Source organism: Lepidochelys kempii, chromosome 1, assembly GCF_965140265.1.
Source record: "Lepidochelys kempii isolate rLepKem1 chromosome 1, rLepKem1.hap2, whole genome shotgun sequence".
Lineage (NCBI taxonomy): Eukaryota > Metazoa > Chordata > Testudines > Cheloniidae > Lepidochelys > Lepidochelys kempii.
In genome coordinates this window covers 108376731-108448819 of record NC_133256.1, presented here as the reverse complement: position 1 = coordinate 108448819, position 72089 = coordinate 108376731, and the positions used below count along the sequence as shown (strand labels likewise).

Below are 72089 nucleotides of genomic sequence, written 5' to 3'. Positions count from 1 at the left end.
GTATTGTAGTGTGTAGGGTCTCTCCCTTCCTCCGTTTTTTCCCCCTATACTTTTTTACCGTCATCTAACCTATCTTCTCTGTTTGCCTGCATTGTCAATGCAGCGCCCTAGGGAGGGAAGGCTCATGCAAAAAAAGGAGTCTTGATTGGTGACATGACATCCTCCATCCAGATCTCCTCTGGCACTCCCCCGCCGACGGGCCTCCTTCACTCAAAGCCCATCACATGCTCCAATGAGCTTCTGTTTGTGTGCCATCACCTGCATCAGACCTGTAGAACAAGTGTCCATTGGGTGGTGGAAGGAGAGCGGTGGCTCTTGAAGTATTCAAATCCTAGCCCTCTAAGGGCTTTGAATATGAGGACTAGGCCTGCTTCTTTTACACACTGCCAATCTGAAAGTTACCGTACTAGTTGAGTTTTCTATAAGATGACAAAAAATGCGTGTGCGCACACTTCCAGCTATGTAGTTAATTGTATTGAGGAATACACAGTGTGTTTCTTGTACAATGTTATAATGATAGCAGCGACCTGAGGAGAATTCATCCCTGTGCAGCTGTGGAGCCTCCCAAGCCTGGCCCCTGGAGTAAGCTACAGCAGCCTAAGGGCTGCCCTAATTTGTATCTCCTGCTGCTATGGCCCCTGTGGTTATTATGGAGCATAGAAGCCTACCCTCAACACATCCCCTTTGCCAGGGGCTTCTAGGGCCTGGTCTACACTACGAGTTTATGTCGGATTTAGCAGCGTTACATCGAATTAACCCTGCACCGGTCCACACAACAAAGCCATTTTTTCCACATAAAGGGCTCTTAAAACCGATTTCTGTACTCCACCCCAATGAGGGGATTAGCACTGAAATTGACATCGCCGTTTCAAATGACGGTTAGTGTGGATGCAATTTGAAGGTATCAGCCTCCGGGAGCTAACCCACAGTGCACCATTGTGACTGCAACGGACAGCACTCTGAACTCGGATGCACTGGCCAGGGGCACAGGAAAAGCCCTAGGAACTTTTGAATCTCATTTCCTGTTTGGCCAGGTGAGCTCTTCAGCACAGATGACTATGCAGTCCCAGAATCGAAAAAGAGCTCCAGCATGGACCGAACGGGAGGTACGGGATCTGATCACTGTATGGGGAGAGGAATCCGTGCTATCAGAACTACGTTCCAAAAGACGAAATGCCAAAACATTTCAAAAAAATCTCCGAGGCCATGAGGGACAGAGGCTACAGCAGGGATGCAACACAGTGCCACGTGAAACTTAAGGAGCTCAGATAAGCGTACCAGAAAACCAAAGACTAAACAGATGCTCCAGGACAGAGCCCCAGACATGCCACTTCTATGCTGAGCTGCATGCAATTCTAGGGGGGGCCACCACCACTACCCCACCCTGTCCGTGGACTCCAATGATGGGGTACTTTCCGCCATGCCTGAGGATTTTGCGGATGGGGAAGATGAGGAGGAGGAGGACGACGAGCTTGAGGAGAGCACACAGCACACCGTTCTCCCCGACAGCCAGGATCTTTTTATCACCCTGACTGAAATACCCTCCCAACCCAACAAAGTCAGAGAAGGGACCTCTGGTGAGTGTACCTTTTTAAATATAATGCACATTATAAAAACAAGCATTTTTTAATGATTAAGTAGCCCTGAGGACTTGGGATGCATTCGTGGCCAGTACAGCTACTGGAAAAGTCTGTTAACATGTCTGGGGATGGAGCAGAAATCCTCCAGGGATATCTCCAAGAAGCTCTCCTGGAGGTACTCTAAAAGCCTTTGCAGAAGGTTTCTGGGGAGAGCAGTCTTATTCCATCCTCCATGGTAGGACACTTTACCACGCTATGCTCGTAGCAAGTAATCTGGTATCATTGCATCACAAAGCCTGGCAGCGTATGATTCCGGTGTTTTCTGGCATTCAAGCAACATCCATTCTTTATCTCTGTTATCCTCAGGAGAGTGATATCATTCATGGTAACCTGGTTGAAATAGGGGAATTTAATTAAAGGGACATTCAGAGGTGGCCATTCCTACTTGGCTGTTTGCCTGTGCCTGAAAAGAAATCCTCCCCACAGTCAGCCACGCGGTTGGGGGCGGGGGCATTGCTGCTGAGCTGTTTGCATTTGGCTAGCAGAGATCTTCCCTGATACCAGCCACATGGTGCGGGGAGGGGTAAAGCGATCATCCCAGAGAATTGGATGGGGGCGGGTTAGTTTGGTTTCTGCTGCTGCACGTTAAGAGGAAAACCGCAGCACTAAATGGCCAACTCAATGTGCTTTGCTTGGTATGGGAGAGGAGGGCGCTGCTGTTATGAAGGTTGCAGAAGCCGAAAGACTATGGCTTACCATGGTTGCCTGCAAGCCGAATTCTGTTACCTGGCACTGCGTGTGTGATCTCTAACACCAAAGCAGCAGGCACTCAGTATAAGTTGCAAAATGCGACCTTGTACCAAAATCACATGTGCTATGTAATGTGAATAGTGTTGTTCACTGTGAAAGAGTATAGCCATTGTTCTGTAAAATGTATCTTTTTAAATACTTCACTCCCTTTTTTTCCTCCAGCAGCTGCAAATGTTTCAAGCCTCCCTCCTCCGTCCCAAAGGCTATCTCAGATAAGGCGGCGGAAAAAACGCACGCGCGATGAAATCTTATCTGAGCTCATGCAGTCATCCGGCACTGACAAAGCTCAGCAGAATGTGTGGAGGGACACAATAGCAGAGTACAGGAAAGTGGCCGATGAACGTGAGGAGAGGTGGCGGTAGGAAGATCAGAGGCGGCATGAGGCAACGCTGGGGCTACTGCGGGATCAAACGGACATGCTCCGGCATCTGGTGGAGGTTCATGAACGGCAGCAGGATCAGAGACTGCCGCTGCAGCTCCTGCTTAACCTCCCTCCCTCCTCCCCTAGTTCCATAGCCTCGTCACCCAGACGCCCAAGAACGCAGCGGGGGAGACTCCGAGCACCCAACCACTCCACCCCAGTGGACAGCCCAAGCAACAGAAGGCTGTCATTCAAGACATGTTAAAGTGGCCTTTTCCTTCCCTCCTACCCTCCTCCCACACCCCACCTGGGCTACCTTGTGAGTTATCTCCCTATTTTTAAAATCAATTAATAAAGAATACATGTTTTTTTAAACCATAGTGACTTTATTTCCTTTGCAAGCAAGCTGTGATCGAAGGGAGGAGGGTGGATGGCTTACAGGGAATTTAGAGGCAACCAAGGGGGCGGGTTTTCATCAAGGAGAAACAAACAGAAGTGTCACACAGTACCCTGGCCAGTCATGAAACTGGTTTTCAAAGCTTCTCTGATGTGCAGCACTTCCTGCTGTGCTCTTCTAACCCCCCCTGGTGTCTGGCTGCGCATATTCAGCGGCCAGGTGATTTGCATCAACCTCCCACCCCGCCATAAACGTCTCCCCCTTACTCTCACAGAGATTGTGGAGCTCACAGCAAGTAGCAATAACAATGGGAATATTGGTTTCGCTGAGGTCTAACCAAGTCAGTAAACTGCGCCAGCGACCTTTTAAAACGTCCAAATGCACATTCTACCACCATTCTGCACTTGCTCAGCCTATAGTTGAACAGCTCCTGACTACTGTCCAGGCTGCCTGTGTACAGCTTCATGAACCAGGGCATTAAGGGGTAGGCTGGGTCCCCAAGGATAACTATAGGCATTTCAACATCCCCAACAGTTATTTTCTGGTCTCGGAAGTAAATCCCTCCCTGCAACCGTTTAAACAGACCAGAGTTCCTGAAGACGTGAGCGTCATGAACCTTTCCCAGCCATCCCACGCTGATGTTGATGAAACGTCCCTTGTGATCCACCAGTGCTTGCAGCACCATTGAAAAGTACCCCTTGCGGTTTATGTACTGGCTGCCCTGGCGGTCCGGTGCCAAGATAGGGATATGGGTTCCGTCTATAGCCCCACCACAGTTAGGGAATCCCATTGCAGCAAAGCCATCCACTATGACCTGCACATTTCCCAGGGTCACTACCTTTGATAGCAGCAGCTCAATGATTGCATTGGCTACTTGCATCATAGCAACCCCCACAGTAGACTTGCTCACTCCAAATTGATTACCGACTGACCGGTAGCTGTCTGGCATTGCAAACTTCCACAGGGCTATTGCCACTCACTTGTGAACTGTGAGGGCTGCTCTCATCTTGGTATTCTTGTACTTCAGAGCAGGGGAAAGCAAGTCAAAAAGTTCCATGAAAGTGCCCTTACGCATGCGAAAGTTTTGGAGCAACTGGGAATCATCCCAAACCTGCAACACTATGCAGTCCCACCACTCTGTGCTTGTTTCCTGGGCCAAGAATCGGCATTCCATGGCATGAGCCTGCCCCAGTAACACCATGATCTCCAAATTGCGGGGGACCATGGTTTTAGAGAAATCTGTGTTCATGTCCTCATCACCGCGCTGCGGTCGCCTCTTCGCCTGGTTTCTCAGGTGCTGGTTCTGCATAAACAGCACGATAATGCACGAGGTGTTTACAATGGTCATAACTGAACAGGCTCCATGCTTACTGTGCTATGGCATCTGCTCAGGCAATCCAGGGGAAAGGGCATGAACCGATCGTCTGCTGTTGCTCTGATGGAGGGAGGGGCGACTCACAACATGGCTTACAGGGTTGGCTTACAGGGAATTAAAATCAACAAAGGGGGTGGCTTTGCATCAAGGAGAAACAGAATGGCCCCCTCAAGGATAGAACTCAAAACCCTGGGTTTAGCAGGCTGTTGATTTCATGGAGGGAGGGAGGGGAAAAAGGAATACAAAATAAATCTGGTCTATTTCTTGTTTTGATCCACTTCATCTATCTTTATACATCTTGCTGGCAGCAGACTGTGCAGTATGACTGCTGGCCATCGTCATCTCCTGGCTGCTCATTAAAAGACAGTGCAGTAGGACTGCCGGCAGGACTGAATCGCCATGAGATGAAACTTAAAAGGGTAATGACCTGGCTGAGTCACTCCCATGTTTGCCCAGGCGCCCCGACCTCACCGAAGTTGGTTAAAAGAGCACCCTGGAGTACGTTGACGATGGCTACGAGTCATACTGCACTGTCTGCTGCCAGAGGCAATGAGCGGCTGCTGTGTAGCAATGCAGTACCATGTCTGCCAACACCCAGGAGACATACAGTGATGGTGAGCTGAGCGGGCTCCATGCTTGCCGTGGTATGGCGTCTGCTTGGGTAACCCAGGAGAAAAGGCGCGAAACGACTGTCTGCCGTTGCTTTCACGGAAGGAGGGAGGGAAGGGGGGCCTGACGATATGTACCCAGAACCACCCGCGACAATGTTTTTGCCTCATCAGGCATTGGGATTTCTACCCAGAATTCAAATGGGCGGCGGAGACTGCAGGAACAGTGGGATAGCTACCCACAGTGCAACACTCCGGAAGTCGACGGTTGCCTCAGTACTGTGGATGCACTCCACTGACTAAATGCACTTAGAGCATTTGTGTGGGGACACACACAATTGACTGTATAAAAATGCTTTCTACAAAGCCGAATTCTAGAAATTCGACCTAATTTCATAGTGTAGACATGGCCTACGAGAGGAATGGGGCAAAGTTTAGCTGGCTCTGCAGCAGTCCTGGACTGGGGGAGTTTTTAAAAGAGAATTCATCTTAAGACATAGACCAAGCACAGAAGTTTCAGCCAGAAGAAGTAAAGCTAGGAAACAGTCAGAGTATCCATATGACTATACAAACTCAGTTACAGCACTCGTTCATTAGCACTTCTTTGCGACATACGGCAGTGTATCTATGGAGTGCTCTCTCAGAGCAATACAGGACTTCTTCATTAGGTAAAATATTTAGTCTACAGCTACCTCTAATTTACTTGGGTTAACTGTTCAGTCTGTTCGCCAACTTGACTCAAATACTAAAAAGTTTCCAATGGTGCAATAGAATTACTCTCACTGCATTATGTGTGGTCTGTCCATCCAAAATTGAGCTCCTAAAAAAGAACTCAATTAGTAATAAGCTTACCTATCACTTATCAGCTGACCATGTAAATAGCCTGCAGAATAGTAAAAAGGCAGGTGGTAATCCAATGGGATAATAGCTCAGGAAAAAATATGCTATTAGCCCTGCTGGGCTTCACATGGCAAACAGTCCTCTCCACTCGTAAAACTATGAATAGATCTGCTGCACAGCAAGAACACAACCATGTTCAGCAGCATGTGTCAAGTAAGGAAGGGAGTGAACCTGCTCTTGTGAGACAAAAGGTCACACTCGGTGTGGTAAACACAAAGGCAGCATTAGAAGAGAACATTTAAAAATAATAATAAAGAAAGGCGGGGGAGGGGGGAAAGAGATGTTAAAACCACATAAGCAGATTTGCATTTAAAACAACAAAAAACTTCCCCATGTAAAAATTTTGATGCTGGTACCTTGGAGGGGGCTGTCTGTGAACTTCATCCTGCCATTCTGGGACCCCAGGGAACCAATTCAGAAGGCTAGAGGTAGAAATTTAATTCTAGCCACTTCATCACATTTTGGTACCTAATCCAAACCTAGCAGGGAACATGGAACCTTTGCTGAGATTACACATGCCCTGCTTTGGAGGAGAATGTATATGTTCTAAAGAAAGGGAGGAATGCTAACAGTGATGGTAGGAGTTATTTTACAAACTTTTCCTCTCGCAAGCACAAAACACTGGGCTAGAGAACTCAGTAAACTAATTGTACTATACTAAACAAACGTAAGATTCCCAGTGTCTAGTCCAAAATTCTCAGTTCATCGTTAGTTTCCATACAGAGTCAGAAGGATGGTCTTGTTGAGAAGACATTGCACTAGGAGTCAAGAGTAGCATTCTATCCCTGTGCTGTGCCACAAACTTCCTCAGTTACCTTCAGCAAGTTATCTAAGGCCTGGTCTACACTGGGGGAGGGATTGATCTAAGTTACGCAACTTCAGCTACGTGAATAACGTAGCTGAAGTCGACGTACTTGGATCGATTTACCGTGGTGTCTCCACCGCAGTGAGTTGACTGCTGCCACTCCCCCGTCGACTCTGCCTGTGCCTCTCGCCGAGCTGGAGTACAGGAGTCGACGGGAGAGCGCTCGGGGGTCGATTTACCGCCTCTAGTCTAGATGCAATATATCAATTCCCGCTGGATCGATCGCTGCCCGCCGATCCAGCGGGGATTGATTTATCGCATCTAGACTAGACGCAATAAATCGACCCCCGAGCGCTCTTCCGTCGACTCCTGTACTCCAGCTTGGCGAGAGGCGCAGGCAAAGTCGACAGGGGAGCGGTGTTGGATCATATTAAAGTAGTTCTGTATTAAAATCACAAATGAGTTTCATTCCCCATAGTTTAAATTCCAGGGTATTACTAATTAAGAGGTCTCTTGGTTTTTGGTGCTGTTTCTCTCCCTCTATGTGTGAAACTTGCAAGCTGCTAATTGTGTTAGTACATTCTAAGACAGAGTCTGTTCTCAAAGCAATTCACACAGAGAGAGACTCAAAGCAATACTCTGTAACAACAGAAACAGCACCCAGAGACTCCCCGCCCTTTTGTTGTATTAACAATTGTGATTAAAATAGAGATAGAGGATGTATGTGGATGGATGCTTGGTGTGGATAATAACTGAATGATCAGGGAGGTGCCAGCCTAAGAATCCAGTGTCCATCTGCTGAAGAAGGCGTCAAGTGGAAATAACCAGAGGACCCTCAGAGGGCAGACTGGAATCCACCCAACAGCCTCAAGAATGGGAGAACCAAAGAACAAGATAACATCTAGCAGCACGGAGCCATCAGGAATGTGCTATCTGCTGATTGATTCAGCAACAGCATGATGAAGCAATTCCCATAGACTGACATAGGAAGAAATTCCTATAAAAATAGACTCTAAAAAGTGAGAACTTTGGGGGTCTGATTCTGCAAACCAACTTCCAGGAGCATCAGATGAGCATCTGACAAGGCCCTGCTCCCTCCTCATGTCCAGGCCACCTGGCCAGTGGCTTGGCTTGAGCTACTCTAAGGCTGGTAACTATGATAACAACCTTGCAGAACCTGTGTGTGTGTGTGTTTGTATGAATGAATGTGAATAAATATGAGATTGAATGGAATGTTATAACTATAACTAACTGCTTACTATGATTCTTTCTGTATTCACAATAAATGTGGTATTTTGCCTTTTCCCCTTTAATAAGATCGTGCTGGTTTTTATTTTATTGGTACAACATTTTGGTGGAGAATTGCGAAAGGGGGAATATTGGTAAAAAACCTCAGTTATTGTAAATATTGGTGTGCACACCGCCAGCTCTATTGAGCTAGGCATTTCTATTAGGTTAACCAGACCTGCTGGCCTCCGAGAAGGTATCAGGGAAAACAGATTAAACCAGACCTGCTGGCCTCCGGGAAGGTAGCAGGGGACCTGCTGGCCTTCGAAAAGGTAGCAGGGAAAACAGATTAAACTAGACCTGCTGGCCTCCGGGAAGGTAGCAGGGGACCTGCTGGCCTCCGAGAAGGTAACAGGGAAGAACAGGTTAATCGGACCTGCTGGCCTCTGAGAAGGTAGCAGGGAGAAATAGGTTAACCAGACCTGCTGGCCTCCGAGAAGGTAGCAGGGGAAAAAAGCATAGATTAAGCTATGATTTCAGAATCTAGGCTGTGTCACTTGCTAAGTAATACCAGGAGTGACAAATATTGAAATATCCATGTTAAGATGTTTAAAAGAAAACAGGGTAAGCCAGTACCAGAGGGAGGAATGGAGTCAGAAGGAACTCCAACCTCACCTTTTGTTAAAGAAATTACACCTTTTAAACAAATCCTGCTAGGCACTGGTAATTAGTGTTGTTTGGCTTTGGGATTTGGCATTTAACCCTTAAAAGGTAACTCAATGCTTTACAAAATTTAAAAATGTTTTTAAGTTGTGGCTGCAGCAGGGCAGTCAAAATCAGGAGAATAGAAAAAAAAATTCTGGATTTTTTTTGTTTGTTTTTTGTTTGTTTTTGTAACAAAATAGCAGATGAGAGTTGTAGTAAAAAAAAAATTAAAAAAAGACAGTGCCCTTCTGAAGCAACAGCAGGGGTGAGGTGCACAAAACAAAAAGAAGCAATGTTAGAAACACTGAGTCTTAAAATGGCTCTGAGTAATCAGACTGTCACTTTGATAAAGGTACATGAAAACTCTGTAAGCAAAAAAAAAGAAATAGTTACACCTTATGTAAAAATGGATCTGGATAATGTTATAGAAGTTAAACTATGGAAGGAATGTGTATTTGCCCCAGAACATGTGCAGAGTATATTGTAGAAGGGGCAAAAGAAATGCAAACATACCATGCTACTTAATTAAAATGCTATTAGGGCTCCAAAGGGAGCCACAATAGGTTGGGTTTTCTTTTTCAGATTGCTGTGTGTTTTGGAAGCAGAAGTTAAAAGTAATCAAAACTCTGGTGAAAGTTGATTGTGTCCATTTTAAGATAGAGTCTCTGAGCTGCTGATGGCTTTAAATCCAAAAGCAGAAAGCTTCTGTGAAAATGCAAATTACCTAAATGATAAAGGAAGGAAAGAACTAGCAGCACAAAGGAGCTGCAGATAAAGGACATACCTGGTCAGCAAACAAATTGTCTAAATAAAAGGTATGGGATAACAAGATAATTTTAATAAATTTAATGATAATAAGTATCCCTGTAACAACGTATAGTGTGTATGATTTTTGGAAAAACCCTTTAAGGTCGTATGGTAATGAAGCTTCTCTGTTATTACCTGTAAATAAAACTTAAAGCTTAACACAGCAGGAAAAACATTATAAACTTGGTCTGCTGTATAAGAAGGAAAACTCAGGGATTTAATGACTAAACAGTGGGATAATTTCCCCATAACCCTTAAAAGATAAAAGCCATTGAAACCTGGCCTGCCTATAGAACAAAAACAGGAAAATGTGGGGGCAATTCCTCTGTTTTGCCTGCAATCAGCAAGGGTATTTGTAAAAGAAATATTGTAAGCAATAATCTGCCACCCCAAAAGGGATAGAAACATGTTCTTTTTGTCTTTCAGAAAAATCAGGAAAAGCTGATGCCGGCTGAAAAGCAACCCAATACCATGAATCTACTGTCACAATAGAAATTGTGTTTTGTGTTCTATGTTTTGTCTTGTGTTTTGTCTTGTTGCTAGCACTGTTGTGTGTTTAAAAAAAAAATACTGAAGACCTGCAGGAACTTAAAAATAAATTAAGCTTTCTGTCCCAGCTACAGGACAGCCTGATACAAAAACAAGTACATGCCAATGTAGACTTGGTCCAAATTGGTCTGGGTAACCTAAAAGGCCGATGGAATCTTTAGTAATGGCTTAATACTACCACATGGCTTATCCATAAGAAAAAAAATATTAGAAATAGGAAACTACACAGCCATAGCTATGGGATGCACTGAAATGCAGATACTTGCACTAGCTACTTTGGAACACAAAATGTTCTGGGTCATATTGGGAAATATTAAGGGTTTGATGCATTTGTTAAAACAAAGAAAGAGATCATTGTTTGACACTTATCAATATGAATGGATGCAATATGTTTCCAGTATTGTAAACCAGACTTGTTAACGGGAGAAATTGTTGTCAAAATTGCACACCACCAGTCCCTGGAGGCAAAGGTATTGAAGGTTAACCCACTCCCCATATTACACATGGGATCCTTCTGGCTACCCGGGACCTTGAGTCAGTGGGCTGGGGAGGGAGGGAAGCTATTGGACACTAGAGGTTGTACCAAATGGACTTCTCAAAAGTGGGTGTGCCTCACCTTGCCTGTTGCCCCAGAACCTTGTAGTAAAGATACATCACTAGGATCATGTATGTGGCATGAATTGGAATCACAAACTCAAATTGCCTCACAGTACTTTCTCTTGAATAGGCTACATAGAAAGTGACACTGACGATTATAAATCTTAGTGTCAAAAGGGGGATTATGTTGGATCATATTAAAGTAGTTCTGTATTAAAATCACAAATGAGTTTCATTCCCCACAGTTTAAATTCCAGGGTATTACTAATTAAGAGGTCTCTTGGTTTTTGGTACTGTTTCTCTCCCTCTATGTGTGAAACTTGCAAGCTGCTAATTGTGTTAGTACATTCTAAGACAGAGTCTGTTCTCAAAGCAATTCACACAGAGAGAGACTCAAAGCAATACTCTGTAACAACAGAAACAGCACCCAGAGACTCCCCACCCTTTTGTTGTATTAACAATTGTGATTAAAATAGAGATAGAGGATGTATGTGGATGGATGCTTGGTGTGGATAATAACTGAATGATCAGGGAGGTGCCAGCCTAAGAATCCAGTGTCCATCTGCTGAAGAAGGCGTCAAGTGGAAATAACCAGAGGACCCCCAGAGGGCAGACTGGAATCCACCCAACAGCCTCAAGAATGGGAGAACCAAAGAACAAGATAACATCTAGCAGCACGGAGCCATCAGGAATGTGCTATCTGCTGATTGATTCAGCAACAGCATGATGAAGCAATTCCCATAGACTGGCATAGGAAGAAATTCCTATAAAAATAGACTCTAAAAAGTGAGAACTTTGGGGGTCTGATTCTGCAAACCAACTTCCAGGAGCATCAGATGAGCATCTGACAAGGCCCTGCTCCCTCCTCATGTCCAGGCCACCTGGCCAGTGGCTTGGCTTGAGCTACTCTAAGGCTGGTAACTATGATAACAACCTTGCAGAACCTGTGTGTGTGTGTGTGTTTGTATGAATGAATGTGAATAAATATGAGATTGAATGGAATGTTATAACTATAACTAACTGCTTACTATGATTCTTTCTGTATTCACAATAAATGTGGTATTTTGCCTTTTCCCCTTTAATAAGATCCTGCTGGTTTTTATTTTATTGGTACAACAGTGGCAGCAGTCAACTCACTGCGGTGGAGACACCACGGTAAATCGATCCAAGTACGTCGACTTCAGCTACGTTATTCACGTAGCTGAAGTTGCGTAACTTGGATCGATCCCCCCGCAGTGTAGACCAGGGCTAACTCTGTGCTTCCTTGCTGTAAACGTGGGTGTAACACTGCCTACCTCACTAGGCTGCTATGTAACTATATTCATAGATGTAAAGCCCTTTGAGATCTTCAAATGGATGGTACTGTGAAATTGGTAAGCATTATTAGAAGGCTATATGCTGCCTTTGATCCTTGGCTACAGTTCCCACAGATATCAAATAGAAGACATATATGCTGATCAAAGGCAGCAGATTACCAGCATACTGACTGATCAACAGTGAATTTCTATGCAGTGTGGTTGTAGCCCTATTGGTCCCAGGAGATTAGAGAGACAAGGTGGGTGAGGTAATATCTTTTATCCTACCAACTTCTGTTAGTGAGAGAGAGGCTTTCAAGCTACACAGAGCTCTTCCTCAGGTTGGGGAAAAGTACTGAATGCCACAGCTAAATACAAGGTAGAACAGATAGTTTAGCATAACTAGTTAGCACATATTCTAAGGGACCATTCAAGGTGAAGTGGTGAATATGTGACTATGTACTAACTACTTACGCTAAACTATCTGTTCCATCTTGTATTTAGCTGTAATACTCTCAGTACCTTTCCCAGACCTGAAAAAGAGCTCTGTGTAGGGTGAGAGAGAAGCTTTCAAGCAATGAAGTTGGTCCAATAAAAGATATTACCTCCCCTACCTGATCTCAGTGAATTTCTAGACATCTACAGCATTCACTTGAGTTAAAGTTCTAATTTTGTGTTTTAGTTTATCTCATTTTAATGTGACAAATTGCTCAATGTGTTTCACTGAATGACACTGAAGTACAGGTAATTTTACCAAAGAGAACATTTTGAGAATCTATATCTTGTTTGCATTGTTTGAAATCTGACTTATTGTGTAATTCCAGGAGCAAAGTCAAATAATTTGACTTTCACTTCCTTGTTTTATGGAGGAATGATATAAATTAAATCTAGTAATCCTTAAAGTTACTGATAAATGTGACACACTTTTACTCTGCAGCAATTCTAGGAGAAAAACCATTAAGCAGCAACGGATTCCTTTAAATACCTTGGCCTGATTTTCAGAGGTACTGAGTACCCTTAAAGTTGAAGTCAGTGGGAGCTGCAAGTACCCAGCACCTCTGAAAAAAAAAGAAAATCAAGCCTTTTTTTTTTTGGCTAGATGTAAAATTGGAGAGAGCGAGCGAGCACGAGAGAGCGCGCGTATACATGCGCAGTTTAATGTCGGTTTCAAAGTTTACACATTAAGGGCAGGTGGTGCTCTCTGGGGTTGGACGAAGGCCAGAAAACAAGAAAACAGTGCTTGGCATGCACAAACAAGCAGAAGCAGACACCACTAGTGAGCCTGAGAGAAAAAGCCAGCTGCATGTTTTCTTTTTCAAGCACAAGTGTATGTGTAGAGAAAAAGAAAGAGAGATAAGCAGCCTTTCAATCAAGTAATTTTCAGGCAGGAGAGGCCCAGGAATGCATGGACTCTCATGCCAATATATTCTCATTTGGGGTGAATTATGCCAATCCAAGATGCAACCTTTTCTGTTTCCCTCTTACACTCCCTTTCCATAAAGCCACTCCAAGCCATGCCCAAAACACAAATCCCCCACAAGATGGGCTGAACGCAATTCCCTCCAGAGTTCAGTTTCTCCTGCCAATCAGGAGGCATGAGGGAGGTGACCAACTGCCAGAGAAAGACGCAAGGAAATTCAGTTTCCACCAGGAGCTAAAACAGCGCTGCCTCTAAAGCTCTCTCAGTCCAGAATTAGAGCTCTTTTAACCATCATTCTCCTTCCTACTAGATGACTGGGCAAGGCCATCCAAGTCTTTTTATAAAATTAAATATTACGTAGGTTCACATCTATTGAAATGCATTATTACATTCATAGGGACATGGATTAGTCACCAGGAAAAAGTCTGGTACACTGAGCATACTGTTTGTCGTGGAAGTATTTGAGAAGTCAAATGAAAATAAATAATAAACAAACAGGGGATAGGGGAGGGCACAGAAATCCCTGTTGTATCATATTTCAAATATATTCTGTAGTTTAGATTCTTTTTACACAGCTATAGTTAAAAGTGTCAAAAGTAAATAGGCAATATAATAATATGTATAATATGGTATTTATATAAATAGAGTTGAAAAGCATCTCTTCTAAGAGGCTACTCATCGATACAAATCTTTAAAATACACATACCAATGGATAAAAATCCAACGTGTAAGGACTAGTCTATCCAAACCAACCCCCCCCAAAATAAAAATGCAGCCCACAAAATAGTACAACTTCCCCCCACCATCACCTCCCCCCAATATTCCTCAAACCGCTTCCTCATTAAAAGCTCAGGAACACAGATCAACTTTTCAGCTTGCCCTGAGAGTCACCTAATCCAGCCTCTGTGGAAACAAGGGGAAGGAGGTGCAGTGCTATGTTTTCTTGCAATATATTATTCAGTGACTAAAGAACCAATTTTTCAAAGGTACTCAGCACCCATCTTCTGTGAGGACATTTCTGGCCAATGCGAAACATCTCAACACCTAACTTTTAGGGGCCTGGGGAAATCACAGGAACAACACTGATCTACAAAGCCAAGTTAGATGCCTAGGATCATTATATCATGAATGGGGAGAGATAGGTGCCTTAGAATACAATCTACAAATGCCAGCATGTTAGGTAGCCCCCCCACCTAAGCTAGCCAATAGGAGATGCCAACAACTGGGGTGCATGCTAAGTCTTGCCCCTCTCTTGGAGTTAGGCACCTAAGTCCAGGCTGCAGAGAGGTGCCTGTCTCTGCTTATCAATCCACTAGTGGGAACTCTGCCAGAAGAAAGGCAGCTTAGATGCTTTTTGAGGAAATGAGCTAGGCGCTGGAATCTCCAGGCTTGGGGATCCTGTGGGGTGGGAGGGTCCCAGGGCTTGGGCTGGAGCCTGAGCCCGGAAGTCTACACAGCAATGAAACAACCCACAGCCTGAGCCCCATGAGCCCAAGTCAGCTGGCATGGGCCAGCCACAGGGTTTTCTTTGCTGTGTATACATACCCTGAGAGACAGAGAAAGAGCTCCTGCTCAAGACAGACTACAGTTCTAGACCTTTAGGGGACAGCTCCCAAACCTTCCTGGAGAGCTTCTCCAGATTATTTGTTAAGTAATTTAACAGTCAGACATCACCGGTGTTACACTTCAGACCTTGCAGTTACTCAAGAAAGAAATTGTGACTTAAGACAAGCGTGGCTAACACTGAAAAATAATGACATAAATGTACTCAAAGGGGTCATCTGAGTAGAGCCACCCATGCAGCAGCTATCCTAGGCCTTCGGTTGATTACCCTGGGATGCCATTAAGGCTCCTGGCCCAAGAACAACTCCTTCTGTTATCGAGTATGGTCTCCATATGCTGTCTTTGTGTCAGACACTCTTAGGGTCATGAAGGTCCTTCTACTTTCCGGAACCTCCTGATACCAGCCCTGAACAGGGAGTTTAAGCAAACTTTTAACTTTATTACCTTTTCCCACCTTTTGTTCCTGGGCTGGTCCATATGGGCATGTTTATCATCAGCAAAAATCACAAGGGTTCTACACAACGGCATGGTTTTATCTATTCTATGACAACCTTTAGTTGAGCAGACTCAATCAATTGTGCTTATCCAAATCAGAGTCTGGAACTGTATGATTTTGATGGATACTTTTCTAATCAACCACTTCTCAAATATGAACAGCAGTCCCCTATATTTTGTGCTATACTTTAAAATGTAGTTTCTCACCTTCCAAAGCAGATTGTTTCTAGTATTTCCACAGCAATGACTGGCCATTTGTGTAAGTAACATTCCCAGAAGTACTGGCTTGCGGAGATGTTCTTGAGGAGCTGATGGCACAAAGGGGCTGTTCAGGATCCTCAAGACCCAAATAGCTGGTAGGGACGGTGGCTTGAGATTGTCTCCAGTTGCCTATATCCCACATTCTCATCTGCTGTTTAGTTTTTTTTGTTTTTGTTTTTTTTTAACAGACATGCAAAGTAGAGCCATTAATGGAAGAAACAAACACACAATAAACAGTCATTTCATCCTAGAGGCAAACACTTGTAAAGGTAATGATCCAAAAAGCAAGCTATTTTTGACTTGTGATAGTCAAACAGTGAAGGCATTAAAACAGGCGCAATCATGTGAATATCCATTCAAAAACTGAATGACTGTGTGCACATGTGACACCAACAGACCTTGGTTGCCAGCAGGCAGGATCAAACCTGGGACCTATGGAATGAAACGCATGAGCCTGTACTGCATAGCAAAGGGCCATGTGTTTTTTAGCTCAAGACTGTAGCAAACTCATTAATCTTTAAGTGGTCTCAGTGCCACTTGAGGGGACAGAACACCACACCCAGGAGGTGTGTGGGTTACATGCGCACACTGTGTTTTAAATTCAGTTTGCTGCAGGAGCTTGACTAAACCAGCTGACAATAATAAGATATATCAGCACTTCTCTAGTGTCCCCCTCTGTCCCTAATGAATTTAAGCTCTATTTATTTTTAATTACATTTTCAGCCCTTATGTCACACAGCTTTTGTTTCAAATATGAACGGATGCAGGGCTGAATCAACAGATAGATTGGGGGGGTGGGGGTGGGAAAACACACCACCAAGAGCCTTTCCACTTCAATTGCAGGCTGAAAAACACAGAGCTGAAGTGACCACGTCTCCCATTTTTCAGCAGCCTTAAAATGGGACACCCAAGTTTCTGGTTTTATGCTCAGCAGCTTCCCTCTTTCCTCCTCAGCAGGGACTGGGAAGCCATTGTCTCCAGCCAGAGGCTCCAGGAAAGACGGTTGCATTTCCGGGCAGAGGCCAGCAGCAACATCACCACCGCTGCCAGGACCCCCTAGCACTGCTAAGCCAAGGGGAATGGGTCTCTGCCAGCTGTAGCACCAGCCCAGATGGTGAGATGAAGGGTTAGTGCATGAAGCATTATCCCCACTGGGTGGGGAGCAACTGCTGTCCCATTTTTTAATGTTGATGATCTGGTCACATAAACAGAGCCATCCTGGTTATGTTCACCAGGGGGACAGGCACACTGGGGCATTCGGTGGCATGGTTGGAGCAATGCAGAGAAGTGGCCAGTAGATGGATCCACATACTTAAACCCCTTGTGTAGGGAGCACACAGAAGTCCCAGCTGCATTGGCGGTGGAGTAGCTATGAAACCACTCCATGCAAACTGCTGAGCTGTGAAGAAGGGTTCCTTTTCTTCCAATCGTTCTTAGATGTTCCCACAATCATTCCAACTGGATGTTAATTCTGAAGAATAATGATTATAATGTAAAGTCATTGGGCCTTATTTTCCAGTGCCTTGGATCCTGTGCAGAATCATTTCCACCTGTGCAAAGTGATATAAAATGCTACCATTCTAATTGCATAGTATTTTATACCCATTTTATCTGTAAATGTAAATAACTACACAAAGTGCCACATGCAGCGTGTAGGAATTTAGTAGCTTGCATAGTTTGGAAGCCCTCTAGTGGCTCTCATTCCCCTTTATCTTTTTAGATGTCCCACTGTATACAAGTCGCTAGGCCTTGCATGTTGTGTCAGAGTTCCTGGATAACTCAGACTTGTATTCCCCACCTCCAGGGCACCCATTTAAGGTTTCTGGCTCTCAGCTGTCATGGCCTTAGGTGAGCACTGTCTCTCTCTTCTTCCTGACCAGGAATTTTAAGGCTGCACAGCTTCTTACCTTATACTGTTACACCCCCAGAAAGTCGGTCTGCCTAAAGGCCAGATCCTGTGCTTTTCTTTCTCGGAGGGCTCTGAACAGCATAGTGCCAGAAGTTATGAGTCACCACCCAGCTCTTTCTAAGAAAGCACATTTATTCTTACGGTAGCATTACAGAAAAAAAAAACAATTTAAAAAGTTCCTATATGCACGCTTCAAGCTTACTGGGCACCCATCAGTCTTATGGGGCCCTAGTAGGCCAAAATCTTTCCAACCTTTCTGTAAAGATTGGGACCCTCTTGGGCAGAAGGCCCCATCCATTTGCTGGATCAGAAAGAAGGTCCTGACTCAGTTTAAATGCAGCCTTTTTATGCCACAAGCCTTTGTCTGTTGGTCTCTGGGAAACCTAGTTTGAACTACCATCTGAGAGACTCCACAAACTATTGAGGTGTTTACAACCTGGAGTGATTCACCTTAATCACTCCACACACAGACGTGGGTTTTTGGTTCTTGGAGGAGTCGTGACAGTCCTCCCTGGAGTTGCATACAATCCCTTACCGACAGTGATACCTAAATTTAATACACTATGGTCCAAAGGATATTTCATTTAACAATATCTAGGCCTGAATCTCATGTATCTAGTGTTGCCTTTTGTTCTTCACATAAAAAACATTGGGGGGGGCGGAGGGGGGAACAACACATGGGCACAGTGGGGTCCTAAAACTGTTTTATAACTGTGACAGATACTGCAATACCGTGGACTAAATTTAGATTTTGCATGGGATTAAAAGTAAAATAGGATTCTTAAAGTTCTTAGAATATTAAAATAAAGATGTCATTTGTAACATAGGAACACAAGAACGAACACTGGGGTAGACAACTCAGTATAGCCAGTCTTCCATCAGTGGCCAGTGCCAAATGCTTCAGAGGGAAAGAACAGAACTGGGCAATCATCAAGCAAGCCATCCCAACATCCACTCCCAGCTTCTGGCAATCAGAGGTTTAGGGACACTAGAGTATGCGGTTGCATCACTGACTGTCTTGGCTAGTAGCCTGTAATAGGTTCACCCACCACTCTGGTGCCTCCTCATGGCAGATATAGGAATTAGCTCTGGTAGCACTCTGCCCATCACCTCTTCTACTCTTGAACCCACATCCCTCCAAGGACTGCAGTACCCTCTTCAGTGACACAGCTCTCCAGCCATGCCACACACTGTGCTCCCTCCCCGCTTCCAGGGGACGTCTTTGCAATCCCTGCCAGCCGCTTCTCTGCAGTCACCACTGAGTCTACTGTCTAGCCACTTCCCCAGTGGTGAGCTGGGGGGGGACCCTGTAGAAGGCCACAGCTTGCTGCACCCCCTCCAACTTCTCAGTAGATTTCCCTGGGCTACTTCCCCATGGCTCCAGCAACCTCTTTGCCTTTGCCTCAGGGCCTCAGCATGTAGATCCCTGCAGCCCATCAGGAGCTGCCTTTAGCTCCCCGGGTCTTTGTCTGCAGCACTGCTCTGCCCAGGGTACTAGCTGCCTTCAGCCTCCAAAGCAGTCAGTCCTCCTTCCTCCCTGAGTGCCAGTGAGTAACTGAAGCTGCTCTGCCCTGCAGCTCTTTTTATAGGGGCCTGCTGGGCCCTCATTGGCGGCTTCCCTCAGCCCTTCTTTGACTGGCTGCCTCCTGCACAGCCTCCCTAGGACTCTATTAACCACTTAGAGCCCAGAGTGGGGCAGGCGCCCCATCACATAGGCATTGATGGACCTGTCCTCCATGAACTTATCTATTTCTTAAACAGTTATATTTTGGCCTTCACATCCTCTCCTGGCAATAAGATCCACATGGTGAAAGCCTCGGTGTAGAGCAAAGGGCTATGCAAAAGCAGTGAAAATGATTCTGAAAAAGTTTCTAAGTTTGTGCTGTTTCATTTTGATCAGTTTCGGGCCCCTGCAATGTCAGTACATTTTTTTTTTTCAACAGCGCGAGTCAAAGCACAGATAAGATGTGCATTTGCGATGCTGTACTTGTGAAATTTTGAGCAGAAACGTTTCATGTTCTATCTGATAGAGTTGTGTGTGCACACATGCATAAGTTGTTCCTGCAAAATTAAAGTTGGGAAGTATACGAAGCAAGACATGAGGACAACTGATCCAGTTGTTAGAGACCTTGAAGTGAGAAGAGGGAGAAGCTACCAGTTCATCAATTGCATCAATCAAACTCCATCTCATGCATAATATTTCTGGAAAGTTTATTTTGTGTGATATCCTGCTGAATGTTGCTGCACTATTTACTCCATGCTTCTCACAGATCAAGTGTCGTCTTGCAAATTTGTCCCACTCTTGCATGAGAAGTAGGCCACAGGCCTATTATGGCTTGGTATATTTGCACATGCGGTGTTATGCACACAAGAGTGGCATTTAAGGATATAGAACAAATTGCACACAAATTCCCTTTCTGAACATGCAGTTGTAGTTTTGCACCTGCAAATGGCTGACTGCACATTCAAATGTGGGTGGCATGGTAGCAATGGGAGCTCCGTTGCAAAAATGGGTGAACTTAATTTTGTTTAGATGGCTTTTTTTTTTAAATAAACAAACACACACAATCTACATTTGTCTTTATCTGCTTACCTGTCCAGATGTCAAAGCAATTCTGGTGTTAAATATTGACATCGGGAAGCAACAAGAAAATGAATATTGCTTTTATTAATTTTAAATAGGAAATGCTAGATTCTGTAAATGATACCCCACATGCTGTGCATTATTAGTCTGGGAATGTTTATTTTTAATTAACCACCTTCTCTTATTCACAGGTTAAACCAGACAGATATTACTGGAATTAATTCCACATTTTAGCAGACGGATTATCATATTAACCAGGACAGTGGGGTGGGAGGAGGTATTGTTTCATATTCTCTGTGTATATATAAAGTCTGCTGCAGTTTCCACGGCATGCATCCGATGAAGTGAGCTGTAGCTCACGAAAGCTCATGCTCAAATAAATTGGTTAGTCTCTAAGGTGCCACAAGTACTCCTTTTCTTTTTGCGAATACAGACTAACACGGCTGTTACTCTGAAACCTGTCATATTAACCTGGTTCCTCAAGGCTATTTCTATGTCAACTACATCCCTTGATGGATTTTTACTCAGCTGAGCAGTGCTTTTTGCTTCTGTTTACATTGAGCCTATATTCACATAGGTCCATTTTTATTTACAGATACTTATTCATCTTGCTTTATTCTAATCACTAACATCTACAGCAATCATTACACATTCTGTTTAACCAAAGTAACTGCCACAGAACAAGGGGTGGCCCAATAAGGTCACAAGTAACTTGCCAATTTTCTATAAAGCCCTGTTTTAATATTGCATATAAGGGAAGAGTCTGCATGTTAGTAACCTCATCCCTTTATTCAAATGTTGAAAACATATTTGAGGATGTTGTAATCTTAACTGAGGACTGCATTGGTTGTGGAGATAAGTTTTGGGGTGGTTTTATTTGATTTTCAGGTCAATTAATGTAACCCATAAGGTGGATGACACACAGTGCAGGAGACCTTGATTCAATTTCCTGCTCTGCTCCAGCCTGCCTATATGATTGGGCAAGCCACCGGACTTGTGTGTCTCTCTTTCCTCATCCACATTATAAGGGTGCTGGGAGGTTCAATAAAATGTTTATAAAATGCTTTTCGATTAAGACAGACATTTCAGAGGGACAAGCCATTATTATTTATTTTTAGCTGACATCCATTCACATCCACCTGGACCTCTGCCATATTCGACACTGTTGACTATGAGATTCTGCTGTCTTACTTTTGAGAGGTGGCAAAGGTCCCTGGAGGGATGCACCCAACACATAGTGTTGAGAAACTGCACCTACATCACTATATCTGTCACTCATCTCCTTTGGTTGAAGGTACACGTCTATAATTGGTCAATTTGGTCTGTCATTTGGGAATAGTCTTGGATTCCTCAGTGATGCTAAGCTCTCACATAACAGCATCAATGAGTAACGCTTTCTATCATCCCCAGTTGATATCATCCCCAGGTCCATCCTGGTGAACAAATGACCTTGCCTCACTTATTCACACCTTCATCACTTCTCAGCTGGACTACAACAGCAAATGATATATCTGGGCATAAAGCCTTCAGTACTTAGGAAATTAACTAGTACAGAATGCTGCAGCATGTATCCTCCGCAGCACAGGTTACCTTGAACATATCAGACCTGTCCTCTGCTGTCTGTACTGGCTTCTCATAGAATGTTACATCAAATTCAAGGTCATAGTCCTTATCTTCAAGGCATTCTATCGTCTGGGCCCAGGATATCCTACAGACCACCAGATCCTCTGGAATGAAGATTGGTCAACAACTATGCTCTCCTGGCACCATGGCACACTCTACAATAAACGATAAAGCTTGTCTGTGCAGGAGACTGAACTTCCTTGGGGGCCAGTCCAAGACTGTGGAATAAACTCCCCTAGGAACTAGTACATAACTCACCACCTTCCACTCCAAATGCAAGGAGTATTCATTTCATTTTGCTTTCTCTAACAAAGGATATAGCAGGTTTCAGAGTAACAGCCATGTTAGTCTGTATTCGCAAAAAGAAAAGGAGTACTTGTGGCACCTTAGAGACTAACCAATTTATTTGAAAGCTCATGCTCAAAAAAATTGGTTAGTCTCTAAGGTGCCACAAGTACTCCTTTTCTTTTTAAAGATATAGCAATGTGTATATTTAAAACAACTCCCCCTGCCCAAAAACACAAAAAACACCACCTCCCCCAAAACAAGACTCTCCAATGCACATCTCTCTCCTCCTGGGGAGAGGATGAGAGAACAAAACACCACATGACAGAGGTTAGTCACATTGGTTAACGCACTACTGGAAAGCACTCATACTACAGTGGTAAGCATAGGATAAGAACCTATATAGACTAGATTATTTAGTGAAAACATATCTAGAGTGTACGTATGAATGTGATCCTCCAGTATGAAGTTGGCTGATGATAATGATGTTTAATTTTCCATTGGATATTTTTTTGTCATGATTTGACTCTTGCTGCCTGACAAAGTGGTTTCCATCACTGTTCTGTAGAACTCTCCAGCGGAAGGTGTTCTATGTTTCACGCTTGTAGCAGACCAAATATAACCATCTTTTTGGGGGCTATGGAGGTCTCCCTAACAATAGAACTAGTGCCATTCCACTCTGCAAGTATAAAAGAGTCATACAGGAGATATGCACCCCTTGCACAGCATGAAACCCTGCCCCATGGAGACTTCCGACTGACAGTTCATAAGGGTGAGACAAGTCTAAGACTAGAGACTAGTTGCTCTCCAGATCCTCCCTTTCTCCCTGTCTGTGGGTGGCATTAGAGATGCACAAGGGAGCTCTGAGGAGCAGCTGTAGTGCTATTCAGAGCTGCAGGCTTGCAGATAAAGATTCCTCCAACCCACAAGCTCCTCTACTGAGCCCAGCACTGCTACTAAGGCTGAGTGCTAAGCTGAGGATTTGCTCATTGTAGGAGGCCAGCTGGCCTAATAAGGCTGGGAGTCAGGAGGCCTAGGATCTACCTCCAGCTCTACCACTGATTTGCTGAGTGACTCTAGGCAATTTGCATCATCTTTTGCCTGTCTTGGCTATTTCAGTTCTAAGCTCTTTGGGACAGCGACTGTCTCTCACTATGTGTGTGTACAGTGCCCAAAACAATAGGGCTCCAATCTCAGCTAAGGCCTCTCTGTGCCAGCAGCACCTAAGGTCTAGAACTCCAACTCCAACTCTTCCAGGTCCAGCCTCTTTAGCTTTTAAAATATATTTTAAAGACTAAAAATGAGAATTGCTAATAGTCTGTAGAAACGAGGGTTGTGCTCATGTAGAACACGAACACTCCCATGCAAAAGAGCCCAGGACAAATATACATCTTAAAAAAAAAAAAAAAGTAGAATCAAATTCCCTTCCCAGAAAGTGTAATTGGATACTTACAAGCATAAAAAAACTCACTATGCTATAGATGAAATCTAAATCCAGCTGAAGTGAAACCTCCAGCTGCCTCCGGATTTTTCAGGATTTTTCAGAGTCAGGATTTTTCCTTTCTTTAATTTACCTGTAGTTTTTCTAAAATGCCCTTGACTGTGTTGTCTAAGACTGAACAGGTAAATCTGTAGGTCTGCCTGGCAGTGCCTATAGCAATGTACAGAAGATTCTGCTCCACAACCTTCTGAGGTTTTAGGAAGCCCTTCTTTATTTTAGAATGAAGTCAGTTATGTGGGAAAGCTTTAGTAAATAGGGGGGTCTCGCAGCATGCTCTCAAACTGGATTCCCATAAAAGCAGCAGCCAGTATCATATGACCTTCTAGTTCTTTTGTGGACATCAGCATGTGCTCAATGAGTCACAAACTATTGTTTGAGAATGACTGCCTGACACACAGTGTTCTATCCGCTTTCATTATAATCTTTCTTCAAACAGAGGCAAATATCCACTGTGCTCCAAATGCAGCCTAACCAATGCTTTATGACATGATGGCACAATAATTTTACAGCTATATAATACTCCATTAAAAAAACCCTACATTAACTTTCTCTTAAGTTTGCCTTGTTAAGCATCCAAGAGTCAGGAAATACCCAATTTAAAGATGCTGACGCAACTTTGCCTCTGCCCCTTTGTGTGTCAAATTGTTTCAACAGCATTCATTCAATAAAAGAAATTCCCACCTTTTCAATAAAGTTCTGTTTGGGGGTCCAATGAGAGATTACATAGCTGTACCACAACATGATACAAGCAGGCCATGATCTTTGTGTCCAGAGAAGCATGATGCCATCTCTGTTCCTATATAATTTTTTAAAAACTTGTTTTCTACCTTTAAATTTTGTATCAAACACTACAATTTTTGTACAAGACACTATCAAACATTGCAAAAAACTGCTGAGCCAATCCGAGGGGGAAAAGGCATGAATTCAGATGACAGTCTGATTTTGCATGCTTATTTATATCAGCTGGAGATCTCAACGATTCGATTCACCCATTGCTATTTTATACTTTCGCCACAACCATGTGGGACATTGTTCCTGATGGAATTATATGAACACAAAAGTCATTCTAAAACTTCAAGAACAAGTCATCTAACTAATTATATCTCTCTGTCTCCATTCACAAACCAGCTTGCATATTGAAAAGACACCTAAAAAATGTAATCTAATTTTTCCACATTTAAACTTCTAAATATTAGCCCTTGAGAGGAATGTATAGAATGTACGCAGACGGCATGTTACAATGACTGAAATCCTCGAGCTTAGTACTATGGTTCTCACATATATTTTGAAAAGAATTTGCTGTTTCTAATTTGCATGTTGTAGCTCCTGATTTATTATTTTTTTAAAGAAATATACGTCAAACATACTGAGATAAAAGGAACAGAAGATTAACAAAACCCTACCATAAAAAACAAACAAACGCTCCCTTCCCAGAGGTAAGTGGTCCCATTATAGATCTAGGCATGAAGCTAAGCTCAGGATCAGAACTCTCCCAAAATTCAAAGAATAAAGGCAGATTTCATAGCCAGGGCTTCAAATTGGGCAGTACGGGGTGGGGGGCAAAGAGTTGAGAGTTGGAAAAGGTGGCAAAGGGAATATTAAGAAGGGACTAGGCGGCACGTAGGAAGAAAAGCAGGCTGAGTTGTAAGTATGCATAGAGTTGTATAAAGCCAATAATGTGAGGTGGAGGTTCTTGAACTTGATGCAGAAAGGAAGAATAAGCCATTAAAGAAATTCATGAGTGACATGGTTGGATTTTAGCTGCTTTAATTTCCATGATTTTCTTTCTTCTGAAGGAAGGAGGTGGAAGTGGAGACAACAGTACTTTAATATTTGTTTTTGAATCTCATGCTACCAGCACCCTCGTCCCTCCTAGGTCTGTCTAACACAGTCATTCTGACACCTGGATGGTTGCAAATGGACCACAAGGAAGGGGGTGGGAGGAGGGGAGAAAAATCTCATGACACTGATTTTAGTCAAGACATGCAGTTCTTTCCTTTCAATTTTTGGGTCCCAAATTTGAAGAAATTTCAATTCTGAACATGTCAGTGATGCAATTCAGGGCTTATGCTTAACTGAGGTGATGACCCCCAGGCATGTTCCAGGCTCACAGGGAAAAGTAAAAAACTCACTGGGTATATTAGACTTTGATTCATCAGGGTTTCAATCTACAGATCCTATCTTAACTTGCATTTCCGCCACAGTGCATGGATAAACCAGCGTGTGATACGCAGGTTTAAATCATAAGGTAGAATAGTTCTACAAACTGGTGCCTGGATCCTGCTTGCCTGAGCTCTGTTATGAGACGAGTGGAAGAACTGATCTAGAGTTTACCTTCCACAGACTGAACAATTCCCTTGTAAACTCAGGTACCATCTTTCTATAGATCACTCCCATTCATCATCAGTTACCAGCCTGAACATTTATTTTTAAACAGGGATTTTAGTGACATCTGGTGGCAATAAGAGAAAACTCACCTTTACAAAAAAAAATCCTAACATTAGCAAAACCAAAACAAAGATTGGCCTGTGTAAGTTCTGATAGCTGGTAAACTTCAGTGAAAGAGTAGGGGTTGGGAAAGGAGTGGATTGGCAACATGATGAAGATGACTTTTGGAAAGAGGACATTGAGAAAGCTGTTTATCCTGCATGGTATTAAAAAAAGGTCACTCAGACAAACTGATTATCATGGGAAATTCTGGAGATCAGTATTAAGAATTATCTTTTTACAAAATTTCTAATTAAAGCCCTTAGCAAAACCATATTTAGTAGAGATATGGGCCTGAGACCTAAGGTCTGGATAACTTGCCAAAACTGGGGGGTTACATTTTGGATCTCTCTATTAAGCATTATCTTTGACCAGATTTATGTCTCAGTGCTGGCAGCATGGGGTATGTTTCAACATAAAATAATTCAGTAAAATAAAAGAAATAAAAAGGTAGACTAAAGAAAGCCTCAATTTTATTGAAAGTACAAATAGGATGGGAATTGATGTCTAAGTACATTTCAAACCTGACCAGATTTTGTGGGTTCAGAACATATCAATGAACCTTTTAGCAAGGTTCCAAAGAAATGTAAACAATTTTGTCATTTTGCTTTGCAGAAGATTGTAAAGCATGGCCTTTGGTTTTTATCCACCTGAGTTTGCAGCCCATACGTTTCTGTTTGAATATGACCTTTGCATGATTCCAGTACCACGAAATAAATCTCCGCCAAAAGAGCCATATTACTCCTGCGAATACCAATTGAAACTGTGTATTTCATAGAATTCCTGTGTGAGACTAAGTCAAGTTCATTTCCTCTCCAAATGTGCATGAACACCAACAAACCACTTGACTAATTGGATCTGAGCCTGTAACAAATTCAAAATGAGTTCTGTTATATAGTTCACAAAGTTCTAGTTCTGTATTGTGTGAAAAATTCTGTCAAATTTCCCATGTAGCAGAACGCATAGGCCTTCCCTCTCAGCTTGTGGAGGGTCTTTTTAAATAATAGCAATCCAACTAGCAATTATTGAACTTCAAAATGTTCTTAAGTTTAATCTTTGGCTCTATTCAGACAAGCTGCCAGCAGTCTGGAGGCTTAAACTGAAATTGTTGAGTCTGCAAAACTGGGCTGGAGGTCTCTCGAGATTTTGCAGCAGTTCCTTTCTCCTACAAGTAAGTCAGAATCATGAGACCAACCTTTCCTTGTGTTGTTTTGGTGCTCATGCTTTCAGGTGGAACCAGAAAGTACAGAATCCTGCAAATATGAAAAAATGATTGTACAAAAAAACCCCAAAAAACCCTTACCAACTCATTTTCAAACAACAGAAAATATCTGAGTCCAGTATGAGAGACAGGCAACGGTTTGGGTCAGCTGTTCATTATCTGCAACAAGTTCACCCTTCCTTGCAGTGCCACCGGTCAGCAGTCTTCAAAGAATGATAGACCACAGTGGTAGGAAAAAAGTAGGAAGAGGAAAGGGGAAAAAAAGAAAGGGTCCCTGAAGCATGTAGCGGCATAATAATTTTAAGAAAAGAACTCCCCCACAGGAGGCTTCTTAGTCCCCACCAATCCTAACTGGTCTCACTGGGGACTGACAAGGCTATTTTGGATCATTTGGGGGCACAGGAGCATATTCTGGATCATTTGGAAATGAAGAGACTACTCTGGTGGTGGGGGGGAGGCTGAAGGAATCTAATCAGGAAACCAGACAGTTTGAGGTCCTGAGAAGAAAACTAAGGTTCATATTTGGGGAAGTCCATGAGCTCCCTAAAGAACACAAGACAGGTCTGATGAGCTTCCAAAGGCTTGCAATGGATAGAGTTGCCCCACACACACTTCCCTCCAAGCCCCACAAGGCTCAAAGCGTGTGGAGACTGGAGGCTGTCAGGGAGAAGCACTAGGGTTGTGTAGGTGGAAGAAATCTTATTTATTTGTATATTTATATTACAGTAGCACCTACAAACCTCAACTGAGATTGGAGTGTCATTGTGCAGGGTGCCTGACAAACAAAGTGAGAGATCATCCCTGCCCCAAAGAGCTTGACTCAAACTCCATACACAGGGTCTGACGGGCATTAGGGAAGGGGTTCATGCTGCAATCTCCTTCATGGAGGCAAGGGAGCAGTAAGAGGTGAAGGGAAGTTCTTTCTCCCACCACCCCCACCCCCAAGTCCTGCTTACACCAAAGCCTTCTTCCAGCAACATTCTCTCCAGCAACCTTCTAAGGTCAGCAGGAAGGACAGCCCCATTTCTTCAGGTCTGAGAAGGAGGTCAACAGGGTGGGAGCTGCACTTCTCTGCATCTAACAGTATGTCTACACTGCAATTAAAAACCCGTGGCTGGCCAGTGCCAGCTGGTTTAGTCTTGAAGGGCTTGGGATAAGGGGCTGTCTAACTGTGGTATAGACATTCAGGCTGGGGCTAAAGCCTAGGCTCATAGAACCCGAAGCAATAGGATGGTCCTAGAGCTTACAGGCCGAGCCCCTTAGACTGAGCCCCATGAGTCTGAATCAGTTGGCGGGTGTCTAATTGAAGCATAGACATACCCTAAGAGACCTGATCATGAGGACTTGTAAAGATTTGCAGGAGTGAGAGTCCCTTTTTAAATGCCTGAAGTGGTCTGCTGCATCAGGAGTTCCTTGCACAGGGCCCTGGGTGGGAAACTTTGGCTACCAGGAGACTTGTGGTCAGTAGACAAGGGGAGATGCTTTGCCTGACATCCAGGTCTTATGGTTTGGGCCTCCTCTTTTGTGGATCTCCTAGAGTTTGCAGAAATAGGGTTCCCGTCCAGCAGATTTTAGGATTATTTTTTAAAAACAAGAATATTTACAGACAAAATATATATATCTTTGTTAAGGGGAGTTAAGGTTACAGGTATATAGTGTTTGAGTGTATATTACCTTTCAGGAACATTAGATGTTATTAAAAAATAAAAACCCAGGAAGTGCAAGATTAAGGTTCCTCTAGTGAAAAAGGAATGATTCACTTTCAGCCACAAAACCTTGACTAGATTTGCTGCTATGGATGATTCAGTCACAACAGGAATAGAAAGTACTGCATAATTCTCTCTATCATAGTAGGGGCATAGGGAAGAGTTGGGGCGGGGGGAAGGAGGAGAGGCGACCAAGGTCCCTTCCAAACTAAAACCTCTCCAACGCATCATCAAGGATCTATAACCTATCCTGAAGGACGACCCATCACTCTCACAAATCTTGGAAGACAGGCCAGCCCTTGCTTACAGACAGCCCCCCAACTTGAAGCAAATACTCACCAGCAACCACACACCACACAACAAAACCACTAACCCAGGAACCTATCCTTGCAACAAAGCCCGTTGCCAACTGTGTCCATATATTTATTCAGGGGACACCATCATAGGGCCTAATCACATCAACCACACTATCAGAGGCTTGTTCACCTGCACATCTACCAATGTGATATATGCCATCATATGCCAGCAATGCCCCTCTGCCATGTACATTGGCCAAACTGGACAGTCTCTACGTAAAAGAATAAATGGACACAAATCAGACGTCAAGAATTATAAAATTCAAAAACCAGTCAGAGAACACTTCAATCTCTTTGGTCACTCGATTACAGTCCTAAAAGAGGCAATTCTTCAACAAAAAAAACTTCAAAAACAGACTCCAATGAGAGACTGCTGAATTAGAATTAATTTGCAAACTGGACACCATTAAATTAGGCTTGAATAAAGACTGGAAGTAGATGGGTCATTACACAAAGTAAAACTATTTCCCCATGTTTATTCCCCCACCCACCCACCCCCACTGTCAACTGCTGGAAATGGCCCACCTTGATTATCACTACAAAAGGTTTTTTCCCTCCCCCACTCTCTTGCTGGTAATAGCTCACCTTACCTGATCACTCTCGTTACAGTGTGCATGGTAACACCCATTGTTTCATGTTCTCTGTGTATATAAATCTGTATTTTCCACTGCATGCATCTGATTAAGTGAGCTGTAGCTCACAAAAGCTTATGCTCAAATAAATTTGTTAGTCTCTAAGGTGCCACAAGTACTCCTTTCAAACTAGTGATCCTTGGCTGTTGAAGTGGCCTCTCCTGGTTACTGGCAATTGGTGGAGATCAGTGATTCTCAAACTATGGGGTGCACCTGACAAGGGAGGCGAAGGCATGTGACAAGGGCCCTGCAAGCTACCCTGCCATCTCAAAATACACCCTACCTTTCTAAACCCACAGAGTTTTTTCAGAGGAAGCTCAATGAGATAACAGGACAAAAAAAGTTGAAGTGTACAACACTGTTAACATGAAGGCAACTGAGGCTTCTTACCATGTGGCTTTGCGCATTGCTAAATCTGGTAAGCCACACAACATAGGTGAGAAGCTACTACTTCCAGCTGCAAAGGATATGTGTGCAGTGATTATAGGAGAGAAAGCAGCATCACAGCTAGACATGATGCCACTTTCATGTAATATTCCAGAGATGGCCCCTGATGTAAAAGAGCAGTGCCAAGAAAGTGTTTGTCAAAGCCCATATTATTCAATTCAGATAGATGGGTCTACCAAGAGATCGAATGCTGCACAGCCACTGATGTATATTAGTTTTGCTACAGCAACAGAATTAAAAGAGGAATTTCTGTTTTGCCATCCACTTCCAACATGAGCCACTGGCAAAGAGGTTTTTAAACTATTAAATAATTTTGTCCAAGACACAGGCCTTGATTCAGGATGTTGTTTTGGAATTTTCAGCAATGGAGCATGGTGAATGACAGGACGGCATAGCAGGCTTGTGACACAGATACAAGAAGTGGCCCCCACAGCAACCTGGAACCATTGTGTGATCCACAGACAGGCATTGAGTGCTAAGAAGATGCCAGAGGAGCTCAGCAATGTTCCTGCAGTTGCAGTGAAAATGGTAAACTTTATAAAAGTCGTGTCAAGTTCATTCAAGGGGTTTTGCCATTTTATGCCAAGAGATGGGGGCAAACTTCACACAGTTGCTGTTACATGCAGAAGTTCATTGGCTGTCCAGGAGCAAGGTGCTGACAAGACTATGTGAACTGCGTGAGAATGTCTGTATTCTTCTTGCCGATAATAACTGTCCACTTGTACAGCATTTCAGTGATACTCATTGGATATCCCTGTTGTCATATCTGGCTGATATATTCAAGCGACTGAATTCTCGGAATGTGTCACTTCAGGGATGAGATGCAAATGTTTTCATTGCTAGTGATCGGATAGCAGTTTTCAGTAACAAATTTGAACTGTGGTCTTCACATGTGCCAGAGGGATCTATTTCTGCCACAGTGCGGTGTTCTGTCAGTTGTCACTATCCAGGATGTAATTGTGCAGCACTGAGGGGGTCTGCAGTTTTGTGAATACTTTCCTGAAGTGGGCAAAGACAAATGTAATCAACGGATCAGGAACCCATTCAGCTTAATGAAGAACCCCACAGATATACGATCTTCAAAAGAAGAGGAAAACCTTATTGACCTGTCAACCGACAAGGAACTGCAGCACAAATTTTCACAAATGCCAGTCAAACTTTTGGTTATCAGTGGGATCTGAGTTTCATGAGTTAACACACCAGGCTCTTAAAGCCCTCATTCCTTTTCACCCTACTGCCTATGTGAGCGCAATCAAAACAAAATACTGCTCCTGGCTTTCTGTTGAAGAGGAGTTATGTCTCTTCCTTTCTACACCGCAACCCCAAATTCCACTACTTTGTGCAGCAAGGAAACAAACACACCCCTCCCACTGATAAGAGAGGGCTGATGGATATTATGCTGAATTAATAGGACACCAAACATTGATACGTTTCTTAAAATGTCTGTGAAGCTTTATTTTAGCTGTTTCCTTTTGTACTATTTTTGAACTTAAACACTTCTGAAACTCCTACTAATCTATACTGATCAAATCCCTTCTACTTTTTTCTTCATTTTTTGAAACATAGTATTTTCAAAAAAAGAAAAGGAGTACTTGTGGCACCTTAGAGACTAACCAATTTATTTGAGCACGAAAGCTCATGCTCAAATAAATTGGTTAGTCTCTAAGGTGCCACAAGTACTCCTTTTCTTTTTGCGAATACAGACTAACACGGCTGTTCCTCTGAAACCTGTCATAGTATTTTCAGTTTGTTATATTGTTTTAGTAAACTATGGGGAGGCGCAGTTATTGTTTTCATAGCTCAGGGAGGCTCACGATGATAAAAAGTTTGAGAACTATGGGTGTAGATCAATGAAGCCTTCAAGCTACTCTAGTTTGCAGTAGAGGGACTAGCCCAGGACCTTCCCCCCTCCCCCATCCCAGAGAATCAGAGCCTCAAATTACAACAAAATCATCTATAAGAAAGTGTATTACAGCCTTATGCCTGCTGGAGCATTACAAAACACTTTACTTGCACTTGCTGCTGACTACTTGGTATAGCAGGTTCATGCCTGCCACAGTGAACTTTTCCTTTGTCTCTAATGGGGCCCAGTTAAGGCTGCAGTTGTTATTTGAGTGTGAGCTGTTGCTTTGTTTAAGAAATGCAACTTCAACTCAGGTTTTCCTGAATTTCCTACTATGAAGGCTACGTTTTAATCATGGGTATTTCTAGTAAAAGTCATGGACAAGTCACAGGCAGTAAACAAAAATCCATGGCCCATGATTGGTCCATGACTAGTACTATATAAACCTGACTAAATCTTTGGGGAGGGGGCACCTGGGAGTACTGCAGGTGCTCATGGGGGGCAGTCCGGGACCCCCATGGGTGGTCATTGGGGGATGGGGGGGAGTGGCATGCAGGCTGGGCTGGTGGGGGGGGGCAGGGGAGGGAGGATTGACAGGGCTGGCAGGCTCCCTACCCAGCTCCTCAGAAGTGGTGACATGTCCCTCCCTCAGCTTCTAGCTCCATGCGCTGCCCCTGCCCCAAGCCCTGGCTCCACAGCTCCCATTGGCTGGGAACCACAGCCAGTGGGAACTGCGGGGGCAGTGGCTGTGGGCAGAGGCAGCATGCAGAGCTAGGAGAGGAGGGAGGGACATGTCACCACTTCCAGGGAGCCCCCCCCCAAGGTAAGCACTGCCCAGACCCCTCACCCCATCCCGTGCCCCAACCCCCAGCCCTGAGCCCCCTCCCCAACCAAACTCCTGGTGCTGGTGGGGGGGAGGTGCAATGGCCTGAGACTGCCCAAGCAGTGGCTGGACCAGGGGCTGCCTGAGTGGCTCAGGCAGCCCAGGCCAGCCGCACCAGCCAATGCAGAAGTCACAGAGGTCCCAGAATCCACGACTTCCGTGACCTCTGTGAGAAACTTGCAGCCTTACCTATGATTATTTCTTTACCATTCTTGAAAGGTAATATACCCTCAAAATACTGATAACCACCCCTGCCTGAGGAGGTTAATAACTTGGAAACAAAAAGACTCAGACTTATAGACATGTAGGACTGAAGCCATCAGGTCCAGTCCTTTGAGTTGGAACAGGATCAAGTAAACCTAGACTACCCCCGAAAGTGGTTGTCCAGCCTGTTTTTTTAAAGTCTCCAATGACGGGGATTCCACAACCACTCTTGGGAACCTAGTCCAGAGTTTAAGTACCCTTATAGTTGGGAAGATTCTCCTAATATCTAACCTAAATCTCCCTTGATGCAGACTAAGCCCATTATTTCTTATCCAACCTTCCATGGACATAGAGAACTGATCATCTTCTTTCTAAGAACCCTTAACATATTTGAAGGCTGTTATAAGGTCTCCCCTCAGTCTTCTTTTCTCAAGACCAAATGTGCCCAGGTTTGTTAGGGTTTTTTTTGTTTTTGTTTCTTTTTGGGGGGGGAGAACATTCCTCCTGGGTCAAGTTTTCTAAACCTTTTATCATTTTTTTGCTGTCCTCTGGACGCTTTCCAATTTGTCCACATCCTTCCAAAATTGTGTGCCCAGAATTGGACACAGTACTCCAGCTGAGGCCTGACTAATGACAAGTAGAGCAGGACAATTAATAATACACCCCAGAATGACAGCCTTTTTTTGCAGACATATCATATTGTGGACTCATTCAATTTGTGATCCACTACAACTCCCAGATCCTTTTCAGTAGTACTGCTGTCTAGCAGTTTTTCCCCATTTTGTAGTTGTACATTTGATTTTTCCTTCCTAATTGAAGTACTTTGCTCTTGTCTTTACTGAATTTCATCTTTTTGATATCTGACCAGTTCTCCAATTTGTTACGGTCATTTTTAATTCTAATCCTGTCCTTAAAAGTGCTAGGCAACCCCTCCCAGCTTAGTGTCATCTGCAATTTTTTAAAGCAAACCCCATTATACAAGTCATTGATGAAAATACTGACTAGTACCACACCTAGGACTGTGGGACACCACTAGATAGTTCTCTGAACTGGGAGGGTGTATCAATAACTTCAATCTTTCAACCATTTATGCACACACCCCCTTATGGTAATTTCATCTAGACCACAGTTCCCTCATTTGCTTGCGAGAACATCATTAGGACTGTGCTCAAAACAAGGCAAGAGAGAGAGAGAGAAAGAGAGAGAGAAGGAATCTTGGACGAATTGACAGAGTGAGAGAACACCCATAAGTCTGATTATAATGGGGGTCAGGCCCTGGTAGCCCAAAATGAGGGCTGGTCTACACTACAGAGTTAGGCTGGTTTAACTACATTGCTCAGAACTGAAAAGTTTCATGATCTGTGCGATTTAATTATGATGACCTAATCCCCAGTGTAGACACTGGTAGGTCAAGAGAAAAAATTCTTCCTTTGATGTAGTTGTTGCCTCTCAGGAGGTGGAGTTACTACAGTGACAGAAGAATCCCTTCCAGCACTGTAATAAATGTCTCCACTATAGCCTTTTAGTGTAGACGTACCCTGAGAAACTGGACCGTAGAAACAAAATGAGGAAGACAGGTAATAATCACATCTACTTATCTTACATGGCCCTCATCATTGTGATGTCTGAGCATCCAGCATTGGACACTGAAAACTCTGGGTGCAAGAGTGCTCTGTCAAGCAAGAGTGCTTCTTACAGAGGTACCCTCTGGAAGTGGGTTGGATTGATGAAGAAATATTTGAAGAAGGTTTGGTCTTAAAGACAGGTTGTCTACCACCACATTCTGGCACCCTGCCCCCTTTCTACCACAGCCCCAAGATTTATATTCCCTTTCTGCACTGGCCCTCCTTAGGGAAGTTATCTCTGGAGGGAAGTGCAGTGATGATAGTCAACAGGTGGACAAAAGTTGAAGGGCCCTAGAACTAGATGGTGGGTGGCCAGTCCTTCCACACCACCGCCCACAGTAAAAGGAAAGAAAGATGAAATTTGCCATTGTGCAGTAGTTACAATACTTCATAATCAAAGGAATATATGTAGCACTTTAAACACAGTTACTTGGAATTCAGAGCAGTAATTTGTCATATGCAAGAATAGTTAAAGGTTTTTGGAGAAAATCTGCCATATTAGCCTATTTGCCAGGACATTAAGTGATCAGGGAAACTGCTCTTAATCTGAATACTTTAGATGCTATGAGATACAATTGGAACAATTATATCTGTTACTTAAAGTTATCAATAATAGCTCTTCGTCCTATATTGCATTTTCAAAATGCCATTAGAGACGGTCAAATAATACAAAAAAATTGTTCAGCAGATGTTGAATAGTTTTCTATAAAATATCCAAATATCACAATTAATTACCCAGATTATAAATCAGAACAAATAGTCCAAAAGTTGACTATATAAAAGTATTTAAGAATAGTTTTTCCATTATTTGCCCACCTTTAGAAAACAGCTCTGACATGGACTTCCTCACTGTCCTTAGATAAGTCATTTAACTTTTCTGTGCCTTAGTTTAAAATGGGAGTAACATCTGACAGAGGTGTTGTGAGACTAATTCATAAATGTTTGTGAAGCACTTTGAAATCCTCTAATGCAAGGAATATTATGTTAGGAGAGCTGGTCACAAATGGGAAAATTTTGTGCAAACTGAGTCCCTTTTCATACAAAATTTTAAATTTAGAAAAAAAAATATACAGCTCTAATTATTATTGTGCAAGGCTGAAAGCCAGGTAGAGTAGTGGTACTATACTGGCAGAGAAAAGAGCCAAGATCAGCAGTGAGCATTAGACAGATTCCAGGCATGTCATGAGTCCAGCGTCAATAATATTTTTCCCCAAAGAGAATTATAGTCACTAAAAAACAAAACAAAACAAGAGGGTTTTAATTTTTTTAAAAAGTCCCTTCAAATAAAGAAACTCCATATTAGGACAGCAATTGGACACTCCAGGATGCACATTATCAAAGCTTTAATGCATTTCTAGGGTGATTAAAGTCACTCAGACTTCCACCCTGTGTCTTGCAGCACACCCAGGACATGCGTTAATGGCCCAGTGTCTTATTGCTTAATTACATGATTAAGCACTTTCCATGTGGAATACAATCTGTTAAGCAACAGATTCTGGCATGTCTCACACTGAAAACACATTAGAAGTTCTTGCCATCTGTAAAGGAAAAGGGGTGGGAGGGGAAAAAAGGTACCCTTTGGCAGTACACTGTTTTAAATGGATCCAATCAAATGTGCCAGCACTGAACACTAGCAACAGTATAAAAACATGATCTTTGCTCCCAATGCCTGTCAGAATCAGCACAGGGAGATGAAACAGAAGAAGAGAGGTTGTTAGATATGGACCAGGTGGCCAATGCTCCTTAGATCTCCTGTTGGTAATGCCGAAAATCTTTTCTGAGAACTCAAGCCAGTGGTGGGCTGTAACCCCCTCATGCTGTTGAAAGCATGTTGTTCCCTAATAAAATTATTACCACTACTAGTTAAGCTACATGGACTGGACAAAACACTGGAAAAGGTACTGTCGGTGTAACCTACTCAATGTGATGCTATGTCCCGCTCTAGTGGTCACTGGACCTCACACAGAGGTTGTCAAGCCTGCTGCAGTCCAGGTTAATAGAGGTAGGTGTTTTAGCTCAGGTAACAGAGACTCGTGTTTTAGATCCAGAGATCCCAGATTCAATCCCTGCTGCCAACAATGCACACAGGGGTGCAGCATAACACAGGCACTGCCAAAACCAAGTCTGTGTTCCCTACAGACAGTTCCAAGAGACTATACTCTCCATCACATTTTAGCATCCCTTTGGCCCTACACATCCAGTCTCTGCTCTAGAAGAATGTTTAGACAAGATGTTTGGGCCATAGGCAGAAATGCAAATCAATTATAATAAATTTAGACTAGGTCAAAGGTCAGCAGGCATTGGCTGGCAGGTGGCCATCAGCTTTGGCAGGCAAATAGATTTCAGATGCACAAGCTGCAGCCTTATTTAGATCACTATGACCTAGCAACAGTAGCATATTATCCCTTGTGGTCATGAGGCTTGACAATTGCAATTCTCTCTTAGCAGGGCATCTCCAATTCTTGCTGATTGTTCTGAATGCAGCAGCACATTTGCTCACTGGTGCGAGCAGCCACCACCTTATGTTCACCCTCTGTTCTTTACCTGGGTCTATAAAATGATGGACAGACTTTGAGACAACTGTCTTCAGATCTCTTAACGGAGCAGCTCTACAGTCATTACCCAAGGAGGCCTCCAAATTGGAGCAACGCTCTGGAGGCACCAAAAAAAAAAAAAAAAGCCACATCGCAGAGTTCAATCTGGGGTCTACATCCACAAAATTCTCCTTGATCCCTAATCAGTATCAGTGCTCAGACACCTTTTATCTTTTGAGGATTCCTCACATCTTAGGTCCATAGGCAAATGTGGCATAGGTCCACTGCAGCCATAGAGTATAGAACTCAGTTTGCATTAACATTTCTGAACTCTTCTTCCATATCTGAAAGTTACCTCAACTTTTGTGAAAGATGTTTCTAGTACGATGATTGATGGTCTTATATTTAACAAACTCTTTGCACCACACTCCTTGTTTTCTTCTCTGTTGTGTCTTTTGCTCTTTACACAACAAAAGCAAAATGAAGAACTCACCCAGGCACAACTGGGTCCCAAGTAACTGTGTTTACTAAACATTTACAAACATGCAAGGCCTAACTGCATACATACTATTGCTCTGACTAGCTCTTGGCAGCTTCTGAAGCAGAGTATGCCATTAGAGGGCTCAAACTATTTAAAGGGATACTACCCTATTCCTATACACTTCATATTCTCTTTGTATTAACATTGATTAGTTTTGTTTAAATATGAGGTCCTGATTCACCAAAGCAGTTAAGCACTGTAGTTTCTCACATGCTTAAAGCTAAGCAGGTACTTAAATGTGCTTTGCTGGATCAAGACCCCAAAGAGGTTTAATTATATTTGTTTGCATTATATTGTGAAGTTTCCCCAAGTGTTTCAATAGGGGGCACCTTATAAATATGATTTTTATTATCTGTCCTCTGTTTGTGAGCATCTTCAGGGCTTGCCTTGCAACAGTATTTATATAGTTAGGTTACCACTTTGTGTTATTAACCATCTCTTACTTAAAGATTTAGAATTTGGAATGGAACAAATTATTTTTTTTAAAAACTCATAACTAAAACAAAGTTCCTTTCTGTTTAGGATTGTACGAGTACTAAACCAGAGTATCTAAAAAAAATCTTCATCTTCATGTACAGATACCTTAATCCTTTTTCCAGTCTCTCCCTTTCTCAATTAATTCTTCTCTCAGAAGGCACATAAGAGAAAAGAAGCAATGGTTCTCTTGTCCAGTGTGCAACTAATCTGATAAGCGAGTATAAAAATAAAGGGACCCACTAATATCTAGCAGCATATTGATACAGTTTAGCTCTCGGCAACATCTTCAAGATCTCATCACTAGATGGCGGCGACCTTCACAAATTTCTAATCAATGAGAGTTTTATTCTCAAAATGTGCTAACCTTCTGCATTTCTCCCATTGAATACTGACTAGTGCCACTTTTCTATTCACACTATTCTGTAAAATGCCTGTGTTACAAACAATTAGGAACTTCAGTAGATTTATTTTAAATGTGGGCATTTAGGAAAAGTATTTGTCAGAGTGCACCACCCTTACAGAAAGCTGTCAAATTTAATAGGGAATGATAACCTTGCTATAACTTAAGACCAACCTAGTGAATTCTATAGCAGAGATATAATTCCCTATTCAATTGTAGACTAATGGTTAGAGTACTTACTGTAGAACCCTCTTGGTTTCATCATTATTACATTTTCTAGAACTTTTCCATAAAGGAATACTGAGCTTTTGTACAACCATATATTTCAATTCCAGTCTCCATTAATTTTCCTATGAATTTTCAAAGCAAAACTCACTCCATATGAGAAAAAGGAATCAAGATACACAACGGAGGCAATGGGGAGTTAATCTGCATGAGCAAACTGGTCCTCTTCTGGGACTTTGCAAGATGTGACCAAGGATCACAGGAGCAATTCTGCACCCTCTTCTGAAAATTGGTCCAGCTGATGCAAAGATTTGCTCTATGCAGAAAATGGGGGGGCTATGCACCCTTAAGGATTTCACTCCCTATTTGGGTTTACTTCACACAATGAAATACGAGCAGCATTTGTCACATTTTAAGTTGATTCCGAGTTTATTACCAGAATAAGCAAGCATGTGTTTCCTTATGTTCATTTTGAGGTCTGGAGATGAGGTAAAGTATGCACTCCATACCAGACTGTACCTAAAAGCCATTTACTTTTGAGTCAATACCTCTCCAAACAAATTGGCTAATTTCTCACCCAAACTTATTAAATGCTATATTCACTACTACTCCCCAAAAAGGTAGAACAACTCAAATTTATATTTTTCTGATTAAAGTAATGATATCTCTGAAGGAGACTCTGCAAATGTTACTTCTGCAAGAAACTTGTTTTTAAAGAAGTCCAAAACTTGGTCTGTCTCAAAAAATGTAATGTTTCCATTTCTTCCTTTTGGTCTAAATTAAAAGTGAACTTAAGATCTGAGAATAGTTCCTTTTCCCACAGCCACTGTGGCCAATTACACAAATGCACACTGCACACCTTGGAAGGTGCTGACAAGTATGCTCACAGGAGTATGGAAGTTATTCTTTCTACTGTGATAGCAGCTAGAGGCCCCCATTAGGGTGTTGGTCGCATTGTACAAACACATGGTAAATGATAGTCACTGCCCTCAAAGAGATTACAATTTAAGAATAGAAAAGTGAAGGGAAATTGTGAACCTCATATGTATCAAAAAAATCTGTTGCATTAGTGGATTTTAGAGCGTGCTGAGACTGTTCGAGCATATGACTGTCAACAGTGCACACAATAAGAAAAACAGTCATGCAGATGACTCTTTCACCATGTATTTCACACAATCCTGGAATGTCACATCTGTACCATATTTTTTGTTACATCAATGTTTCCCAAAGTGTGGTACGCGTGCCCCTACTGGTACGTGAAAGGGTTTCAAGGGGTACGGAGCAGAATTTTTTATTTTACTTTATCATAATGGGACCCCCGGCCAGCAGTGGGCTGAGTGGGGCCGGCAGACAGAACCCCAGACCTGCAGCAGGCTGAGCGGCTCAGCCCGCTGCCACTCTGGGGCTCCATCAGCCGGCTCCTGCCAGCCGGGGTCCTGGCCGCTGCCCGTCTGAGCGGCTCAGGCCCGCTGCCCGTCTGAGCGGCTCAGGCCGCCAGCTCCTGCCAGCCGGGGTCCCGGCCACCAGCCCCACTCATCCCGCTGCCGGCCTGGGGTTCCGTTCACACTGGCCGGCACTCAGGGCCAGCTCCAGCTTTTTTGCTGCCCCAAGCAGCGAAGAAAAGAAAAGTGGAAGTCGTACTGCCGAAGAGCGCGCTGAAGAAAGAAGAGGGTCAGAAGCACAGCAGAACCGACGCAAACCATGCGTGTGTGTTACCGCGGCTGGGGCAATACACTTGCCTTTGTGGCATGCACAGAAGTTATACTGACGGATAAAAGTGAATAACTACTCTAAAGATCGTAGCAAGTACATACTTGGTGTATATTAATATACAAAATTGCTCTTTGTTAAACCCATTTACAATGGATCGCTGGCTAAAAACAGGAAGTTTGAAACTTACAAAAGAAAATAATTAAGGAAATGTGAATGTTAGTGATAATTATGCCGAAAAATGCAGTCATATGGCTACATCAGACAATTGTGACAAAATTAGTGAACAGTGTGAATCATAAAGGATAAAGGAGTTTGAGGCACAAGTGGTGTTCTCGTCCATCCTCCCCATGGAAGGAAAAGGCCTGGGTAGAGACCGTCGAATCGTGGAAGTCAACGAATGGCTATGCAGGTGGTGTCGGAGAGAAGGCTTTGGATTCTTTGACCATGGGATGGTGTTCCAAGAAGGAGGAGTGCTAGGCAGAGATGGGCTCCACCTAATGAAGAGAGGGAAGAGCATCTTCGCAAGCAGGCTGGCTAACCTAGTGAGGAGGGCTTTAAACTAGGTTCACCGGCGGAAGGAGACCAAAGCCCTGAGGTAAGTGGGGAAGTGGGATACCGGGAGGAAGCACGAGCAGGAGCGCATGAGAGGGGAGGGCTCCTGTCTCATACTGAGAGAGAGGGGCGATCAGCGGGTTATCTCAAGTGCCTACACACAAATGCACGAAGCCTGGGAAACAAGCAGGGAGAACTGGAAGTCCTGGCAAAGTCAAGGAATTATGATGTGATTGGAATAACAGAGACTTGGTGGGATAACTCACATGACTGGAGTACTGTCATGGATGGATATAAGCTGTTCAGGAAGGACAGGCAGGGCAGAAAAGGTGGGCGAGTTGCACTGTATGTAAGAGAGCAGTATGACTGCTCAGAGCTCAACTATGAAACTGCAGAAAAACCTGAGAGTCTCTGGATTAAGTTTAGAAGTGTGAGCAACAAGGGTGATGTCGTGGTGGGAGTCTACTATAGGCCACCGGACCAGGGGGATGAGGTGGACGAGGCTTTCTTCCGGCAACTCGCAGAATTTACTAGATCGCACGTCCTGGTTCTCATGAGAGACTTCAATCACCCTGATATCTGCTGGGAGAGCAATACAGCGGTGCACAGACAATCCAGGAAGTTTTTGGAAAATGTAGGGGACAATTTCCTGGTGCAAGTGCTGGAGGAACCAACTAGGAGCAGAGCTCTTCTTGACCTGCTGCTCACAAACCGGGAAGAATTAGTAGGGAAAGCAAAAGTGGATGGGAACCTGGGAGGCAGTGACCATGAAATGGTGGAGTTCAGGATCCTAACACAAGGAAGAAAGGAGAGCAGCAGAATACAGACCCTGGACTTCAGAAAAGCAGACTTTGACTCCCTCAGGGAACTGATGGGCAAGATCCCCTGGGAGAATAACATGAGGGGGAAAGGAGTCCAGGAGAGCTGGCTGTATTTTAAAGAATCTTTATTGAGGTTACAGGGACAAACCATCCCGATGTATAGAAAGAATAGTAAATATGGCAGGCGACCAGCTTGGCTTAACAGCGAAATCCTTGCTGCTCTTAAATACAAAAAAGAAGCTTACAAGAAGTGGAAGATTGGACAAATGACCAGGGATGAATATAAAAATATTGCTCGGGCTTGCAGGAGTGAAATCAGGAAGGCCAAATCATACCTGGAGTTGCAGCTAGCAAGAGATGTTAAGAGTAACAAGAAGGGTTTCTTCAGGTATGTTAGCAACAAGAAGAAAGTCAAGGAAAGTGTGGGCCCCTTACTGAATGAGGGAGGCAACCTAGTGACAGAGGATGTGGAAAAAGCTAATGTACTCAATGCTTTTTTTGCCTCTGTCTTCACGAACAAGGTCAGCTCCCAGACTACTGCACTAGGCAGCACAGCATGGGGAGAAGGTGACCAGCCCTCTGTGGAGAAAGAAGTGGTTCGAGACTATTTAGAAAAGCTGGACGAGCACAAGTCCATGGGGCCGGAGGCGTTGCATCCGAGAGTGCTAAAGGAGTTGGCGGCTGTGATTGCAGAGTCATTGGCCATTATCTTTGAAAACTCATGGCGATCGGGGGAGGTCCCAGATGACTGGAAAAAGGCTAATGTAGTGCCCATCTTTAAAAAAGGGAAGAAGGAGGATCCTGGGAACTACAGGCCAGTCAGCCTCACCTCAGTCCCTGGAAAAATCATGGAGCAGGTCCTCAAGGAATCAATTCTGAAGCACTTAGAGGAGAGGAAAGTGATCAGGAACAGTCAGCATGGATTCACCAAGGGCAAGTCATGCCTGACTAATCTAATTGCCTTCTATGACGAGATAACTTCATCTGTGGATGAAGGGAAAGCAGTGGACGTGTTGTTCCTTGACTTTAGCAAAGCTTTTGACATGGTCTCCCACAGTATTCTTGCCAGCAAGTTAAAGAAGTATGGACTGGATGAATGGACTATAAGGTGGATAGAAAGCTGTCTAGATTGTCGGGCTCAACGGGTAGTGATCATGTCTAGTTGGCAGCCGGTATCAAGTGGAGTGCCCCAGGGGTCGGTCCTGGGGCGGTTTTGTTCAATATCTTCATAAATGATCTGGAGGATGGTGTGGATTGCACCCTCAGCAAGTTTGGAGATGACACTAAACTTGGAGGAGTGGTAGATATGCTGGAGGGCAGGGATAGGATACAGAGGGACCTAGACAAATGGGAGGATTGGGCCAAAAGAAATCTGATGAGGTTCAACAAGGACAAGTGCAGAGTCCTGCACTTAGGACGGAAGAATCCAATGCACCGCTACAGACTAGGGACCGAATGGCTAGGCAGCAGTTCTGCAGAAAAGGACCTAGGGGCTACAGTGGACGAGAAGCTGGATATGAGTCAACAGTGTGCCCTTGTTGCCAAGAAGGCCAATGGCATTTTGGGATGTATAAGTAGGGGCATAGCCAGCAGATCGAGGGACGTGATCGTCCCCCTCTATTCGACACTGATGAGGCCTCATCTTGAGTACTGTGTCCAGTTTTGGGCCCCACACTACAAGAAGGATGTGGAAAAATTGGAAAGAGTCCAGCGGAGGGCAACAAAAATTATTAGGGGACTGGAACACATGACTTATGAGGAGAGGCTGAGGGAACTGGGGATGTTTAGTCTACGGAAGAGAAGAATGAGGGGGGATTTGATAGCTGCTTTCAACTACCTGAAAGGGGGTTCCAAAGAGGATGGCTCTAGACTGTTCTCAGTGGTAGCAGATGACAGAACAAGGAGTAATGGTCTCAAGTTGCAGTGGGGGAGATTTAGGTTGGATATTAGGAAAAACTTTTTCACTAGGAGGGTGGTGAAACACTGGAATGCGTTACCTAGGGAGGTAGTGGAATCTCCTTCCTTAGAAGTTTTTAAGGTCAGGCTTGACAAAGCCCTGATTGGGATGATTTAATTGGGGATCAGTCCTGCTTTCAGCAGGGGGTTGGACTAGATGACCTCCTGAGGTCCCTTCCAACCCCGATATTCTATATTTCTATGATCTGTAAGTTTAACGTATCAGCTGCAAAGAAAATGAGAAAAGCCCGCAAATATGTTGAAGAATATCTTAAACTGGGATTTTCATGGACTGGTGATGAGGTGGAGCCTGTTCCACTATGTGCGATGTGTTACAAGACTCTCACAAATGAAAGTATGAAACCATCTAACCTAAAACGCCATTTCGATAGCAAACAAAGAATACGAGGGAAAACCTGTAGAATTCTTCAAAAATAGGTGCAAAGATCTCCCAAAGTCCCAGAAAACAATTCATAACGTGATGGGAGGTGAAAATATGGAAGCTTTGGAAGCTTCATATAGTGTGGCATACTTAATTGCAAAGTCCAGAGCTGCTGAAGTGATTGGCGAGACATTAGTAAAACCTGCAGCCAAAGTAATGGTGCAAGTGGTGATTGGAGACACGGCTAGCGAAGCTATAGATCGTGTCCCCCTCTCAAATACTGTTCATTGTAGAATCACAGATATGGCCAAAAACGCAATTATTGTCAAGAGTAAAAAAGAGTTGCTACTATGCACTGCAAGCAGATGAATCCACTGATATTGTGAATTTAGCTAATCTTTTGTTGTTTGTTAGATACAAGCTGAATAATGAAGTCCATGATGATATTTTGTTCTACCAACCTATACCAACACATACAATTGGAGAAGCTATTTTTAAAGTTATTGATGACTATCAAAAACAATTACTTGGATTGGAGTCGTTGCGTAGGAATAAGCACGGATGGCGCCAGAGCCATGACTGGTTTGAAGAAAGGAGTTGTTGCACGTATTCAAGCTGTTGCACCAGAAGCAAAATTGACTCACTGTTGCATTCACAGGGAAGCACTCGCACCCAGAACATGCAGGCAAATCTAAAGCAAGTACTGGATGAAGCTGTGAAAATAATCAATTTTGTGAAAGGCCGCCCTCTGAACACCCGGCTGTTTTCTCAGCTTTGTGATGAGATGGGCAGTGATTACACATAACTCCTATTTCACACTGAAGCGCGTTGGCTTTTGCGTGGAAAAGTTCTGAATCGCCTGTTTGAGCAGCGAGAAGAACTGCAAGTTTTTTTAGATGAAACCTTTAACCTGCGAGACTGTATACATGACCGGAAATGGCTAATGGATATTGCAGATATCTTTGCTCATTTAAACAACCTCAGTTTATCCTTGCAAGGGAAACTCATATCCATATTCCATGTTCAAGACAAAGTGAGCGCCATGGTCGCAAAATTGAAACTGTGGCATAAACATCTTAGTCGTCGTAAACTGGATTCCTTTCCATCTCTTCATGACTTAGTAATAAACTTGACTAATGAACTTGACAGTGATGTGTTGCAAACCATGAAGCAGCATTTGGAAAGCTTGCAGAAATACCTTTGGAAGTATTTCCCTGAACCAGACAGCATCTTTGAATGGATAAGGAAGTCTTTTATCATCAATGTTCAAACACTGCCAAATAACCTCTCTGCTTCAGAAGAACAGCTCTTGGAGCTGGCTTCAGATAGCTTCCTGAAAACAAAATTTGAGCAAAATACACGAACGTCATTTTGGCTGGGGGTTAGCTCTGAATATCCAGCTCTATCCGACAAAGCTGTCAAGTATCTTCTGCCTTTTCCCACCTCATATTTGTGTGAGATCGGATTCTCTACTCTGGTTGGCATCAAACCAAAAAAATGAAATCATCTTATTGACGTGGAGCCCCATCTTCGTCTTAAGATCACAAACATTGAGCCAGATATCCCCACGATAGTGTCTGGTCAAAAGCAGTTCCATTCCTCGCACTGAATAGTTTGGTTTGTACTGAAAATTTTTCAATACTGAAATAGTAAGTATTAAAACTAGTGCTTTCTTCACTAACCTAACCAAAACAGCTTATTTTAATTTCAGAATTATATGAATTCACTATATATATACACTGTTCTGCCAGACTGTTGATTCACTTCTATTATTTTAATTATTTATAGTACTATTTCTATATGTAACTATTATTTGTATTAAAATTTTTGTTTCAACTGTATGTAATAAAATTTTATATTTATTTCTAATAAAACACTTAATCCAGAATGAAACAAATTAGGAGTGTGTTATAAAAATGTGGCTCCCCCCCACCCAAATTATCTTCACCGGAGAAGGGGTACGCCAGTAAGACAAATGTCTCAAAAGGGGTACGCAACTGTTGTAAGTTTGGGAAACAGTGTGTTACATGATAAGCAAGAAAAATTGAAATTAAAGACACTATCTAGTGTGCATTAAGTCAAGATATAGTCTAATTAAACTGGACTTCATTAATATTAGAGAACTATCATTTGGTTCGGTTTGTGACTAAACTGGTTATCTAGAAGTCCAAAATTCAAAATACTAGAAATAGATGAGAGTCCTTTTCACTCCCCCACGCCCCCCAAAAAAATTTTAAATGAAGTTTTAAAATGTGTGCAAATATCAATATAGAACAACTCACGATCCCAAAGTGCCCCTTCACCATGTAGTGTTGCCGCACTTCTACCTCAGCTACCCCATCATGCTCTTTGGCCTACTCCAGACATAAATGAGACTTGGCCCTGAGGCCAAGCCACTTTAAAGCATTCAACCTCTTCTGCGGTAAACAGAGTCACTTACTCCAAGTCCAAAAACACCCTGGCCCTGCTGGGGTCAACCTTCAGCAACCTTCCTTGCAGGCAGACTTCCAGTAGCAACATCCTATCAACCCAACCATCTGGGTCAGGTATACCTGGGGCCTCTGTCAGGCCTTGTCCCTCAGCCAGTTGCCACATTGGAGCAGCTTAACTGCTAGGATTTCCTTCTCTTACATCCAACCACCAGGGTAAGTGTAGCAGGACAGGGCTAACTGAACAGGGCTGACTGGGCCCAGACCTCCTGGCCCTTAGAAGGGCAGGCTGCCCTGTTACAACCAGTGTAAATTTATAAATGTCAAATATTTGTGTCATCATGACACATGTAAACATACATTTAGGTCTTTACATAAATGGCAACCATATTTAGGAGAAGAAGAAACTTACAAGTGTTTCTGGTATTCCAATTTCTGGAAGATTACATAACTAATGCAGCCTACTGCTAAGAAGAGATAGAAAATATATTGGCTGGTTTTTGCCAGTATATATAACATAATATAGTACATTTATGTAATATCTGTATTTAGAGTACAATAATTACAATACTATATCTTAAACAAACACTATTCAAGAACGGACCAGAGTAATGGGACTCTGCAAGGGGCCACACATGTGGATCTGATTTCAGGATCAGGGTGTAGGATACTACTGAAAATGCACTTTGCACTGAGCTTTTAGGAAGAAGTAGCCGTTCCTAGGACTTACATTTTAAAGATAAATAAAAAATAGTTATCTTTTCATTCTAGAAGCACTAATGACGAAAGAAGGAATGCTATGCTGTATTTTTTTAGTTGGTAACTACTTAGTAAATCAGTTCCTCAGTTTTCTGATAGGATTTTCAGCTTTTAAGTGGCTATTTGGGTACTGATGCAACATTAAAAAAAACCATTATTTAGAACTGTGCAATCTTTCACTGGACATAAGAAATTATTAATTACTGTTTTAGAACACCTTATCTTACAATAAGTTTATTTATGTAAAGGTGACAGCATAAGATATGCTGAGCTTTTAGTTTAGCAACAAGTGGGGTTGGGGCAGGAGGGGGAGAAATCACAGCTATTGAATATTTACTATTTAACACAAGAGACAGGACTAGAAGTTCTGCCTGGAGAAAATAATGATGGAACCTTCAATTGTCAAGATATGCAGAGATTCTGCCCTAAAATGTGTGTATATCTATGATATAGATATATAATGGTTAAGCATTCGAATAAATTGCTTAGGGCAGTGGTTCCCAAACTTGTTCTGCCGCTTGTGCAGGGAAAGCCGCTGGTGGGTTGGGCCGGTTTGTTTACCTGCCACGTCCTTAGTTTCAGCCAATCGCAGCTCCCACTGGCCGCGGTTCGCCGCTCCAGGCCAATGGGGGCTGCGGAAAGCGGTGTAGGCCAAGGGATGTGCTGGCCACCCTTCCTGCAGCCCCCATTGGCCTGGAGCGGCGAACCGCGGCCAGTGGGAGCAGCGATTGGCCAAACCTGCGGATGCAGCACGTAAACAAACCGGCCCGGCCCGCCAGGGGCTTTCGCTGAACAAGCGGCAGCCCTAGTTTGAGAACCACTGTTCTACATAATACTTAGTCCTGCCTTGAGTGCAGGGGATTGGACTAGATGACCTCTCGAGGTCCCTTCCAGTTCTATGATTCTGTGGTTTGAGCCACATTCTCAATTTCCCCCTTACTAATCTGCATGGTGCTACTAGAATATATTAAGGCCGTTCACAATAAAAGGAAATACAGTTAATATATGAACTTATTAAAGAGACCTGTTCTACTTATTAACAGGTGCCAGTTCTTTTAAATACAGAAGCCCATTAAAGGCAGCAACCACGTCCTTTCATTGAAGGAGCAGGAAATCTGTGGACAAGCCAGTTAAATCTGGGAACTAGAAGGAGTACACACACTGCAGAATAGAATCCGGAGTTTCAGGCCTTAATCAAGGTATGCCAGAAAGGCATGGGAATAAGGGCTCATACTACCTTCTTTTTACTCCTATTAAAATAAATGGGAATTATGATCTGTGCAAGAAGTGCAGGATCAAGTCCCAAGATATTAGGGAACACACTTAATTGCAAATTAAAGGACTTTATGACTAACAAATCCATGTGTTCATATGGTCCTTGTCACCAATGCACCTTGAGCACAAACCAAGTATTTAAGAATAGAAATGTCAGTAGCAACCTCTTTCTTCCTTCCCAGCAAGAAGCAGTTTGATTAGTCTGCAGGTTTTTGAGAGTCTGTGCAGATGTGCATGAAGAACTTAATGAGGAAAAGTTAAGTTGAAGAAATGAGTTTTGCATTTTGTTCTGAAAGTGGTGAAGTCAGTGGTCATTCTCCTCTGTGGAAAAACTGAGCTCCCTAGCCTAGGTTCAACGCCGGTTAAAATTTTGCCTTCAGCGCTTATGACCCATCCCCTATTAATGACTAGTTTAATTGTGTCAAGGCAATGGAAATATCATGAGATATAATGGTCAGGGAGGGTGAGGCAATCTTTCCACTAATTAGAGCCAGTCCCATGTAGGGCTTCGAATCTTTTTTCGGAAAGCGTCTACTTTCCTTGAAAATTTTCATTGAAAAAACCAAGATCTCCCAAACTGAAAAATAGTGGGCAGAATGTGTTTGGTCTTCAATGAAGAGATTACTTAGATTATCTCTTTCCTGCTGAAAAGTTAAAGCTAGTCAGAACATATCATTCATGACAGAAACCTTGAACTAGACTTTGTATTTAACGGAGAAGCAATGCAAACAGCAGAGCCCCGCAGTAACTTGTTCGTGGTAACCTGTGTAGCTGAGCAGGAGGGCTGCTCTGTTTTATACAAGTTAGAACTCTTTTCAGATTGGGTGGCTCCATTTCTAGCCACAACATTCAAGTCCTGAGGCTACTAATGCAGGGGTCACTGCAGAGAAGTCTGTATCTCAACCCCAAGCTCCCTCCAGCACCCAAACTCCCTCCTGGACCCTGCACCCCAACCACCTGCACCAGCCCTGAGTCAACTTCTGCACCCCAAACCCCCACCAAGCCCATCCCAACCCCAGAGCCCACACACTCAGTCGCAACCCTCACCCCTCCCACACCCCAACCCCCTGCCCCAGCCCAGTGAAAGTGAGTGAGGGTGGGAGAGAGCAAGCAACGGGGAGGGGGGGGGAGACCTTGGGGAAGGGATGTTCAGTTTTGTGCAATTAGAAGGTTGGCAACCTTAATCTTTAAATTAAAAAAAAAAAAAGACTAGATTCTTCATAAGCCTGGTAGTATGATATTGAGCATTTCCCCCTTCCAATTGCCAATTTTATCCCAGCACAGAAACTACATGAAATGAGTTGGTGGCCTTACTTTGACTTCTATTAGATAGGTGTTTACCACACCACTGTAATTGGGTCTGTCACTCAGCAGAGAAACAAACCCACTATGTTCTCATATACTGGAAATTTCAGGGAGAAATGCCAGCTGGAAATGCAACATTTATCTTCCTCTTGAATTTTCAAACAATGTTAAGGCCTTCTCTAGAAACTGGATTCTGCAACCAGCATATCACTCCAAAGCATATTGTACCTGAGCTATTATGGAATGTGCAACATTCAAAATATAAATTAATTTCAATGAACCTATCCTATGGAGCTGAAATGGGCTTATGAGGACTTTCTGTAGATCACCTCAGAGAGCTCCCTCAAATTATAGTACAGTCAGATATTGCCAAAGATTTAAAAAGCCACTTAGAGGTGATATTGGTTAAAAAGAAAAAAACATTATTCTCCCCTCCCCCACCCAGCCATTCTAGAATATTCTAACCTACAGTCCTTCCTCCCACCCCTCCAAACACCCACCTTGCTCCTGTTTCTCTAGATAGCTCTGGTTTGGGGAAAATAATCTTCCACTTCCATTCCATGGCAAACTCACTCTGTCTTTAATTTAAAAAAAATCAAAATATTTATAAACTGTTTTGTTAATGTTTGATATTTTTGGTTATTAGAGATAAATTTCATAAGCATCCAGCTGTGTGTATCTGTATCTTCCTAGTCACCTCAACAATGGACTCAGGCAGTTTCCAACTAGTCTAGTCCTGCTGTGCAAGAAGTGGATTGTAATGAAATGATTAGCCAATTTTCTGCTAATGCTAATATATTCATACAACTAGTATTTATTATTTATTATTATTATTATTATTATTAGTCACAACCAAGAATGGAGTCCTTTTGTGCCAATAAAAACATAGTAAAGGAAAAAACATAGTAAAGGACAGTCCTGAGCCTGAAGAGCTTACTATGTAAGTAGAAAAGACAAAGACTAAGGGTAGGAGGGGAAACATTTGGGAGGGAAGTGACTTGAACAGCAAGTCAGTGGCAGAGCTGGATGTGATGCCCAAGTCTCTCAACCCCCTGTCCAGTGTCTGTCCACTAGCCCACCCTGCCTCTCAAGGTAACCCATATTCACCCAGGGTGGATTTTGTCTGTCTCTAGATGCTGGACCATGTACAAAGGTTTATGAATCTACTACAGCCCCCAAGCGAATAACTGGTTGTAGAGGCTCATGCTTTTAGATCCAGAGATCCCAGGTTCATTCCCCTCACACAATTCAACTGGGGCATCATCAATGGGAGCCTTATTTAAGAGGGGAAAAAATTGCACCTAATATGAGGCTGCATCTCTCATATTAACGCCACCATTAGGTAGAGATCAGAAGACCCCTTTCCCTCCCTCCCAGTCGTACCCAGACTGCTCCACAGGCAAAAAGAAGACGGAAAGGTGGATCTTGCCTCTTCTCTGACTGCTTTAGCTGCTTTACTGCTCCTCCACAAATAGTGCATGGAGAAAGAATATCCTGCACTCCTCTGAGCACAGAGACTGCAATTGCATTGGCCCTTTATATGAGCCATACAGGCACGTGCAAGAGTGTTGCATCCATCTCTTCACATACACAAAATCTGGCCTTTAAACTGAAATACATATTTTGTAGAGTGCAATATACATTTATTGGGACATATAGTTATTCGCAATAAACAACACACAGAATTCACTCCATCCAACACTGCTATGTAGCTATCTTTGCAGTCCAAGCCAGACAAATTCAGTAAGCACTCTCATAGGAACTTGCATTCTGTATGATCCTATATATTTAACAAGGGCTTGAAAACTTTACCCAATGCCTACCAGTCTGGCTGAAGATATCTGTGCCACCACTTCTCATAACCTCACACCTCCCCTGCAGCGTACGCAATCTATGATTTTAAGATTCACAACCAACTTTCTATTTGATAATGGCAAGATATCCAGAAAATAGGGGTCTAAAGTAAGACTCCTCAATCAATATTTACATGACTAATGTAGCGGCAAGGCTTTCAAAGGTGCTTTGCACCCAGCCATTCTCATAGCCCTAACTTATTTACTTCAATGGGAGATGCTGGGTGCTCAGCCACTTCATTTGGTGCAAAATACCAATTTAGGAGCCCAACTTTAGGCACCCTGGCATGCAGATCGTGGCTGAAATATTTACAAATTTAATCTAGTGCTTATAGAATAACAAAAATAAAGATTTAGCATATCATTCAATGAACGTCATTGGTGTCCCTCAAATGATATATTCTCCAAATAGTATTTGGCCAGCTATAGTATTTGTTGAATAATCTATTTGACAAATACCTGTGAAAGTTGTCAAATATAGTCACTGAATTTTATTCAGCCACATTTTCTTACTGTCTCTCGTTTGTGTTTGAGAAAAAGAAGGTTAGAGATAAGAAAATCATTAGAATACAGCATTGGCGAGGTATAAAGGTGAAATGAACAGAAATAGGTTTCATGTATGAAATATATTGTTCCATAGCTAAATGCTTCTCCACCCTACTATCACATGGTTGCTCACCAGAAGTTAAAATAGCCCACAGAGCAAAACATGACTATACCCCAAAAGAAGAGCAAAACTAAGACCCAAATCAAAGTTTGCTTTTCTAGGGGATACCACATTAAGGCCACACCATCTTTTTCCTACAGCCCCAGCCACACCTTTTGCTTTTATGACCATCAGCTAGACACTCTTGTAGAAAACCTAAATACCACATCTACCTTCAGTATAAATATAGCCATGTCATGGTGTTTACTCATTGCTGGGATGTCTCTGCCAGGCTGCTGTGGGAATTAGCTTCTTCCAGATCCAGTGCCCCCTTCTGTCACTCGTTTGCACATCCTGCTGCCTCTCTCTCTGTGACTCAAGCTGCACTCTCTTTGGGGCTTGGCCCTCCAGCCAGGTCACTACATGTTTTGCCCCTTCTGGAGCATCAAAGTGTCTCCGTACAAGCAGTCTTCCCATTCACTGTCTGGACTGTGCCACTTCCCCAGTGGGTGGAAGGGAAACCCGGGCCCAGTTTCTACTCTGCGTTTCAGCTCAGGGATCATCTAATCAGTAGCTAAGGTCTATAACATCCCACTTTGCTGCCATTTCCCTCTCCAGCTCTCTCAGGCTTCTGCTCTATTTCCCTTTTGGGTAAACTCTTCCTTCAGAGTCTAGATCCCCTACATTTCTACTCTCCCCCTAGGTTTCCTCCTTTCCATCTCTACTATTCGGAGAACAGGTGCAGGCTTCTACAGTATAGCCTGTTTTGTTTTTCCTTACCATCAGATGAGATGCAGAAGGAGGAAAGGAAGAATCATTCCCCTGTCTGGAGCTAGCTGGAGAGGAAGAATTGTCTTGGACACCAGAAGAGTCTGAAGTAAGCGACCTCTCTGGGGAGAACACTGTCTATCCAGAGATCAGTATGCAGTGTTGTTGTAGCCATGTTGGTCCCTGGATTTAGCGAGAAGGTAGGTGAGGTAATATCTTTTATTGGACCAACTTCTGTTGGTGACCAAGACAGGCTTTCGAGCTTACACAGAGAAGAACTCTAAGCTTGAAAGCTTCTTTCACTAACAGAAGTTTGTCCAATTAAAGATACTATCTGACCCACATTGTCTGTCTAATATGCAGAGATCTTATAGTCTGAGGCCCCAGTCTGCAAACATTTTCAGGATTCAGTGGGACTGTCCATTCTCATAAAAAGAACAGGAGTATTTGTGGCACCATATGGATGGAACATATAGTAAGAAAATAGATAAACATACAAACTGTGAGAGGCTAATTAGTTAAGATGAAAGTTATTCACAAGGGTATTTGCATGATTGGGGCGGGGGAGCTAACATCCTGCGCCCATAAGTTAGCAACCATTTTTTCCAAAGCCAACGAAAGAAATTATAGATTTGGTGTAGTGCAATAGTTAGAGGTCACAAAGGGGCAGATATGGCCTATTAAATGAGCAATGCCTGCTAATTTAAGGGGAACTAGCACCTGACTAGTAGCAAGAAAATCATTTTTGATGTTCATAGTAACTGAGACTGAGGAAATGAGGAAGACCAAGGATTCAGATGACAGAAAGCTGTATGTAAAAGTCCACTTCCAATTCTGATTGGACTGAAAGCTTTAAACAAAATACAAATACATAATGGTTAATAAAACTTCTGCTACTATACATTCAAATGTAACACCTGGGCTTTTCCTATTATCAACTCAGTGTTCAACCTGGGAATTGATTATAAAGCCTTTGAACTTCTTTGTGTATATTTTTTGCCTGTTTTTTAAACTCAGGGTTTTTCAGTTGCTCTGAATCTGCTGTATACTTAATGTAATATTTTCTTGAATCCCTGTTAAAGATGCTGTAAATGTCAGATCAGACTCTGAAATGAATTAAATGTAATTCAAATTGTGCTTAAGACAAATTAATGTTAATTGAGCAATAAATACATATCAAATGTGGAATTATAAAAATAGAGAACAATATGATAGAAATTCACAAACATTATGATTACATACTTCTATCTCACTAATTATTGTGTGGCTGCATCAGGCAAGCATCTCAGTTACCAAGTATATGCATATTTGCCCTGCAGAAGTACCTGGCAAGTAAGCAGCAAAGATGAAAATGCAGATTAACAAGTCATCAAGCAAATATGTGATAAAGGGCACACAATCTCTTGAAGCTATGCTCAGTGAGGTGGGGAAAGGAAAGACTGGTCAATGCAGTTCTATGCAATGGTACATAATATACAATGTCTCTCCAGTGTAGTGAAACTCCTTAGCCCCATCAAAGCACTTTAATGAACACAACCAGCAATGAGATAAAGGGAATGAGTTATAACTATGGAGCAGTGTTAAAGCACAGGTTTTTATCTATTTTATGCATGTATATGACCCCTGTAGTAGCTGAACACCTCACAATATTAATATTTATCCTTTAGGACACCTGTCTGAGATAGAGACTTGCTACTATTCCCAGATGGGGAACTGAGGCAAAGTGAGGCTAAGTAACTCATCCAAGGTCACATGGGAAGTTTGTGGAAGACCAGGGAGTTACGCCCAAGTCTCTCATCCTACACTAGTGCTCAAGCCCACTGCCATCCTTCCTTTCTAGGATTTTACAGACACAGCCCCTGATTCTGATCTCACTTATCCCAGGATGAATTAGGAATAACTCTATGGAAATCAGAGTCACATTATCATTTTAACTATTTGTTTCAAAATATATAACATGAGGTATTAAAAACAAACTACAATACATTTATATTTTAATTTCAGAATACAAGATTTGTAGTTATAGCAAAGCTGTCACGTTGCTATAGTTAAGGTTAAGCTTTCTGTTTAAATCTTAACTGGTCTAAGAGCTCTAAAATCCATTTGGTACATCGATGGTCTTGAAATTTGGTGTGCCTCATCGAGCTCTAGAGTTCAGTCAGTGCTCCAAATTAGAGGACATTTGACTTAGGCTTGGTCTACACTAAAAAGTTAGGTCAAAGGAAGCTGCCTTAAGTCGACCTGTTTAATGTATGTGTCTACACTACCGGGTCCTTTATGCTGACCTAAATTGCCTCTAATGTCAACTTCTGTAATCCACCTCTGCGAGAGGCATTGCACTTAATTCGATTTTAATGGGTCAACTGCGAGGTAGTGCAGATGCCGCATTGTGTAATTCGACTTAATTGGCCTCCAGGTGGTGGCTCATCTGTGACTGCTCTGGAGATCATTCTCAACTTTGCTGCACTGCAGCCAGGTACACTGGAAACAGCCCCTCCCCTGCTAAAGCTAGGGAATTTTTGATTTCCCATTTCCTCTATCAGCTTTGGGAGCATGCCATCTTGAGCACAGCTGATCATGGAGACTACACCCCCCAAACACACTCCAGCCTGGTCTGCACAGGAGGTAGTGGATCTCATCGCTGTGTGGGGAGAAGAGTCTGTACAGGCAGAGCTCTGATCCAGCAGAAGAAATGCTGACATCTATGAAAAGATCGCTCGTAGAATGGGGGAGAAGGGCTACATGAGGGGGACACAGCAGAGCCATGTGAAAATAAAAGAACTTCACCAAGCGTACTAGGAGGCAAGGGAGGTGAACAGTCATTCTGGTGCTGAACCCCACAAATGCCAGTTCTACAATGAGCTGCATGTGATTCTCAGGGGTGACCCTAAAAGCACCCCCACAAATAACGTGGACACCTCACAGGTGTGTGAGTCTAGGGTCAACAGGGAGGACAATATGGTGGATGAGGAAGAAGAGGAGAATGGGAGACAGGCAAGCAGTGGATCCATTCTCCCTGAGAGCCAGGAAATATTTTTAACCCTGTAGCCCTGTGGGTCGCAGGACATCATGGTGGCTGATCGTGATGTCAGGGAAGGCACCTTACAATCAAAGTCCAGTTAAATTTTAGCGGGCACACCCATTCGGTGGTATTGCATGTTTACTGTGAAGAAAAGGAGAGGTGCTGTGGTTCTCTGCTTACAAGAGGCTGCTCCAGCTACGCAGAGGGTGGCCACACAAATCCTGAATTAATTCTGCTGGCATCATTGAGGTACACAGCATAGCAGCATAAGGACCAGGTTGATACCCAGACGCTTGCAGCATCTCCTTCCTTTACACCTCTGTTACCCTCAGGAGACTGATATCACAATAGGGTTGCCTACGGGAAACGGGACAAGTTCTCATTAAAACAGCTCTTACAAGAAAAAAAGGGCATGTAGAAACCACACACACATTTCGGATCGCCAAACCACACGGCCGCTAATGTGCCTTTACTGTGCTTGGCAGGGGTCAGCAAGTAGTTTAAAGTGGCTGATAGGGGACTGGGGCCCCACATAAGAGATTCTGCAATTTGGGAGTGAAAACGTCTGTTGCCCCCCGCCGCTGCCCCGTTCATAACAGCTTCCCATGGTGCTATGGGGAAGAGCCATTGTTCGACTAGCTACCTCTGCTCATGACCTGAATAAACTTCATGAAAAGTGAGGTCACCCGTGACCCGGGGGAGGACCTACTCATGGCTGGAGCAACAAAACGGCACAGTGAATGGTTATAGATTCTGATTATGTTATGGCTTGCACCTAGTATAATAAGGATTTTTTTATGAAAAAGAGCTTGCTAGGGAAACATTTTATTCATGTACAATGGCTCCTTTATTTTTTCCCATGACTGACAGCTGGAAATGTGTCCTTCGGCATGTCATCAACACCTGAAAGCAGACTTTCACTGATTATAAGGAGGAGAGAACACGGGAGGACATGTTCACCGAGATAATGAATGTCTCTAGGACAGCTAACACAGAGCTGAGAGCATGGAGGATTTCCATGTCTGGGAAGTTAGACATGGACATGGAGAGCCGGAAAGCTTCCAATGAGCAAGCACGTGCCGCGTAGGGTGAGATGCATGGGATTATGAGGGACCAAGCAGACATGCTGAGGTGTCTGGTTGAAGGGCAGGAATAGAAGCAGGAGGGTAGAGTCCCTCTGCAGACCCTGGTAGCCAGCCAGCAAGCATTGCCTGGCGCAGAATCCCAGGCTCCCAAGCGTTCCCTGAGGCGTGGGCGGAAAAGTCCATTATCCCTTTCACTTAACTCATGGGGAGGGTACAAGGAATAGAAGGCTCCCATACACAGACCTTTCATGGTCTGGAATGCGGTGTTATGTTACAGAGCTGAAAATGTTTCTCCCGTTCCAACTTTACAATCCCTTTTCCCCAAGGTTACCTTTTCTTTCTGTTCTCCCTTTTTACTTGTTTGTTAAATATAGTAAATGGATTCAAGAAACAAATCTTTATTGAGTAGAAGCAGTGGGCAGCAGTGAGGGGTTGGCTTTACAGAGACAGTGACACAAGTCAGGTGAAGGTTTGGGAAAGCACAATGCAGACAAGCAGCTCACATTACTGTGACTCATTACTGAAACGGCTTTTCAAAGCCTCATGGCTACACAGTGCCCCTTCCAGTGCTCTTCTTATTTCCTTGGTGTTTGGCTGCTCAAAAAGGGCTGCCATGTGATCTGTCTCAACTGCCCACCCCCGCAGAAAATTTCTCCCCCTTTTTTTCCCCCCACAGATATTATGGAGCATACAGCAGGCAGCTATAACCATGGGGATGTTCTCTTCACTAAGGTCCAACCTTGTTAGTAAACTTCTCCAGTGCCCTCTCAAATGACCAAAGGGACGTTCAACCACCATTCTGCACTTGCTAAGCCTATAGTTGAACTGTTCCTTACTGCTGTCCAGACGACCGCTGTATGGCTTCATCAGCCATGGGAGCAAGGGGTAGGCTGGGTCCCCCAGGATAACTATAGGCATCTCAACATCATCAATGTTCATTTTGTAATCTGGAAAGAAAGTCCCAGATTGCAGCTTTTTGAACAGACCCGAGTTCCTTAAAAGGCATGCGTCATAAACCTTTCCCGACCATCCTACGTTGATGTCGGTGAAATGTCCCCTGTGATCCACCAGCGCTTGCAACACCATTGAAAAGTATCCCTTTCGGTTTATGTACTCTTTGGCAAGGTGGTCTGGTGCCAAGATGGGGATATGCATGCCATCTCTCGCCCACCACAATTAGGAAACCCCATCGCAGCAAAACCATCCACTATGTCCTGCTTGTTTCCCAGACTACCCTTCATAGCAGAATTCCATTAATGGCCCTGCACACTCGTAGCACAGCAGTTCCCACGGTTGATTCCCCACTGACCAGTAACTGTCTGGCATTGCAAGCTTCCAAATAGTGATCGCCACTTGCTTCTCCACTGTCAGAGCAGCTCTCATTTTTGTGTTGCTGAACTGCAGGGCAGGGGAAAGCTCTGCACAAAGTTCTTGAAAGGTGGCCTTCCGCATTCGAAAGTTCTGCGGCCACTGCTCATCATCCCATACCTGCAAAACAATGCGGTCCCACCAGTCAGTGCTTGTTTCACGGGACCAGAAAAGGCGCTCAACAGAGTGCAGCTGCTCTGTGACTGCCAGTGTTATACTACACAAAGCACACGAGATCTTTTATAGGGGAAAAGGCAAAATGCCGCATTTATTGAGAATACAGCAGTTAGCATATGCTTTTTAGTCACACACACACACACACACACTATGCACATAGTCCCGCCAGTCGATGTTTATAGTTACCGTCCAGAGTCTGGATTAATTTAGTGGCCAGCCAGATTGGTCGCAGAGGGGAGACGGGCTCTTTCGGTCGCGATCCAATGCTTTTGGAGTAGTGGCAAGACAAACCCAAAGTCCCATGGCAAAGCACCCTGTTTTTATACTCTTTTTGTTGTTATTGAAGTTTATGGATTTTGCTATATCAGTCTGTGACCAGTTACTCCTTAATCAGTGTTATATTTTTATGTTAACATTCCAAAGCACCTCCAAGAGGGCCATTCTGTCCTTTTGATTTAATTGTTTTGTTTTTTAGGGGTGCCAGCCTTTACCTTAGGATTGTTAATCTGGCTTCCCTCAGTCATGGATGTGCATTGATGGTTCTTTGGCATCAATAAGCCTGTTAAATTTTTTTACTTCTTTTTTGACCATCTGGTTTTGACAATGGCCTTCACACCTTTTTTTTTTTTTTTTTTTTTTGATGCATGCACTTTTTATTCACACAAACAGTGTTTTACAGAGACCTTTAGAGGTATACAAACAGCAGTGTTTTATATTGAGCAAAAGACATTGTAAATTAAGCCTTGCTAAATTTTATAATTAATAGCAACAGCAACTGTGAATTGTTTTTTTCAATGGTTTTCAGCAGGGCTGCTTGCAGGACATCGCTATGATCCGCGTGGTGGACCCTACTTTGGCTCTGGAAATACTGCCGGAGAAGGCACAAGGGGTTTGAGATGCTCACAGCAAGAGTGCACAACTGAGCAGGCTCCATGCTTCTGGGAATAGCGTACATGCGGCATTTTAAGGCACGAAAACCATTGGGTTGTTTGCCATTGAGCACAGTGCATCATGGGATGCCGACGCAGTGTTCCCATTCTCCCCTGCAACAATGTTTTGGTCCCAAGAGGCATTGCACAAACTTCCCAAAACACACTGCGGCAAGTTGCACTTTGGTATAGCTATCCATGATGCACTGCTTTGTGCATCGATGCAGGCACTGCTAGTGAGGACATACTCCAAAGAGATAAAAGCATGGTGTGGCCACGCACAATCAACTTAATTTGGAGGCTCAAGATAAATTAGATAAAGTCAACTTAATCTTGTAGTGTAGACAAGTCTGAAGAGATTTCCAAAATACAGACCCCAGCAAAAACAGCTTTTCTTAAAGTTGACATTTTGGCAACTTTTTTTGCACACAGGTAAACATTACACCAGGGTCTCAAATGCTTGAGGGTTACCCCCACAATGTGCAAGCCACCCACCAGCCCTCAGGAGGAATCAAATTAAAACATTATTTGAAAAGAGTTTGCTTCTTCAGTTAGAAACGCACCAAGCCTAGGCTCACAGGCCTAAAAGATTATACTGTGCATGTGCAGAGAGATGCTAACTGTCTGGAAAACTACCTCTCACTCAGTGGACCTGCCTGGTTCTGAAGATATGTAGTCATCAACTCTGAGCTTCACCCCAGGTATACTGAGTTCCCATTCAAAGCAGGGTAGAAACCAGAATTTAAAAACCACCACTACTAATCATGTTGCTCCAATCTGCCTTTGTGAAAGGGGGATTTTTACTGGGGGGAAATGTAATCTGAGTACAGCAGAATATTGAGAAAGCACTGGAACTATTGTTTTAAAAGAAAATAAATAACATGCAAATACTTGCTGGGAAGGAGAGGAGGGTGATTGGGTTGGATGAGTAGGTGAGACTAGGGAAGAAGGACTGGGGGTGATTATGGCGGGGGAATGTGGATGGCTGGGGGGACTGGGAGGGGTGGCGTGGAACAGGGAACATGGGGGTGAGTGGCAGGTGGACTTGGGGAGAACAGGGACAATGGCACCTGTAAGCCCCGTATTCTGCCTTCTGTGTGTATGCCAGGATCTGGGGTTTCTGAGCCTGTCTCCCTACCTTTGGGTGTGTGCCAGGATCTAAAAACTCCTGCCAATCTATGGGGTCTGACCCCTATCAAGGTTCCTTCCCCACTCTGAACTATAGGGTACAGATGTGGGGACCTGCATGAAAGACCCCCTAAGCTTTTTCTTACCAGCTTCGGTTAAAAACTTCACCAAGGTACAAACTTTGCCTTGTCCTTGGACCCTATCCTACCACCACCAAGCGTGTTAAACAAAGAACAGGGAAAGAGCCCACTTGGAGACGTCTTCCCCAGAAATATCCCCCCAAGCCCTACACCCTCTTTCCTGGGGAAGGCTTGATAAAAATCCTCATCAATTTGTACAGGTGAACACAGACCCAAACCCTTGGATCTTAAGAACAATGAAAAAGCAATCAGGTTCTTAAAAGAAGAATTTTAATTAAAGAAAAGATAAAGGAATCACCTCTGTAAAATCAGGATGGCAAACACCCTACAAGGTAATCAGATTCAAAACATAGAATATCAGGGTTGGAAGGGACCTCAGGAGGTCATCTAGTCCAACTCCCTGCTCAAACGCAGGACCAATCCCCAATTAAATCATCCCAGCCAGGGCTTTACAAGCCTGACCTTAAACACTTCTAAGGAAGGAGATTCCACCACCTCCCTAGGCAACGCATTCCAGTGTTTCACCACCCTCCTAGTGAAAAAGTTTTTCCTAATATCCAACCTAAACCTCCCCCACTGCAACTTGAGACCATTACTCCTTGTCCTGTCCTCTTCTACCACTGAGAATAGTCTAGAACCATCCTCTCTGGAACCACCTCTCAGGTAGTTGAAAGCAGTTATCAAATCCCCCTCATTCTTCTCTTCTGCAGACTAAACAATCCCAGTTCCCTCAGCCTCTCCTCATAAGTCATGTGTTCCAGACCCCTAATCATTTTTGTTGCCCTTTGCTGGACTCTCTCCAATTTATCCACATCCTTCTTGTAGTGTGGGGCCCAAAACTGGACACAGTACTCCAGATGAGGCCTCACCAATGTCGAATAGAGGGGGACGATCACGTCCCTCGATCTGCTCGCTATGCCTCTACTTATACATCCCAAAATGCCATTGGCCTTCTTGGCAACAAGGGCACACTGCTGACTCATATCCAGCTTCTCGTCCACTGTCACCCCTAGGTCCTTTTCCGCAGAACTGCTGCCTAGCCATTCGGTCCCTAGTCTGTAGCTGTGCATTGGGTTCTTCCGTCCTAAGTGCAGGACCCTGCACTTATCCTTATTGAACCTCATCAGATTTCTTTTGGCCCAACCCTCCAATTTGTCTAGGTCCCTCTGTATCCTATCCCTGCCCTCCAGCGTATCTACCACTCCTCCTAGTTTAGTATCATCCGCAAATTTGCTGAGAGTGCAATCCACACCATCCTCCAGATCATTTATGAAGGTATTGAACAAAACCGGCCCCAGGACCGACCCCTGGGGCACTCCACTTGACACTGGCTGCCAACTAGACATGGAGCCATTGATCACTACCTGTTGAGCCTGACAATCTAGCCAACTTTCTACCCACCTTATAGTGCATTCATCCAGCCCATACTTCTTTAACTTGCTGACAAGAATACTGTGGGAGACCGTGTCAAAAGCTTTGCTAAAGTCAAGAAACAATACATCCACTGCTTTCCCTTCATCCACACAACCAGTAATCTCATCATAGAAGGCGATTAGATTAGTCAGGCATGACCTTCCCTTGGTGAATCCATGCTGACTGTTCCTGATCACTTTCCTCTCATGTAAGTGCTTCAGGATTGATTCTTTGAGGACCTGCTCCATGATTTTTCCGGGGACTGAGGTGAGGCTGACTGGCCTGTAGTTCCCAGGATCCTCCTTCTTCCCTTTTTTAAAGATTGGCACTACATTAGCCTTTTTCCAGTCATCCGGGACTTCCCCCGTTCGCCACGAGTTTTCAAAGATAATGGCCAATGGCTCTTCAATCACAGCCGCCAGTTCCTTTAGCACTCTCAGATGCAACTCGTCCAGCCCCATGGACTTGTGCACGTCCAGCTTTTCTAAATAGTCCCTAACCACCTCTTTCTCCACAGAGGGCTGGCCATCTATTCCCCATGTTGTGATGCCCAGCACAGCAGCCTGGGAGCTGACCTTGTTAGTGAAGACAGAGGCAAAAAAAGCATAGGGAATCCCTTTAGGCAAAACCTTAAGTTACAAAAAGACACAAAAACAGGAATATACATTCCATTCAGCACAGCCTATTTTACCAGCCATTGAACAAAAGAAAATCTAACGCATTTCTAGCTAGATTACTTACTAACTTTTTACAGGAGTTCTGAGCTGCATTCCTGATCTGTTCCCGGCAAAAGTATCACACAGACAGACAGACCCTTTGTTCCCCCCCTCTCCAGCTTTGAAAGTATCTTGTCTCCTCATTGGTCATTTTGGTCAGGTGCCAGCGAGGTTACCTAAGCTTCTTAACCCTTTACAGGTGAAAGGGTTTTGCCTCTGGCCAGGAGGGATTTAAAGGTGGTTACCCTTTAGATTTATGATACCCGCTTTTATGTGTCCCCTCATGTGATCCAGGTTCTGGGGGGCTTACCTTCCTAGGCAGAGGGCATTTGAGTCCTTCTCCCTGCCTTCCCATTGGACCTGGGATATGGGGCAGCCTTGCCTTTCCAGAAGTGTCAGAGCCCTGCTCCTTGGCCACATATCTGGGAGGCCCCTGCTCATCAATGGGGGTCTATCCCCTTGTGTGAGCCAGGTTCTTCTAAAGGAGGCTTGCCTTTCTGGGGGTATCTTAGCCCCACTCCCTTCCCTCCTCTGTATGTGTGTGTCAGTATCTGGGGGGGGTCTAACCACCCTTCCTGCCCCTCCTCATGTCAGCCAGGTGGGGAGGGCTTGCCTTTCTGGGGGTGTCTGAGCCCCTCTCTCTACCCTTCTCATATAAGCTAGGAACTGGGACAATAAATAAAAGGACAGTTCTTTTAAGTGCTCTAAAATTTGCATGCTTACACCAATGGTCTTGCAATGTGCTACACCACATGGGAGTGCAGGGGAAGGTAAGTGATCCAAAGAAGGGGTCATTTGATCAAGTGGTTTTCCCCAATACAGCCCCACAGAGGGAAAAAAGCATTTAATTAAGTTCACAGAGACTAGCAATTCTGAAGTTTGAAACCCACCCTGAGCAGAAATCAGAGTGAACTCTAAACATTTGGGGAAAATCTGCTTCTGTCAAGGTTGAGTTTTTGCTTTTTTATTAAATGTAATCTGAGTACAGCAGAATATTCAGAAGGTGCTGAAACTATTTTTGAAAAGAAAATAAATTACACATATGAATGCTCACTAGGGGGTAGTTAGGGGTGGAAGAGCAGGTGGGAACAGGGGAGAGAGGTTGTGGTCTGCAGCAAGGGGTAGGGGTGTCAAGCTGTCTGGAGTGGCTTGTGAGCATGAGAACCAACCTCCAAGCAGACTGGGAAGAAGTAAGACACAATCCCAAAATGGTTGTGAGTTCTGTACGTAAATTTCAGCAATAAACTCCTCAGGCACTATCACATTCTACCCACGGAGTCACGGACAGTCCTCTTGGGTACTCTGGTCTATCTTGCCAACCAGGTAAGCTTGCTTTTGTGATAGATGGCCCCTTACACCAAAATCACAACAATGTTTGAGTTACTCCCCATCCCAAAGTATTGGTCACTTACCCCAGGTTAATTGCACCTCAGATCCTGTAAAAAAGTCAATCCTATAATAAATTAACTAGAGGTTTATAAGATTTATAAGAAAAAGAAATAAAACTAATAGAAGCTGATGTCATATGCAAGCTCTGCAAATCCTCTAGGGCTAACCCAGGCCAAACAGGTGGGGATCCCTTGATTATGCTTAGAAAGTTTGCCCTTCAGAGTTCAAGCAGCACAGAGATACAGTCTCTTGTTTCAGGAATTTTTATTCCCTTCCCCCAGAGCTCAAGCTGATGAGACAAGTGCTTGTGCATGTCTCTTCTTCACGGTTGTTGGGGGGAGCAATCAACAAAGTCTTTTATCCACTGATGTTCCACAATGGTTTGTCTGGTGTCTATCGACATACTTTTGTTGGAGACGAGATGGTGGTAAACTAGTATTTCACATTTGGTAATGCTTCTCTCCTGACTGTGGGAGTTTACAGTTTTAGAGCAAACACTTTTATAGTTAAAGAGCAAACACTTAAATATTATCTTATAACATGGGATACAGTTATCATAAGTTAGATTAATTCATGCAGCAATTCACAGGCATTTAATTAAACCTAAACATTAAACCCATTTTTATAATACTTACTTTAATAATACTAACATACAGGTGAGACAGTCTAGTTTCCAGCTATGCATTTGTCAGTGTTCAGTGTGGGCTAGGGGCTTTGGAATGAGCTGGCATTTTGTCTGCCAGCATCACAGGGGAAAAACCCAGTGCCCTGCTACTGACACAAGCCAGTGTTGAAATGATGCAGACTGGAACCTTCAGGTACATATACACCTTTTTCCTTTGATAACACACATAAGAGCATTGTAATAATTGGGCTTAAACATTTACCTTAGTTGTAAGCTCAATTATAAAAAAATATGTAAACATTCATAAAATGTCACAATAGCCTGTAACTTTTTGCCTGTTTAAGATTAACCATAAAAAAGTCAGGTTATTTTCAATAATAAGTTATAAATAAGTTAAACATAAACATAAATTTAATTAACCCAAACAAAAAAGCCTACTAGTATAACTCAAAACCTGTTAAATTAAACTGAACAAAATATGTCAAAAATTAATTAACCTAAATTAGTGTAATAAATATTAAGCCTAATAAATAAACAAAATAATAAACTATGCCACCCACTTTCCCCCATTTAGAAGTTATTAAAAAGCCATTTTAAAAAAGTTTCATTTTTTTACCAATGCATCTCAGCTAATTATATCCCAGTTCATCTCATCCCACCTCATCTTGACTCATCATTTTTCCTGACCCAAAGACAGAAGTAGACCAAATCAAAGGACTTTCTTACTGAGAAGAAGGCCATTAGGCCTTGCTCTGGTTCAAGGAACTTTATTTTTCACCTGAGTTCTGAAAGTCAATATTCTCATGACATCCTCAACCCATCCATAAAAATATCTAATTGCCAGCATCACAGAGGCCTGTAAAATCCTGCTCCATTTCCCTCTCGTGTTACTTTATCCCTGCTCTCCTTAGCCTCTCTCTCACTCATAGAATCATAGAAGATTAGGGTTAGAAGAGACCTCAGGAGATCGTCTAGTCCAAACCCCTGCTCAAAGTAGGACTAACCCCAACTAAATCATCCCAGCCAAGGCTTTGTCAAGCTGGGTCTCAAAAACCTCTAAGAATGGAGATTCTACCACCTCCCTAGGTAACCCATTCCAGTGCTTCACTACCCTCCTAGTGAAATAGTTTTTCCTAATATCCAATCTAGACCTCCCCAACTGCAACTCGAGACCATTGCTCCTTGTTCTGTCATCTGCCACCACTGAGAACAGCCCAGCTCCATTCTCTTTGGAATCCATCTTCAGGAAGTTGAAGGTGGCTATCAAATCCCCCCTCACTCTTCCCTTTTGCAGACTAAATAAGCCCAGTTCCTCAGCCTCTCCTCATAAGTCATGTGCCCCAGCGCCCTAATCATTTTCATTCTGTCCGGTGGAATCTCCAATTTGTCCACATCTTTTCTGTAGTGGGGGCTCAAAACTGGATGTGATACTCCAGATGTGGCCTCATCAGTGCTGAATAGCAGGGAATAAACACTTCCCTCGATCTGCTGGCAATGCTCCTACTAATGCAGCCCAATATGCCATTAGCCTTTTTGGCAACAAGGGCACACTGCTGACTCATATCCAGCTTCTTGTCCACTGTAATCCCCAGGTCCTTTTCTGCAGAACTGCCACTTAGCCAGTTGGTCCCCAGCCTGCAGCAGTACATGGGATTCTTCTATCCTAAGTGCAGGACTCTCTTGCCTGTACATCAAATCCTAAAATCAACCGTACTGCATCAACAACAACAAACATCCCTAACCAAAATATAAATCCAAGTCCAAGCAACAAGTGTCATAATCAACCTACCAGCCAAAGCATCCATTCATAACTAACTAGCTATCTATTGTTCAAAGAACATCCAAAAAGCCTTATTTTCCCTACCTTTTCTATCCTGTCTCTCCTCTATCTTGTGTCTGTCTGCTTGTTTACAAACTAAAAAGTAAATACCCTTCACACACCACACCTAAAAATAAAATTTACCTTTCCTTCTCACCAAATAAAAGTGGTTAATAAAAATAAAAAACTCTTAATGTTTTCCTCCCAAAAAAAGTTGTTTTAATTGTTTGTTTTACATAATCACTCAATTTCAGTTTCAATATAAATGCTTGTTTTAATTTCTTGTTCTTGTATGTAAACAATAAACTTTCAACTTTAAAATAAATACTTTAGTGTTTGCCAAAAAAAGCAAATAAACAAAAACCTCTATTAAAAAACCCCAAAATCTAACTATCACTGTTTAACTCATAGAATCATAGGGTTAAAAGGGACCAAAAGAATCATCAGGCCTAAGTAGGATGCAGGATTAGTTGTGCCTAAACTATCTAAGAAAAAAGGCTATCCAGCTTCCTTTTGAAAACCTCCAGTAAAGGAGTTTCCATGACCTCCTTAGTCAGTTTGTTTCATTGTCCTACTGTTCTTACAGTTCAGAAGCTTTTCCTAACTGTAAGAACAGTATTAAACAGTAAAAACAAAGTGTATAGACTGTGACACTGCACCCCATAGTGGTCACTATGATATGATTATGACATAATTATGAGCATTTTATACAGGATGGGTCATGTCATTAGAAAAGTTATTTGCCAAATATGATTATCCTATCTGTGTGCATGAATCACTTTTTTTATCTGAAATTATTAATATTGGCTATGTATCTGTATTTCAAATGTGCTTACTCTGGGTAACACCCACAACCAGCCTTTCAGGTACAACAATGAAGAAGCTAAACAGTGCTGATGGCCCATCAGCAAAGACAATGGACCATGGAAGAGCTTAGCCTTCCTGTGAATGTTCCAGACAGCCTATGAGTAATAGCTGCTGTGACTCAGCAGGGCATGCTAGGGCATGTGACCAGACCACATGACACTGAACTCCATTTTGGTACCTGTATTTTTCCACAAACTGGACTGGGAACTGAGCTTGGAACAAAGGATTCCTGCCATATGGAAAAGCTATATAAGGTGGGGAGTGACTAAATCTCTTGGCCTCACTTTGCACACAAGAGAACATCTGGAAACACCTGAGAAACAAAGACTGAACTGGGGGAAGTGCTAGTCCCAGGCTAAAGGGATTTCTAGCCAGTGTATGGAAACTTGGTGGACTGCTTGTGGGGTCAGACAGAGTGAGAGATTACAGATTCAAATCCTATCTAGTATTTTAAGCTTAGTTTGCGTTTTTATTTAATTTCCTAGGTAACTTGCTTTGATCTGTTTGCTATCACTTAAACTCTATCTTTCCATAGTTAATAAACTTGTTTTATGTTTTATCTAAGCCAGTTTGCCTTCAAGTGAAGTGTCTGGGGAAAATCTCAGCTCTGTGAGCAAAGGCTGTTGCAGATCTTTCCCACATCAAGGGGAAGGCGAACTATATTAAGGAGCTTACCTTGTACAGATCCCTGTGCAGTGTAAAACAGTATAATTCTGGGTTTTAACTTCAGCAGGGATGCAAGGCTGGGAAGCTGGGAAATTGGCTGTATGTCCTTGAGTGGCATAGTGGCAACTCAGGTAACTCAGTTGGGTGTGTGGTGCCACCTGCTATCAAGTTGGGTGATAACAGGGCCTGGAAAGGGTGGCTGTTTCCAGCAAAGCAGTGTGAGAAAGGCCTGCCCAGCTAAAGGGTTAGAGGGCAAAGTGGTTCCCAAGGCTCCCAGACTGCACCCCAGGGATGACAACCCATCACATAGACACCTTTAACTCTTTTAGCTCTTACAATCAATACAACAGTAGGCTCAAACCCAGATCTCCTTGCGTCAGAATCACAGCTCTTTCAAGATGCTTGAATTTATTCCTCCACCATTCATTACAGCAATACCTACCATAGTGAATGCAGCTGGAGTACGTGAAGATAATATGACTTTTGCCAGCTCCAGGGGGGAAGAGTTAAGGTTGCATGAGCACATGCCGTAAGTCTGGTTTCCTGGTTTTCAGAAGTTGGGGTTTTGCTGAACTCAACATTCTAGAAGGGCACAAGCTATATCTGGGCAACTTTAACTCTGTGTTAGCTAAGTTTTTTGCCATTTCATTTCTATAGTGCTGGGACAGATTCAAAACACCTGCCAGACAGGAATACCCAGAAAGATCTACAGGATTCCTGCAGAGCCAAACTAACTTTGTTTCTGAAGTGTATTGCCAAGAATAATGTCACACCATCAATCAGTTTTTGAGTGCTCAACATTATTTTCTGGAAGTACTTTATCTGGAGGCAATATTTCTATGGATACCACACCTGCACATCGAGTTCCCATACAGACTTTTGCAACCTCTTCCACACACAAAAGAGCTTCCCTAGCCATACTGATTTGAGCACTTGATTTGAATCTCAGGTACTGAACCCCAGTTACTTTACACCTATCTGAGTATTCCTCAGCTTTTAAATATTGTTTTTGTGCTATATTTTTTTTTAAAAAAAACTTTTGGGGGCCTTTGATCAAGGCACTTCTATCCTACAGTGAGGAGCACAATATAAATCACTAAATAGAATCTTAAATGTATGTTCTTAATCCAGGACAAAGAAGGCAATATCCACAAGCATCCACCTACACCTATTAAAACCTCTGGGGAATAATGTCAAGCGTTCATTCCAAAAACACGGCTTTTCATTTGGTGCTGAAAAATATATGAAAATCAGTGAATTTGTTTTAGAAGTAGAACAGAAAATTGTCATCGTCTTCATGGAGCTTGCACGTGTAATACTCTATACCAGGTGAGCCCAACCTACAACCCATGGGCCATATAAGGCCCACCAGAGCATTGTGTAAGGCCCACGACCTGCTTCCACACAATATACTAACTGCTGATTCATTAGTGTTTTGTTGTCATGTGCAATTTTTATGCACTGATTTCTTGATTTGTTTTTAAATGGGTTGTTTCTATTACACTATTGTCTGTCTAAATACAATGAAACAGGTGGAACTTAAAATGTAAATCAATATAGGTGACTTTAAATCTCATTAAAATATGTAGAATCTTTTTGGCCCACACAAGGCTGTGCTTAGGTTTATGTGGCCCTCCTGTGTAATAAGGTTGGGAACCACAGCTCTATACTATGGGTTACTGTCACTTTAAAGAATCTGTGACTAAAAAATCAGCACTTTCAAAATTGATTGCTAATGTTAACTACATAATGGCTATTAACAAACTCATTGCTTTCTGTAAACATTAACATTCCATAATTATATGACTAGAATTCATGCATGTTTTAAAAATAGTTATTAACATGCAATCAGAAGTGGCCTGTATTCATTCTAATTCAAAAATCTCTCGTACAGAGTACTCTTATCAGTAGACTCTCCCCAATGCAGGTACTTAAGCTCAGCATTTAGGAGTCCTGAGCCAGAACAATCCATGTAGCTCTGTGTTTGCTGTAAAATATACACGGCTCAGGGGGGAAATGTTGGTTATCTGAGCAGGGCAGATGTGCTGTTAGGCCACAAATCCAGCTTCACCACTCATTGCTCCTATAGGACCGAAATACCAGCAGGAGAAGGAACATCTTCAAGGACATAAAGCTCCTAGCAGCTCCCTGGAAGAATGTTTCCTAGGGGCAAGACCAGACCTCTGGGAGCCTAAAGTTGCTGTGCCAGTGACAGTGAAGCTTTTGGGTGTGGGAATAGGAGACCAGCCCATCCGGAGCCTTCATAGCTTTTATCCCCCAGTGGCATCATTAGAAACTCACATTTTTCTGTTGGCTCCTGGTCATGTGTGACTAATCCCTCCTGGGGCTGGAATGGAGCAGCTAGTAGAGTCCAGATGTGTCACCAGGTCCTCCATCTCCTTGTCCTCAGAACTACAAAGGGCAGGAGACTCTCTCTATCTTCTGTGAACTGGCTCCACCAAAGAGACAACACAGCTGATCCAAAACTCACTGAAGTTGATGGAAAGACTTGTACTGGCTTCAACAAACTTTGGATCAGGCCCATTGTCCGCTTTCTTATCAGCAGGCTGTGGGGAATTTAAAAATGTTGATAATCCTGGAAGCCTCTGAAATCAGGAGCAATCTAGAGGGGAAGGGGATTTGTGCTGAAGGATCAAGGGTGTCAGTTGCCCCTGGGGAGATGAGGGATACTCAGATGAGAACATCGGGCACAGCTGTGTGGAATGAAGAGAGGGTGGATGGATGATGAGTGAAACAGGAGGTTTGGGTAGGAGGCATATGTTTTATTACTGATATATGGACAAGAAGTCAGCCAGTTACATATCTTTCTCCTGTAGCTTATTAAGTTACAGAGGGGAGAGAAGGCTTTGAATTCTTTGACCATGGGATGGTGTTCCATGAAGGAGAAGTGCTGGGCAGAGACGGGCTCCACCTTACGAAGAGAGGGAAGAGCATCTTTGTGAGCAGGCTGGCTAACCTAGTGAGGAGGGCTTTAAACTAGGTTCACCGGGGGAAGGAGACCAAAGCCCTGAGGTAAGTGGGAAAGC

At 43.2% G+C, this 72089-nt stretch overlaps 1 pseudogene; it reads left to right on the top strand.

Annotated features, from left to right (window-relative positions):
• The first annotated feature begins 44518 nt into the window (after positions 1-44518).
• On the top strand, positions 44519-46164 carry LOC140895694 (zinc finger BED domain-containing protein 5-like; annotated as a pseudogene).
• The last annotated feature ends 25925 nt before the right edge of the window (positions 46165-72089 follow it).